The 72,089-nt window shown below is 39.4% G+C and overlaps 1 protein-coding gene across 11 annotated transcripts; it reads left to right on the top strand.

The window, feature by feature from the left end:
* Positions 1-13,242: 13,242 nt before the first annotated feature.
* On the top strand, positions 13,243-69,484 carry LOC110552204 (solute carrier organic anion transporter family member 1A4-like). Of its 11 annotated transcripts, none has more exons than XM_060384397.1 (16): positions 13,243-13,373; positions 15,999-16,153; positions 18,085-18,199; positions 23,132-23,273; positions 26,290-26,422; positions 33,012-33,118; positions 34,418-34,564; positions 39,167-39,265; positions 40,253-40,474; positions 42,274-42,438; positions 47,021-47,216; positions 50,986-51,151; positions 53,360-53,544; positions 55,042-55,106; positions 56,196-56,313; positions 66,499-67,160. In XM_060384397.1, the coding sequence occupies exons 3-16, from the start codon at positions 18,140-18,142 to the stop codon at positions 66,716-66,718; spliced, it is 2,025 nt and encodes a 674-aa protein (XP_060240380.1). In that variant the 5' UTR covers positions 13,243-13,373; positions 15,999-16,153; positions 18,085-18,139; the 3' UTR covers positions 66,719-67,160. The 11 variants fall into 11 exon arrangements, 10 of the variants coding, with proteins under 10 accessions (XP_060240380.1, XP_060240384.1, XP_060240381.1 ...); XR_009592006.1 differs by lacking the exons at positions 13,243-13,373; positions 66,499-67,160 and adding exons at positions 14,467-14,729; positions 54,784-54,895 and having other exon boundaries at positions 56,196-56,256; XM_060384402.1 differs by lacking the exons at positions 13,243-13,373; positions 66,499-67,160 and adding exons at positions 14,467-14,729; positions 60,679-60,891.
* The last annotated feature ends 2,605 nt before the right edge of the window (positions 69,485-72,089 follow it).

The raw sequence follows: 72,089 nt of genomic DNA, 5'->3' as shown, positions 1-72,089 counted from the left end.
GGAGGACACTGGGCTTCTAAGAAGTACGATACTTGCAGCTAGTGGGCCCTGGAATTGATGGAATTACAATTCAGTATACATTGGGTGATTGTGTGACTCTTCCATGCTATGGAACATTCTGTTTCTCTCTAGCAATATCCCCAGGACTCTTCAATGTCAAATATGTGTGCATGCAGTTGTGTGTGTGTATGTGCATGTGTGTGTGTGCGCAGTAGACCAGCTAAAAATATCTAAAGTCTTGTCCTTTTATTTTTCTTTTGTTTTTGTATGGTTTTAGATCTCAGATGTTTAATTACTGTTTCATTCTCATTAATTCAGTTTGGCTGGGTGTGCACACACTCAGGATCAATCATCAGTCCTGGTGCATATGACACAAGCACACTGGTACAGAGCTATATCTTCATCCCTTGATCTACTTAAATTAAAATAAAATTTGTTACAATGTTTGTGTTCAAGAATTAATTCATTACTTCTAGGTTTTCTGGTGTTTTAGTGTCTAATTGTTCACAATAGTTTCTTAATAATTTTTTTATTCATGTGATATTCATTGTAATCATGGACAGAAAGAAAAGAGCTGGGAACTCAAAAAAAAAAAAAAAAAAAAAGCTGTTCACATTAAGCCACAGTCAGGAACAGGAAGAGAAAAGATTGCCACTCAGCTCACTTATACCTGTTTAACTTAGTAACAAGGACATATTAGTTTTTGAAATGTTTGAGTGTTTCATTTTCCTGTATACATGACCACAATAAGTAGGAATACAGCTCTTTGTGCAAGGACTGGTGGAAACATATGTACTCATAAAGGTGCAGCTTCCCATATCTTGGAGAGATGGACTCTCTTTAGTCAGCAGTTTACAGTTAAGTGATGACTCAGGTTGGGGAGATGGACACAGCACTTTAACACTATCACTCGTGGTCCTCCCAGCCTCGCAATAACCCATCTTTAGGATCTTTTGATGGCATACATTGAAAGTGACTTTGGTTCACATTCATGTTCTACCACCTGCCCCTATAACTTTCTGAAATTCATATCCCACTGGTGAATACACTGCCTGCTAGGCTTTGGACATGATTTGTCCCCTTCATGCATTACATGAAACTTAATCTCCATTATGAGCTAGGAAGAGATGATGTCAAGTCAGATTTGGGAGAAGTCATTACACTGAGTTCCATTCTTATGAATGGATGAATTTATCCATCTTATTAATGGAAGTTATCATTAATGGAAGTTATCTCTAGCCACTATCTGATAAAAGCCACTTTAACCAGGTCTTTCAGGCCCTCAATATTTCTCACTGTGTGATTCCCTGTGCTGCCTGCATTCCATTAGAAAATAATGGGGGGGGGGGCTTTTTCTAAGCAATAGCCATCAGTCTTGGATGAAAACTGTGAGCACAAATAAACCTCTTTAGAACAGCAACCTGAAGAGTCATTAGTACTGTTTTATTTTCATTGGCATTAACAGATGGACCAAGCTGCTAAACGTGATCCTTCTTATAATTCTACCAAGTTCCTTGTGCTACCTATGTGCTACCAGCCATCCTCTGTCCTTGTATTGTTGTATTAAATTTCCACTTGAGTCTGAAAGAACATTTTTTGAATATTATTTTTTATCAAGCTATATTTATTTTATTCAGTATATGGGTGCTTTGCCTGAAAGTATATCTGCACACAGTGTGCACGCAGTACTTCTGGAGACATGAAGAGGTCATTGAAGTCTCTGGAACTGGATGTACAGACCATTATGAGCCACCATGTGTGTTGGCATTGGTTTGGTGCTGTGTATTCAAATGCTGATTTCAGTGCCTTGAGATCTGGTTACCACCTTGCACAGGCATTGTTATGAATGTTGAACTATCTCCTGTACCCTTGTGATGAGAAGGAATGTTCCCCAATTATTCCTGATTGGCTAATCAAAAGGCCTAAACTTTGGCAGGACATTTGGAGGTAGGTGAAGCTGAGGTTCAAGGGCTTTGGGGATAGGAGTGGATCATGGGAGAGAGAAACACGAAAAGGGAAAGGAAGCAGAGAGCCACCATGGCATACAGTGAGGAAGAAGCACATGGCAGGCATGACTGGAGAAAGTGGCCCAGATGAAAGAGATGTGCAAGTATTTGTAGAATTACTGATGGGAGGTAGATTTTGATGGGCCTGGGAGGTAAAGGAATTTTAGAAGGTTAATATCTGCCCTGTCCCAGGTGGTACAAGGCCATTATAAAATCACTTAGGTGTCTGTGTCTTTTATTGATTGTGATAGCTGTGATAAGTATAGGCTAATAATCAACATGACTAGACCTTACTTGTAAACATACATCAATAATGTGGGTGCTGGGGAGCAAACCCAAGCCCCACGCAAGAGAAGTAGGTGCTCTTAACTGCTGAGCCATCGCTTCAGCACCTAGGATAGCACCTTGCAGAGCCAACTGTGGCCTCTAAGGGCCATAGTCATCCACTTCTTAGTTTACTTACCTTAACAGAGTGTGCTTGGAATTCTTGTGACAGACCTCCTTTGTATGTCCTCTGGAGCAGGCTCACTCTGTGAGTATTTAAAATAGCCTTTTTGTTTCCCCTGCCATCTTCCTTGCAAATTCTGAACTTTTGTTTTATTTAGTGTGAACTACCACTTCCCTGAGCTGTTGAGAATTGTTCCAGAAGCATGCCAGCTTTAACATAGCTAAATATTAAACTTCGGCCGATCCTTTCATGCCAGTCATGAGGGCTAGGAAAAGGAAAATATAAAACCAGTTTTAAACGATAGCTTCTTAAATGAAAGGTGAATATACAGGCTTGTCCAATTCTAATTATAAAATTTATCTGACAATTCCAGAGGGCCTATTTGGAAAACTGCTTTTTGTTTTGCCTGAAAAGACCTCACACTTTGGGTAATAACTGTTCAGTCTCCAGCAACACTGAAGTTTCCACTACAGAGAGTTCTGAACAACCTTTTCAATAAAAACCTGCATGTACTGGCACCATCGATACTGTTTGGCACTGTCATCCTCTAACTACTAATTGTGGGCTTGTTAAACAACTCAGAAGAGAAAGCGCTTGCCAAGCAAGCAAGAAGACTGGTGTGTGAGGCCCCAGAACCCTTGTAAATGCAGGACAGGTGTAGTGACATACACTCCCTGGAGACAGGATTCTCTTGGCAAAGTCTCTAGCTAGACTAGTGATGGGGTTCCCTTAACAGAATCTTCTTCAATAAGCAAGGTGTAAGATGATCAAGGAGGCTTGTGAACATCAGTCGGCCTCCGTGTGTGCAAACACAGGTCACACAGGCATGCTCCTTCTGCCACCACAATTAACTTACTTCTCATGTCTTCCACAAGGACCCTTCCAAATATGTCCATAAGATCCTGTTAGATTAACGGAATACTTTAATATCCTGGATCCTGTTTTATGCCACTCAACAGGGGACCTTCCCTGTGATTTTTAAATAACTGTGTTAGTGGTTTTTTTTCTTTTTTTTAATTATTATTCTGGTATTAGGAGTTGCCTTCATATTTCATAATTTGAAATTTTACTTACTGGTCACATCCATAAATTCTTCCACTCTATGTTAAGTGGAAATTGTTAGTTTGTAGTTTGAGGTGGATATGTTGCATCCAAGTTTCAACTCCTTTTCAGTCAACTAAATATTTCCTACATACGTTTTATGCTCATGTTAACTTCTTTGCAAACACCCCTCATCTATATTTTTAGAGTAGAAAATCAGTTGGATTTATTGATTTCTCACTTGTATTAAACTTCTAGTTTTAATCTTCACGGTGACTTGTGGGCACCAGCTCTCACTTACTGACATGGCACATAGAATTAAACCTGGATAGTTGAAGGCGCCTCAGTGAGATTGAGGCTGTGATTTTTATTGAGAGCAATTAGACTTTTTATACCTGTATCAGAAACAGAATATATTGGCAATGGCCAGGATCAATATAGTCGTGTCAGCTAGGATACAATGGTGTTTGCAAGCTACACCGGGTATGCAGAATTAAGGTCTAGGAGCACTTATCCTGCCAAGCTTCCATGCTTCCTTGAATTTTAAGGGAACACAGAGAGAAACACTCAGTGTCCTGGGATACTTCATGGCCTGAGGGAGTGCCTCCATATATCAGAAAGGGAAAGACACACAGCGCAATAGGAGCCATGGACTGTAACAAGTGATGATGCATGCCTCTCAAGGCAGCTAGGCCAGGTCAAGGTCATGGTTCCCTGCAGTGACTACGCTTAATTTTTCATTCTACTTGGGCAGTTCATGATGCCTTGATTATTCTGATTTCTTTAGGTCACTTCTTCCAGTTCAGTGAGAGAATTATAGTCATATGCAAGTTCTCTTACACCTTTTTAACTCAGAATGTCCTTAGTTTTCCCTTATTTTTTTTTAAATGTGTATGTATGGGTGTTTTGCCTGCATATATGTTTGTGTACATAGTGAACTATATGCCAGAAGAGAGTGCTGGGCCCCATGGAACTGGAATTATAAATTGCAAGATCTTATTATCCACCATTTTGAGAATTGAGACCATGTCCTCTGCAAGCCCAGCTAGTCTCTTAACCACTGAGCCATCTGTCTGGGTCTAGTTACCCTTCTCTGACATAGCTCACTGCCCACTTTTAGCAAGTTCTATGCATGGGAACAGATAATGAGTTGTGTATGTGTAGCTTATCTTGCTAACAGGTAGCAGAGTTAAACAGCAAACTATCCATGTGTGTTCCCAGAGGGGGTGGTTGATCGTTGGAGAGGATGTAAGAGTCTACACATTTCTATTCAATGGAAGGACAGTGTTTTACTGACACCAGTCTAGCTAAAGTTCTGGTCAAAGTAAATAGAAAAATGTGCTTGAAAGCAAAAAAACAGCATTAAGCATGAAGTTAAAAGTAACATTTGCCCTTTTCTATAGTCTAATGAGCACAGAAGCAAGCAGTCAGAGGACAAAGTGCTTAGAGGAGACAAACAAGAACAAACTCCAAGGTGATTGCAAACACAGATGATTGCAGTTCTTGGCTAATAATTAAAATGGGGCAAAAAATCTTTGGGAAGTTCAGTTTTACTTCAATGAGCTTGAATGGTCACAAACTTTTAGTGGATGCAAGGAACAATAATGTAGTGCTGTTTTAGTTTTCAGTGAAATATGTTAGAGAAAAACCAAATCTTGAAGTAAGAAGCTAAGATTTAAGAAGCTTCCCAAATTTGATAATAAAAGGGAATTTCTTTTTTAATGGGGAAAAGATTATATTAAAGTAGAGCTCTGTGTGACTTTGGGAAAGGTAGCTAGCTGAGAATAAACAAGAATAATGGGTTCCTGAGGAACAAAAAAAAACAACACATATTTTTGATGCTGGCTAAGGATTTAGCTCTTCATTATTATTAATTATGTCTTGTAGGATTAATATCTTAATCTTGTTTTAATTTTTTGTAACTATCCAAGAATGTATGATGTAGTGTGTTATGTGATTCTTTTGACTATTTTATTTATTGTGTTTGTGGATACTGACATGTAAAGTGGTGTGTGTGTGTGTGGTGTGTTAGAGAAAGTGTTAACGTCCCTAGCTGCTGCATGGCATGGCTGGCATACCCTGCCCTAGGAGCAGAGCTTCTCCTCTCCCAGAGATCCTTCACTATATAATCCAGACATCTAGGTTCTGCTGCCATTTTCCCCTTTCCCCCTTTCCCTCATCTCTGCTCTCTCTCTCTTCCCCCCCTTGTTTCTTCCCCACACAAGCATGCACTCCCCCTCCCGTGATGCTCCCAATAAACCTGTGTTTATATAATATAGCTTTGTCTCACCATTAGCTCATTTCATTTGATTTAGTCAACAATCAATCATCTTGTGTGGTCACACCGAGGATGTTGAGTCCCATAAGCTGGACTTGATGAGTCCTCAAGCCCATGACCAGGTTTTCCCTGGCTACATGGAGACTGCCTCTCCTCTCTCTCCATTTGACACAACTTTGGATTTGGTAAGTGCTCTCTCGCCCAGGTGCTAATAGGAGGTACCAGGTTCCTCTCAGGTGGGGGTTGGGATCATCCCCAACCCTGGACTGTTCTGTGGAGGGGTGGCCTTGTTCTGACCCCACAGAAACCTAGTGGGAAGGTCATCTGGATAATGGGTAAGCCTTTGTCATATTAATCACATATAGGCCGCTTGAATTATGCTTTCTGTGGTAATTTATCCTTCTCATGTCTCTGATGGATTTGAAGATCGTTTAACAACAGCAATGAAGGCTTCAGCTGCCTTCTCAGAAAAGTGTAAAGTTTATGTAGAATTTGATGACCTAAGAAAATATTTGAGGGTCTGAAGAGGTGTTGTAAGGTTGGTGATAAGAAAGTAATTTCAGGAGTATAAAAACTCTTTCCCCACTATGCTACTGTTTTGTATTAAGACTGTTCAGAGTTTTAACATTAATCAATTTTAAATTGTCTCCTAAGCCAATTTGTCTCTTTTTTTATAAACTTAGAAAGATCTTTGTAAGCTTTAGAAGATCTACTGGAACCCACCAACCCAGTTCCAGATAAGTACTGCCAATCAACATCCTGTTTCCTAGCCTACCTATTTCTGAGGGTGGGATTCCTCCCCTGGTTTTGGGACTTCCTTTAACCAACTACCAATACCATGGGCCTAAAAGTTTCAAATGTAGAGTTAAAAAATATTTTCTCCCGAAACTTAATGTTATCTTATTTTCTTAACATATATAAGTTCTAGCAGGCTCTTATCTCAAGAGCTGCATCCAGTACTTCAGCCTAAACCTCACAGCGTGCATCAGTTGGATCTGCATTTTCCTAGACAAACATGGTCTCACAGATTCTGGGCAGCAAATAGAGCAGCCTGCTTTTGTAACTTGACCAACACTCCAGATTTTTTCCGCAATCCCCCAAATCAGTGCCCTCAATATCAGCCAGAAGTAGCCATAAAAGATTCTTCACATGTTATTCATTTATTATCAACAAAAGATGAGAGAGAGAGAGAGAGAGAGAGAGAGAGAGAGAGAGAGAGAGAAAGAGAGAGAGAATTTTTCTGTCACCTTCATGTGGGTTCTTGGGATCAAACTCAGTTTTATAACATTCTTAGCTTATTTGCACTTTTTAAAGTGCTAAGATAATTCAGTCTACACACAGCCAAGCACTGGTGTCCCATGCCTTTAATCCCAGCACTCTGGAGGCAGAGGCAGCTAGAACTCTATGACCCTAAGTCCAGCCTGATGTATAGATCAAGTTCCAGGAAATCCAAACCTATACAGAAAATCCCCATGTCAAAAATTAACATAAAATAAAATCTGTACACAAATGATATTAGAATTCAAAAGTAGGTTGTCCATAATTAACCTGTCATCCAGGATGTAAATGTTCTACACCTGAGACAACTGTGACCTACACAGGTGTATTTGATGGGCCCCTACACTTAACAGTTTGTTTCACTATGTGATAAGCTATGAACAATTGCTGAGTTCCTGTTAGCAGGCAGGCCATTCAAGATGACATGTGGCAGGCACCATGAAGGAGGAGCTGCAGTGGGCAGGTGACGGGTGTACCTTGAAGAGACACAGCCCCAGAGACCTTTTTTCCAAATTGCTTCTTGCTGCTGCTGCACCTTCTCATATTTGCTTTGCTATATTCCTCATATCTCTGATACAGTGAGACTGGGCATGGGGAGAGCCTCACAGCCTGTTATCTGGCGTGATTATTTTCTGGGTGAAATGGAAGCACCATTGTATTCTCATTTCTCTTATCTGTATGTGTATCTATGTGGACACACACATATGTATTTCCTGTCTGTGCATGAGCATCTCCATGTCTCTGTCTGTGTTTAGGTTCCTAAGTATTTTTTGTGGTGATAGGAACTAATTTGCTGGAGTAAGTTTGACTTGAGAAATGTGCTGGGGAATGTTTTTTAAATGAGAAAAGAATCTTTGATTATCTAATGCCAGGAAGTGAAGACGTGGCCAGTGATGGGGTCAGAAAGTGAAGAAGTAGCAGTGAGGACAGGACATAAACCACTGGCCATTGGTGGGGACTTTCCAAGGGATATATGAATGTTTGAGGAGGCAGCTTCTGTCACAAGGACTTGTTAACTAGAAATACCTCCTGCTAGAAAATTGACCACACCTTTGATAGAGCAATGGTTAAGTTTCATTGTTGACTTGACTGGATTCAGAATCTCTATGGAGGCATGGATGTACGGGGCAGATCCTGAAAGTTTAACTGAGGTAAGAAGAAGGAGGGTTCTTCCTTCTTCTTTGCAAGGGCTTTCTAGACTTAGAAACAAAAGTGAGAAGGTGCATTCTTCTATCTCTGCTTCCTGAAATTGGATGCAGTGACACTAGCCACCTCTCAATGTCCCTACTCTCCCCTCCCTGGTATGATAGAGTACACCTTCAAAATGTGAGATAAATAAATAATTTCTTCTTCATATGGCTTCTGTCAGATATTTTTCCCAGGAATGGAGAAAAGCAAAAAATGCAGTGATCAAGGGATTAGGCTGTAATTTACTAGATAGATTAAAAATCTGTAAGTTTATACAGATTTATGTTAATCAATATTGGGAAATAAGGAAAACCATACCATAGCTCAGCAAACCAGCTGCTGCATTTAACAAAAATAACTGAGGCTTGAATTGTCATTGGATGCTAAAACTAGTGAATTACAGACACACAAGAGACTCTTACGATCTATTGAACTCCACACAAACATTCAATGAAGTAAATAGGAAAATATTACCTTGATACTAAGAGAATTGGAAGATCCACATGGGTCACATAACCAGGGCTCACTTTACCAACAAGGAAAAATGGACATTACAAGACCAAGAATTTCAGGAAGCATCATATTATTCCCATAGTATTCTCACTCAAGTTGTGTTACAAGAGCATTTTCATGAAGGGACTTTAGACAAGTTTGTATTGACAGGTATTTTGAACATCTGACCTTCTTAGAGTTTTTAATTAAAAAGTTAGATATGTGTGGTGTCTGTCACATATGTATTGATACCAAAGTAGGCTCAAGAAGGTGTTGGATCCCTCTAGAATTTCAGGTGGATATGGGTGTCTGTCACACTTGTATTGATACCAAAGAAGGCTAGAAGAAGGTATTGGATCCCCGTAGAATTCCAGGTGATTCTGAACCACCTGCTGTGTGATATGGGAAAAGCAACAAATGCTCTTAATCAATGAATCATCTCTTCCGCCTCATGATATTCTCTGTAAATGGTTAATAATTCCCTTCCCAAGAGAAGGCCAATATACTTATTCAAAGAAACCAGAGCTAGTTCCCTTAACACAACCTCTGAGATTGGACTAGGTTTTGAGACAATAGTAAAAAGCCAATAAAAACGGTCTGTGAGATGGCTCAGTAGGCAATAGCCATTTCCTGCCATCCATGTGGACTCGCTTTTGATCCTGAAAACAGATTCCTGCAAGTTTTCTTCTGACCTACACATGTATGCTGTAACATATATGCAGCACATGTGCAGGCATGCACACAGAAACACATACACATAGACACACACACCAAATATATACATGTGATTATTTTTTTTCAAAAAGCCTATAAAAAGAATTGTTAGGACAATGAACATAATAGGAATATAAATGGTATATCATGTATTTAGTGTTGAATCTATGTTAAAATCAAATTTTAATGATCAGTGTTTTGGTTATATCAAATAAAAATGTGAACTAACACCAATGCCAAAAGAAATTGCTTAAATAGAGCTCGTTGTAAAAAAATCTTTGTTCACAAGCCATCTGTGGCAGAGTCTTGTGTGAACAGGTAGAAAGAAGAGCAAGCAGAATATAGTGAACATATCCACTGTGAAAAGCAATAGGAATTCCAATTTTCATTGTGTGTGAACTGTAGTTTTTAATATGGGTGTTGAGGTGCTCTAGCAGGCTTTTGTGTGCATGGATTGTGATAGCATTGGTATTTCCACGTTTACTAAAGGAAGATATGGTTGGGCCAATGCTGTCAATTTTTTTACCTCTAAACGCTATGCAAAGCTTCTAAGTCCAAAAGAGTTGGGGACACTGACTGTACTGTTTAATTTTTTACTTTCAGTGCTGTGTGTCTAAGGTCATTCAAGGGAGGGCCACGTGGTTCTGGTTAGTGGATGGTTTACAAAGAAACTCAGGATTTGGACTCTAGACTTCAAATATGTGGTGAATATGCATTCATGTGAGACTTGCTTCAGCTGATTGAATCTATCATGATTTGTAATCAAACATAAAGAAAGACTATAAAATCACAAAGTTAATCAGCAGTACTGATGCATATAACAAGCTTTCATGATAAGAAATGCATATATCATTTGATTTCAGATGGATTAGACTCTACCAAAAACTTATTTAGTGTGTTATCATCAGAGAAAATCATCACCAAGGACACTTGAGCAGAGATTCCCAAAATTACTAATGTATTAAACTAATGTATTAAAAAATCATAAAACTATAGTAGTTGAAAAGGAGTGCCAAGGAGAGGGGTTCATCCTCTCTGAGATCTACAGTGGAGGTCTGAAGTCTGGCTGCCCTTTGCTGATGGTGTTTTATCAATAGAGACGTTATTTCCCAGAGGAAAGAAATCTCCCAAGCTTACAGAATGAAAAGAGAAAACAGACCCTTGGAATTTGTCTTGTGACTCCCACAAGTATGCATGGCACACCTGTGCTTGCACTCATGTACGGAAGCCATTTACACACTTCTATCTGCAATAACTTAAGATTTTAAAAGGTCAGGGCTACAGAAGCCAGATGCAGCAGGCCAACTTCTGATCCTCAGCCCATCTTCCTGCATCCAGTGCCGTGGTCACCTGCCATCCTGACAACAACGATGTGATTCATGTTCCACCACTCACTGGATATAACCACCAAATTGTGGACACTTTTTGTATAAAAATCTGAACCTCATCCCTTTGTCCATGTCCCTACTTTATGCTGTATGTCAGTTATCAGAGCTGCTGAGGCAAAAGCTTGTGGCTTCTCTGTGACCTTTGCTTGTTCTTTTTTATCTAAGCTGATCACTGAAGATTTGTGTTACTTATATTATTATTAACTTCTAAACTGATTGTTTTAAAATAGATGACTCCCCCTAAAGTGTTATATTTAAGATAATGTGTAGATAATGTACGAAGTTTATTATGATATGGGGCAATATTTACTATAAACAAATGTCTTATTTCTTCCTTACAATGCCACTTAATGTGTAACATACAATTTTCATAGTCAATTAATATTGGGTGAGTGAAAACAAACTGTTAAATAAATTCACAGATAATATGTTGTAGCTAGACATTTATTATATATGTTAAGTTGTTAAAAATCAGTGAAAGCTAGTTGGATGATGTTTCAGATTTTACACCCAAAGACTTAGAATGCTTTTTTAAAGAACTGATAAATCCATACACTTTTACAATGTCCATTTTCTTTAAAATTGAGGAGTTAAAAAGGTTTTTTCATCATTTGTAGATATGTTTCTTGTTTCTCCAAGTCTGAATGTCCAGATAGAGAAATTTTTCCTTTGTAAATTCTTTTCAAATATTGATTTCTGAGCCATAAATCCATAAATGAAGTACTAGATAAATTTTTTGAGTTAAAAAGGAAATTCGAGATCGTAAGTAATTAATGAAACTTTTTTTTTTTACGCTCAGGAGGTTCTGTTATTAACACTGGTACTCCTCATGAATCACTTCTTCTCTAATTACACATTAGAAGTATAAATAGAAGGACACAGGGCAACAGGTGAACACAGGAAATTGTCTAATGATCTGAAGCATGATGCTGATAATACACACACACACACACACAAACACACACACACACTGCCTGTTAGTGTAACAGGGAGAGGACAGGAGCTCCACAAGGACAAAATATATCAGGGCACGGGGGTCCTCTATGAGACTGTTTCTCCAACCAAGGACCATGTATGGATATGACCTAGAACCTCTGCTCAGATATGCCCATGGTAGATTAGTATCCAAGTGGGTTTTCCCTCGTAAGGTGAACAGGAACTATTTCTGACATGAACTCAAGGACTGGCTCATTTACCTCCCCCCACCTCTGAGGGAGGAGCAGCCTTTCTAGGCCACAGAGGAGGACATTGCAGTGAGTAATGAAGATCTCTGAAAAGCTAGGGTCAGATGGAAGGGGAAGAGGACCTCCCTTAGCAGTGGACTTGGAAAGGGACAAGGAGGAGATGAGGGAGGGAGGGTGGGATTGGGAGGGAATGAGTGAGGAGGCTTCAGCTGGGACACAAAGTAAATAACCAACGATTAATATTAAAACAATTAAAATTAAAAAATATTTATTTATTAATGATTTACACAACAATCTGCCTGTATGCGTGCCTATACAACAGAGAGGGCACCAGATCTCATTATAGATGGTTATGAGCTACCATGTGGTTCCTGGGAATTGAACTCAGGGCCCTTGGAAGAACAACCAGTGTTCTTAACCTCTGAGCCATCTCTCCAGCCCAGTTTGTACTTCCTTTATTGTTGGTTTCCATTTCCATCATCAGATCTTGAACTGTTTTATTGATGTCCTTCACCTGATTGTTTCCATTTCCTGTATTTCTTGGATTGATTTATTAATTTCCTCTCTTCAGGCCACTTTAATGGCCTCAATCTGTTTGACTGCATCTTTGTGTATTTCTTGATGGATTTTATATGTTTTCTCCATTATCATCTTCATAAGCATCGATTTAAGGATATTTTCTTGTGTTTCAGTTGTGTTCAGGTATCCAAGGCTGCTTGCTTTGGGATAACTGGGTTCTGGAGATGGCATATTGTTTGGCTTTTGTTAATTGTGTTTTTCTGCTGGCCTTTAGTTATCTTGTTGTCTTTGGTGTTAACTGTTAGTTTCTTGTGCCTGCTAGAGTCTGTGGAAGATGGGGGTGTGTACAGTATGGGAAGAGCCCTAGGCAGGAAGCTGCATATTCCCAAAGAAACTGTCCTCCTTGGGCAGTATGGTCTCTGACTGGTGGGTGGTTCTAAAGGAATTGCCAAAGCTCTCCTCAGGTATATGGTCCTGTGGACTAACTGAACTCCTTAGGAGCCCAGGGGCTTTTCTGTCCCTAGGGTAAGTCCCAGAGACAGCTGCCCTGCTACTGGCTTTCTTGCTCTGAGATTAATGAGATGCAGCTGCCCAGACACTGTGCTCAGACACTGTGCTTGCTGGGCACAGCCATCTTGGAGAACCCTAAACCCAGAGGTTTGGTTGGCCTTCCTAGGGAGGCAGGTTAAACTTTGGAGTGGCATCTGGGGCTGTTCCCCTACCCCCAGGCATCACGAGTCCTGAGGATGGAGCTGTATGCCCCAGTACCCAGAAGGTATTCACTGGCCAGAGAGCACAGCTCACAGCCTGAGGGTAGACTTTGGAGACTTGGTGCTGGTGAGAACCTGGGCATTTCTGGGGACTAGCTTTGTGATCTGAGGCCAGACCCACTTGTTTCCTTCTTTGTGGTGTTTGCTTTCAACTGCTAGATCGAGTCTCTTGTGTTTTGGGAAACCCAGTTCAATCTAGGATGGTGGGTACAGCTCTTAGGGGTGAGGCTAGGTCCTGAAGAACCAGTGACTTAAGGAACCTAGGAAATGTTCTGGGATTAGCCTGGTGATATAAGATCAGACCTTATTGTTTTCCTCACTGTGGAGTTTCCTTTCACCTGGGAAACACAGTTGCTGGTGTTTTGGGCCCACACATTCAGACTGTTAGTCACTGTGCAGTCACTGCTGTCCTGCTGATCAGTCACAGTTTGTGACTGATGCCAGCAGCTTGGATCTCCTAAAGTTATTTTTATAAAAATAAGTTTGTTTCTGAGTTCTCTCCTAGCCAGGTTGTCACACAAATACTTGAGATTCTTTTGTATTTGTTTAATAATAAGCTTCATAACACAACATTTGAGCAATTATTGCTCTATTCTAAAAGCTCTAGGTTAACCTGGTTTTCTCCCTCGTGCATACCAGAGATACTTGCACTTTACAGCTTTTTTAAATTTTTTTTTATTTTATTTTTTCCTGAGCTCTCTCTTCTTCTGGATATCTGCCTGTTGCTGAACCCTTTACTTACTCTTCTAACTCCTTCTCCCATGGCTGGCAGTAAATCCCGCCCTATACTCTCTCTTGCTCAGTGACTGGTTATAACCTGCTTTATTGGCATACCAGGCTATAACTGTGGAGCAGTCTTTACATAATACTGACCCAGGAGATTTTCATTACAAGGACTGCAACCAGAAATGGGGGGAGTACAGAAATAAGCATTTAATTACTCAATAACCTTATGTCTACAGGACACCAGCCTACACATAGTATTTTGACTCAAAATCTATACGGCATACAAGATTGACAAGTACAAATATACAGCAGAGACTGAGGTAATGGGCAATCAATGATTGGTCCAACTTGAGAGCCACCTGATGGGAGAGAGGCAACCACTGTCACTATTAATGATTCTCTGCTATGCTTGCATACATGAGCCAAGGTAACTGTCCTGTGAGAAGCTCCACCTAGCAGCAGATCAAAACAGATGCTGAGACCCACAGCCAAATAGTAGATGGACATCTGGGAATCTTGTGGAAGAGTTGGGGCAAGTACAGAGGGACATGAAAGAGAAACTAGCTTCACAAGATCAACAGAGTTGAACAACCTGGGCTCATGGGGACTCAGAGACTCAACCACCAACCGAAATGCATGCATGGACTGGACTTAGGCCCCCTGCAATTATGGACCTGATGTTCAGCTCAGTCCTTATGTGGGTCCCTTAGCAACTCGGTAAAAGGGTGTCAATGACATGGACATAGTTACTTGCTATGGAATGACTTTCCTTAGTAGGGCAAATGTGTCTGGCCTCAGTGGAAAAGGATGCACTTAGTCCTGATGGGACATGAAGTAGAGGGGTAGGATGGCATATGAGGTGGGGCTCCCTTCTCTGAGAAGAAGGAGAGGGGAATGGAAGGAAGAGGTGGCAGGGGGGAACTGGTATAAGAGGAGGGAGGGAGTTGCAAATTGATATGAAAGTGAATGAATAAATAAATTTAAATTAAAAAACCATAAAAATATTTAAAGCATATGTCAGGTTGGGGTTCATTACGTATTGACTCTAAATGAGACCATAGCTGTGTCTTTCCAATATCTGAGCAGTTCTTCATGAACAAAGGCTTTTTTAGGCATTTCTTGTGTGTTAGTCTCTCAACCGAAAAATACTCACACATGGTATCCAAAATATCACTTTGAATAGTAAATCAGCTGGTGTTCAAGAATATGGTAGCTTGTCTCTGTTGGCAAGTGGATTTTCTGTCAGTCAGCCTCTAACAGTTGGTATTTTCCTGTGCTGAGATTGTGCTCTGTGAAGACATGGTGATTATTGCCTTTTTGGAATTGATGCAGAAGGGATGTGTTCATTCATTCAAATCAATAAAGAAACCAATCGATTTGATGGCAAACTCTTTTGTGTAGTATTGCTCAGAGATTTTAGTATAGATTATAGTATAGAGATTTTAGATTTCAGAGATATGCAAGGAGCTCTCTCCTGACTTGAGTCAGAACAGCACTCAAAGTTGGCTGGGGTTGGGAATGCTGGTAAACACTACAAACTTAAAGCAATTCTGGATTACTTGGTAAATAAACATTGTTCAAAGAATTTTAATAAATTAGTGCCATGGTTACTCTTGAGAAATCATACTGGAATATTGAAGTAGATTTTCTAGAAACAATAAAAATGAAAATACTTGGATAGTTATGAAAAATATCCTACCTTCAAGACACAGAAGAGTTTAATGAGGCTGGTACAGTTGAATAGAGCTCAAGTAATATTTCTGTGTTGTATATATTACCTATACAGAGAGGGATGTCTATACATCATATGTATGTCATAATAACCATGTGTAGCTCTCTGTTTAGGTGTCTGGTCTTAACCCTGCATTTTAAAAACTAGATTTGTTGGATTCTTCAGCAGATTATAAACTTATTTATTGTTTTATTTATTATTTTTTGTGATTGAAATAATTCTATGTCTCCCCAGGATTCTGTGAATCAGCAGAAAGTGATTCTCTTCTTGTAGGGAAATTGTGAAATTCAAAGAACTTAAGACGGTCAAAGAGCCTATTCTTCACTGACATATAGTTTTATTAACAACTCAACAGATGTCTTTCCATTCTTAAGGGCAGCAGCCTTCAAGTGAGTTGAAAGGGCATCACCTGGGTTTCATTTGCTTTTACTAAAGAAATGAAAAACTTCTTTTGAACCACACTGTCATCACCTTAATGTCAGAGCATAACGAGCTCCAAGGCAATATTTAATAAGTGTTGTTATTTGCATTGGCTTCTTCATTAGAAATCTTTTATTTATAAGGTCATTTAGAATAAAATAACTTTCCTAGATAATATTGTAATATGCAAGGTGCTCATTAAATTGCTTCTAGTCAAGAGTTTGTCTCTGAGATCCAGGCCAGGTTGGTCTACAAAGCAAGTCCTGTAGAGCCAGAGCTACACAGAGAATCCTCCTGATAAACCAAAATAAATAAATCAATAAATAATAAAATAAAATAAGGCTGTTTTGTGTGTGTGTGCTTGTGTGTGTGTTTGTCGGTTTATGTGTATATACAGGCTTGTGTATATGGGCTTAAGTATATATATAAGTGTGTGTACAGGTGAGGTTGGATACATTCAGCTTCGCATATTATAGAAGCCAGCAGTCAGTGCTAAATATTTTCATCTAGAATGTTCAACCTTATGTGTTTTTGATTGAATCTTCTCTTAGTTTGGGATTTACTGCTTTGGCCCACTTATTGCTGAGATGTCATGACCACCATGCCCATTTTGAATAAAAACTCAATTGGAGCTGGCTTACAGCTTTAGAGGTTTAGTTTATTATCGTCACAGAAGGAAGCATGGTGGATTGTGGGCAAACATGGTGCTTGAGAAGGAGTTGATAGTTATACATCTTGATGCACAAGCAGCAGAAGCAGACTATCTTCACACTGGCCTTATTTTGAACATAGGAGACCCCAAAGCCCACCTCCCTGTGGAACACTCTAAAAAGGCTACACAAACTCCAACAAGGCCACACCTCCCAACAGTGCCACCCCGCATGGTTTCTAATCATCAGTCTGTAAGAGTCATACCTATGCAAACCACCACAGATCTATCCACTGAACCTGTTGGAAGTTCATTTGTTTACACTGCCAGGTTGGCACATGATCTTTTGCTGGGTTCGCCCACTGTTAGGGTTACAAGCAGATACAGAGAAGCCCAGATTTTTACTTGGCTACAAAGAATTCAAACTCAACACCAGAAATTAAATACTTTGCCCAGTAAACTACCTTCGTATCTGTTCTGGACAGTTTTAAATCAACTTGAGACATTTGTGGACTAATGGTTTAGGCTGTGGTACATTTTCTTGATTGATAATTGATGTGAGATGGCTCAGCTCACAGGAGGAGATGCCGTCAGTGGGCACGCAGTGATGGGTTGTATAGGAAAGCAAACCAAGTAAGACACGAGGAGTAAAGCAATAAGCAGCATTCCTCCACACACTCTGCATGGCTTCCTGCCTTCAGTTTCTGTCCTGATGTCCCTCAGTTATGAACTATGATATAGAATTGTAAGTTAAAATAAACCTTTTCCACCCTAAATTTCTTTTGTTCCTGGTATTTTATCATAGCAACAGAAATCCTGACTAGGACAGCCTGGCCCTAACAGGCCTATTTTTTTTTTCTTCTTAGAATTATTTTTTACAATTTGGTAAATAATTTAACAAATGTAGAGTTTAATGATTTAGCAACTATTCCCCTGTTGAGTTGTCTCCTTTAACCTTCACATGAAGGTTTGTGCCTAGTTTTTACAAATTCTTATGCCATGTTTTCTTGATATTCATCAGAGTCTAGCATTTTTTTTTTTTTTGGCAGCAAAATGAAGAAGAGTAGATCATCTGAGGGAGAAGGGAGTTTGGGGAGGGAGGGACTTGGTAGAGTGGAGGGAGAGGGAGTGTCATTGGGATATAATGCTTGAGAGAGAAAAAAAAGAAAACCATTCAACATTAGAAAATGAAAAACAAAAGGATTAGTTTTAACAGTTCAATAAATAATTTAACAAGTGTTTCTTTTCTAGGAAAGACAGAAGTAGGATATTTAAAGCACAGGTATCTGGAAACAATCAGAGCAACATGGCAGAACTTGAGAAAAGTGTTGCAAACCTCGGGGTCGGATGCTTTGCCAAGATCAAGGTATGGATTGTTCAGATATATGCATGTATATAGGCATAAGAACCTTTAAAATAAGCATTGAAAATCTTGTAACATTGCTCAGCTAACATTAAGTTTTGTAACAAATGCCATTTTACCCAAATGTGTTGTTAAAACTTGCCTTAATCAAACTGGTTTTATATTACAGATATATAACCATTATTATTTATACAGGAAACTTAACCAGAAAGCTTTCGAGGGTCCTAGAGAAGAATGGGGTTTTAAATATTTTAGGTATACATTATGTTCTGATTAAGTTTAGTCTCCAGTCAGAAGTCAGCCCAGTGCTCAGCCTTCAGGGGTTCCAGACAGAAGGTAAGGGGTCACAGCTAGGAAACAGTTCCACAGTTCTACGACAGAGACAATCTGTTGATTAATATGCAAAGATGAATAAATGACCTGGTCAGACACGTATTTCCATCAGGCTTTGGCAAAACAACAATCATTGTTTGTTAAAAAAAAAAAAAAAACAAAAACTATTCTTTTTGAACTGTTTGAGTTTTATTCAGTATTTTAGAGACAACCACTATTCTCATAGCTCCAAAGGCATCTTTACATCACAAAATGTGAACTTACATTAACACAGGAAATGTGAGTACTGGCCTAGTTTCTGCAGAGCCCTTCAAACATTCCTCTCAAAGGTGCTGCCTCTTAAGTCATGGTCATTTTACCTTTATTCACATGTAGTGAAATCCATAGATTAATGTAAACAAGGCTTCAGATATACCCCTCAAAAGCACATTTTTCTGCAATGATGTATGTGTTAGTGGAACTCAAAATCCCTTGTTTCCTTTCAGTTTTCACATGATTCTGAGGAGCCCAGGCTCCTGGCTCCTAACCTCCACCTGATGCTTACTTGATATGCCATTTTATACATTTTCTACAGCCTGTTTATATTTTAGTGTTTCTCCATATGAAAAGGGTAATAGTAGTCCTACTTCTTAAAATTAAAAAAAAAAAATCTTACGGAGACTTCTCTGTTTGTGTTTATGTCTGTCTGGTTCTGGTTCTGTCTCTGTCTCTCTCTCTCTCTCTGTGTGTGTGTGTGCTCACTCTTCAGGGCTACCCTCTACTAATGGTATGAGGGATTAGACACAGGTGCTCACATACACCAGGCAACTTTATCCTATATCTATAATTACTTCTACAACTTTAAGGTGTTTCCATTTATGTAAATTTATGTTTGGTTCATGTAAATAAATGTTTTGGCCTCATGTATGTTCGTGTACCAGGTGAGTGTCGGGTATCCTGGAGGCCAGAGGAAAGTATTGGTTCCCGCAGCTGGCGTTACTGGTGTTTTTGAACCATCATGTCTGTGCTGGGAACTAAAGTCAGGTTCTCAGCAAGAGCAACTAGTGCTCTTAAGCACCGAGCTGCATCCACAGCTTCATGTATTAGGATAACGATGAGCAATGTGGTTATTGGTTACTGGGATTAATAGTTTGTTGAGAAAAGTTGTCAGGTGTCTATAATCACAACTTCTCAAAGTTAGTTTCTGGTGTCTTAGTTCAGGTTCCTCTTGCTGTGAAGAGACACCATGACCACAACCACTACTATAAAGGGAAACATTTAATTGGTTCAGGCTTACAGAGTCAGACATTCAGTCCATTACCATCATGGAAGAAAGAATGGTAGGACAAAGGCATACCTGGTGCTGGAAAAGGAGCCAGTAGTTCTACATGCATGTCAGCAGGTAGCAGGAAAATGGTGACAGTGGGCCTGACTGGAGCTTCTGAACTCCTGAAAGCCAACCTCAGTGAGATGCTTCCTCCAACAAGGCCAAACTCCCAATAGTGCTACTCCCTGGTGGTCAAGAGTCAAATTTGTGAGCTTATGGGGGCCAGTCCTATTCAAACCACCAAAACTACTTCAGAGTTTAACAAGAATAGATATTAGTGTGAATGTTAAGGAAAAAAAAATTAAAACCAAGCCTTTACAAGAGTAAATTTAGTTGTAATTGTTTAAAATTATCAGATATCTTTCTTTCTTTTTTTTTTTCAAATTTAGAACTATGTAGAACATTAAGGTAGTCAAATGGTTTACATTGTCAGACTGAATGATGGTCCTGGCTCATAAATTTAGAAATAAAATAATTAAGAAAATTTCCATGATGGCATTCATGGGTTTCAATCATGCTTGCAATGGTGACCTCCCAAGTACCAAAGTTCGTTCTCACTCAGTGGCTAAACCGATGGTGCTTGGTTAAGTTAAGCAGGTAAAAAAAAAAAAAAAAAAAAAAAAACTAAATCAAAACTCATGAACCTCAACATAGAACATCTAGAATCAATGGTGTTGATGGGAAAGAGGGGAGAAGAGAGGAAGAAAATAATCATCAGTAAATACGTTGATGAATGAAATCCCCAGGCAACAAATTTAATAAACAAAATGTTTTAACAAAAAGAAAGGAAATTTTTTTCTGTAGAAATTGACCTGAAGCAGCATGACCATTTGTTTCTTTTACTTTCTGCACAGAACCAAACATTTTAGAGAAAAAACAGTGAGCTCATTAAGTTTTAGCTTTCTTCTCCAAAATACAAATAAAATAAGTGATTTCCCCAAGTCTAATTATTGTTTTTAATTTCATAGGCCCTGGTTTGAATGTCAAATCTGAATTACAAAAAAAAGTGAAAAATTTAAACTGTCAATCACATCCCCTGAAAGATTTGCAGCAGGAAGAGTGAACTTCTCTGTAAATGGCATTTGAATTTTAAAAGAATTTGTCTACTGATGGAATTATACTATATTAGAGATGCAGAGTATTTTTAATGTATACTGAACTTTTTTTCCCAGTTCCCAATTATTTTTGTTTGCATGTTTCTGCTCATGTTTATCTAAATTAATTTGTACTTGTGATACTATGTTATGAGCAATAAGTACTAATCTAACGCAGTATAGTTTGAGTACACAGCCACCCTTTATCCTGTACCTGAGGGACCCCAAAAATGTTCTGCCCTGCATTTCTATGCTATGAATATCACTAGGACTGCTGAGATTAAGTGTTTCAAAGAGCACCCAGCAAGATTAAAGTCCCAGATCACTTTGCTGTGGCCATTACCTCCAGTGCTGAGAATGTAGCTTTTTGTGCCTAAAAATCTTGAAAGAATGATCTTTTCTAGATCCCACAATTTGCCTGAAAGTTTCATAATTTCCTCGTTTTTGACTGTTGAGTAGTATTCCATTGTGTAAAAATACCACAATTTCTGTATCCATTCCTCCGTTGATGGACATCTGAGCTGTTTCCAGGTTCTGGCTCTTACAATTAAAGCTGCTACAAACATGGTTGAGCAAATGTCCTTGTGTACTTGAGTAAATTTTGGGTATATGCCTAGGAGTGGTATAGCTGGGTCTTGAGGAAGCACTATTCCTAATTGTCTGAGAAAGAGCCAGAATGCTTTCCAGAGTGGTTGTACAAGTTTACATTCCCACCAGTAATGTAGGAGGGTTCCCCTTTCTCCACAACCTCTCCAGCATGTGTTGTCATTTGAGTTTTTGAAAAGATCATTCTGAATAAGGTATCCCAGAAGAAAAAAGACACACATGGTGTATACTCACTTATATAGACCTATAAGATATGATAAAAACAATGAAATCTATACACCTAAAGAAAATAAACAAAAACTGATTTGAGTTTTTTAAAAGATCATTCTGAATAAGGTATCCCAGAAGGAGAAAGACACACATGGTGTATACTCACTTACATAGACCTATAAGATATGATAAAAATAACGAAATCTATACACCTAAAGAAGATAAACAAGAAAGAGAACCCAGGGTAAGATGATCAATCCTCACATAGAAAGACAAATGGGATGTGCATTGGACATAGGAGAAAACAAGTAACAGGACAGGGAGCCTATTGCAGAGGGTCCCTGAAAGACTACCTAGCAGTGTATCAAAGCAGATACTAAGACTCAACCTAACTTTTGGTAGAGTGCAGGGAATCATATGAAAGAAGGGGGAGTTAGTATGACATGGAAAGAATAGGAGCTCCACAAGAACCAAATATATCTGGGCACAGGGGTCTTTTCTGAGACTGATACTCCACCAAGGACCATGTATGGATATAACCTAGAACCTCTAGGATGTAGCTCAATAACCAATTGGTTTCCCATAGTAAGGGGAACAGGGACTATCTCTGACAGGAACTCAATGGCAGGATCTTTGTCTCCCCCACCCCAAGGGAGGAGCAGTCCTGCTAGGCCACAGAGGAGGACTTTGCAGTCCTGAAGATACCTGCTAAAACAGGGTCAGATGAAAGGGGGGGAGGTCCTCCCCAATCATTGGACTTGGAAAGGGGCAGGGAGGAGATGAAGGAGGGAGGGTAGGATTGGGAGGGAATGAAGGAGCGGGATAGAGCTGGGATACAGAGTTAATAAAATGTAGCTAATAATAAAAATTAAAAAATTTAAAAAAGAATGTTGAAAGAGAGGACTGAGTATCAAACTGTCCCAGGACATCCAGAGACCTGTCATCCCTGCAGAGAGAACATAGCAGCCTTGATGCAGAAACAATGTCCTGGTGTAACTCTGTGTTCTGTTCCTTTCCTTCCTTTAAAGGGACAACACTTGTCCTGCAGAAAACAGTTCAATGCTGAAGTCTCATCAACAGCTGTGTCTTCCATAGAATAACTCCATGTCACAACTCCATGTCTTTCTGTATGAATAATGTACACTATTAAAGAGCAAGGCCATATCTATTGAGAAACTTCACCATCCATAACAAACTATTCTAACTGCTTTTCCAGAGTGAGGCCATTGTGACAGAGGAGAGAATACATTTTAAAGTTTCCTGCAGGTTCAAGTGCTCTTTGAGTTGGACACCATCATCTACCTCATGGTAGAAGCTGTTTTGCCAGTTGATGGCAGGTGTATATGTGGAAAAAATGTTCTCAATTTTTCTTAATTATCTTCCTAGATATTTCTGTTGGCATTAATATGTGCATATATATCCAAAGGACTATCAGGAGCTTATATGAATTCCATGCTCACACAAATAGAGAGACAGTTCAGTCTTCCCACATCAATAGTTGGAGTTATCAGTGGGAGCTTTGAGATGGGTGAGTTACTTTTACATTTACTTATTTTTATATATTAATAGTTTATCCTTATTTCCTGCATTAGGGTATATAGTCTGAGTTATGTGCTTCTTGATAATTGATTGCATAGCCTGGTTTGTTGTGAAAAAGCTCCCTATTTAAATATCCTCATGGTGGCAAATAATTATTGCCACACATTCTGATAGAGTCCTTTATTCTGATGAGGGTAGAATATTAGGAGTATTAACATCTAATTCTACCATTTGATAACCCAAAGAGATCCTAAGGTTTTCTTTTTTTTTCTTTTCCTGCATTGTTAGAATGTTGCTGTGGGAGCTTGTAGGAACTTATGTTACAAATGAGAGCAAATATTTCTATTATTCTACTGTGTCTGCGAGCTTGATGGCTCTCCACTCTGAGTTACTAGGGGAGATGAGCAAGCTTTCTTGTGTCTGAATTGCATCAGACACAATTCCCAAGAAGAGCGGGTGAACTCCAACTCCTGCCTTTGGGTGATGAACTGGGATATAAGATTACAATAGGTGAAGTGGGAAAGATTCCCTCCAGAAACAAGGTGGCCTGGAAGACTTGATATCTCTTTTCTCTAGTTTAATAATAGTTTTTACCTCTTCATGATGAAATTGTGATCAAAAAAGCAAAGAAATTTAGGATTGAAAATTAACTCACCCACACTGAGAATGCTCTGTCCTGCCTCCCAGGGTCAAGCTCCTTAGTGTCTACTATTGCACTTATCTCCTAGACCTCCAGTAGGAGGCAGGATGAATGTCTTACATAGGCATTACACAGATTCTCCTCATGTTTAATGTGCTATATGAAGCAAGTGTGGAGCATTGGTTTTACAGGTTTCTAAAGGACACAGTTTTGCTATGGGAGACATTCTTGAAGGAGTTAAAGTTTTCCAGGCAAAGAAAAGGACAGGTAAATGTGAAAAGAAGATTTGTTCAGAGAAATCTCTGTTCAGTGAGTGAAGTGTCAAACCATTTGGGGATGAAGTCATCCCAGTTTTAAGGAAAATTAGAACATGAGCATGGAAAGATGTGCAGGGATGAGAAATTTATAGAGTCTGTAGCTTGCTGTGTTGTGTGATTTTTATAATTCAGATGGCAGAAAGCCAGTTGGGGTCAGGAGTGGATACTGATTTTTCTATGCAGAGGACTCTTTATGAAAACACAGTGACATTTCAGGATCATATTTAACTGCACACAATTAAGCTGTAGAGGTGAACAGAAAGTCGGATACACTGAAGTGAAATTATCAGAATATTTAAACAGCCTGTCTGACAGTAATCTTTGTGCTTTTTAACAAGGTAAATAGCATCTAAATCTGATTTTCAAGAGATTATTGGCCCCATGGTGTTTTGTAGTATTTATGACAACAATGACATCCTATGCCAGTTTTTATACTGTTGCTTTTCAAGCAAAATCCTAATGTTCCATTTTACAAATAAGGACTCAGGAACTAGATGCTGGTGTGGAAGTCTACTGGACAGAGAAAGCATATGGTTGACCTTCCTACTCAACCAACATCACAGAAGGAAAAGTCCTTCCTCCGTCTTCACTCTGTTTTAAATACCATTGAACACTCCAATCCCTCCTTCCTTTGTTCTTTTATGTTCACACCTTGTCAGCTGTTTGCTTGTTCTGCCTCTTGACTTATAGTTGGCTTTATTTAGCTTTTGTTTACACAAAGTTGTGTAAAAGTGTGTGCTGCATCTGATCCACAGCACAACTCTTTGTTTACAACAAATAGAAAACTCTTGTGCTAATGGTGTGTACTAGACCTGAGCCACACCATAAATCCTTGTTTACAAGAAACAGAAAGCTTCTGGGTTAAAGCTGTGTGTTAGGGCTGAGCCCCTCCACAACATTATACTTTTATTGGTTTATGAATCAAGATTTATCATGTCACTACTGCATTCTGCTCTACTATGAACAAAAATGATAATATCCTGTTAATGATTATTGAAAAAAATTTTTGCCCAAGCTCATGAAAAACTTTATTATTTTTATTCATTTTTTTGAAAACACTAATTTCTGTGAACTTCATGGATTTCAGACTAAAGGTTTCCTGTTTAAGTGGAAAATATTAACTATTCATATTACCACTAGCTGTGTCAGGTGACTTAAGGGGAAGTCTTTAGTAGAAACAATTGTGAGAGGATGCAATTCACATTGATCAATGATAACAGCATTTGGTGAGCATTTCCCCAGGTAGTTTTACAAGCAAGCTGACCGTGGAATGGACCACATCTTACCTCTTCCATGGATTATTTGAGGGGCATACCAATGCAATGTAAAAGGTAAACTCAGGCTAATGAGAGCAGAGACATTTTTCCTTTTAACCAAAAAATATTTCTGACAACATCCTGTGCATTCAGAGGTGATACAGCTGTATGCTAGAAATATGCACAGAGAGTTCAAACTGTGGATATCCTGCAATTTTACCTTCTGCGTGATGACCTCAATGACAGAGAGGGTGTAATAAGAAGACAGAGGTAGGGCACACAACATTCAAAATTCTGCAAATTCTCTTCTGCTTAGATAGTAGACTAGACAGAAAGAGAATTGGAAGAAATAAAAAGTCTTCATAGATCTCTCAAATATGTAAGATCACTTAGAATTATGCTATCATTAGTGAAGAGTGTCTAATTTTTCTTATCTTTCCTTAATGCATAATATGATCAGGGTAAACATACTCATCAATTAAAAATATGTAGTTTTTCAAGAACTTATTTAAGGATTTGGTTCTTTTCAACTCACTTTTTTTTGTGTGTGTTTCCCAAGGGCAGGATAATCCAGAATAGAGCTTTAGTGTTCTCCAGAGAGGAGGAGAAACTTCCTTCAGTTTCACAATTGCTTTACATATTAAAACAATGCACAAAACACCCTAGCCACCCATTCCTGCACTCTTAAGGTAGTAGTTAAACAATGAAGCCTAGAGTGTAAGTGCTAGAGAGGCTATTGACTAACAGCCACCAATACTTTATTTAAACAAACATTTTCATTCCCCTATCCAGGAAACCTCTTGTTGATAATATTCGTGAGTTATTTCGGAAGGAAAATTCACAGACCTATCATGATTGGTGTTGGATGTGCAATTATGGGCCTAGGGTGTTTATTAATATCACTACCTCATTTCCTCATGGGCAGGTGAGTATTCCAGTCCTTGATGATAATTTAGGTTTAACTTTCACTTACAGGAAATGAGGCTCAGAATTCCTCTCTAGGAGGAGTAGTGCTCCCTTGATGTACAAAAGGCTAATATGGAAATTAGAAGATGTAGTGTTTGGCCTGCCAATTTGTGACTCTAGTGGCCTCAGGTCTATTCAAGGTTCCATCCAGTCCATTTGTGAAGTGGGGGCATCTCTTTACAAAATTGAGACACATGAATTGATTCTTGGAGTCAACCAAACCTTGTGCTGAGTCCTTTATCACTACCATTTTGATACTTTGGCTACAAGCAGTCTATAGTTTGACATAATCTCAGGTCACCAAGAGATAGTCCAGTGCCAAGGCTGATTTTTTTTTGGCCTGTTTACCATAACAACTAACACAGAAAGTTGCAAAATGAAATTTTGTTGAGTTATGTATTACTCCCTTTCTGCTTTCTTGGGACAGTTTTTTGGTTCTTCTGTTCACCCATGTGTCTCATAGTTTTCAATAATTTAATGTAAATGCTATACAAAATTTATTATTTATATTTGCATCCTATAAAATATTTTCTACCCTAGAATCATGGTATTCTTTGTTATAGAAATTAATTATTTACATTTAATATTTAGCCCCATTAATTTATTTATTGTACTACACCTCCCTCTGAACTTTGAACCTCTAAGCCATCTCCATGCCATTTAAAAAAAATTCTCCATCATTCTTTTCATTATAAAATTTTTACTTTCTTCTCTCATCTTCTTCTTCCTCCTGCCTCCACTCTCCAGTTTTTCATTCTTTCTTTCTTTTTTCATTTTACTTTTGTTTTTAAGATTTTTTTCATCTATTTTATGTGTTTTGTAATTGTTTTGCCCCCAAAAATAGTGTCGACCATATGTATTTATGGTGTGCCCAGAGATCAGGAAAGAGTGTCAGATACCCTGAACCTGGAGTTAGCAGATGGTTGTCAAATACCATGTGTGGGCTGGAAAATGAACCCAGGTTCTCCTCAAGAGCAGCAAGTGCCTTTAAAAATTGAACAATCTTTGGTATACGGGAGGGCTTCTGATTTTTTTGAGTTGATTTTGTATCCAGCCACTTTGCTGAAGGTGTTTATCAGCTGAAGGAGTTCTCTGGTTGAATTTTGGGGTCTCTCATATATACTATCATATCATCTGCGAATAGTGACACTTTGACCTCTTCCTTTCCAATTTGTATCCCCTTGATCTCCTTTAGTTGTCTTATTGCTCTGGCTAGGACTTCAAGTACTATGTTGAAGAGATATGGAGAGAGTGGGCAGCCTTGTCTTGTCCCTGATTTCAGTGGGATTGCTTTAAGTTTCTTTCCATTCAGTTTGATGTTGGCTATAGGCTTGCTGTATATAGCCTTTACTATGTTTAGATATGTACCTTGTATCCCTGATGTTTCCAAGACTTTAAACATAAATGGGAGTTAGGCATGTACCAAAAATATGCTCAAATATGTAACAAAGACATTTGTTCAACAATGTTCTTAATAGCTTTATTCATAATAGCCATAATATGGAAACAACCCAGATGTCTCTCAAGTGAGGAATAGATATAGAAATTGTGGTACATTTACACAATGGAATATTACTCAGCAATTAAAATCAAGGAAATTATGAAATTTTCAGGCAAATAGTGGTAGCTAGAAAAGATTATCCTGAGTGAGGTATCCTAGACGCTGAAAGACACACAGGATATATACTCAATTCTAAGTGGATATTATACATGTAATATAAAATAAACATACCATAATAATCCATGTGATAATGCTGTTTAGAGGAACTGATGATTTCATAATTCCTGATAGTGATTTTATAGAATTACTGATTTGATTCAATCTCCTTCTGCCTAATAGCAAAAACTAGTAGAGATCTGTGAATCCTCGCTCGTAACTGACATGTAAGCTTCACTAGGGCGAAGCTGGGCTTGATGAAGATTTATGACCAAGGTAATATTTCCTTTAGGTCAGGTCTCAATGTGCAGTAGAACAAATGAAAATTTTATCTTAAACTTTCTGTGAACTCATAAATAGTGGAAAGATGATTAATTAGTGTGCCTTAATGGAAAGTCATATAAACAATAGCCTGCTATTACCCCTTGGACTCTGTTAACCTTAAAAACTGTCAACCTTTGCCATGAAAGACTGTTGTTCTAATGAATGCACAAGTAAGACATGTTAGATATTAATGGGGAAACACGTAATCAATAATTCTCCTGTGTAATGTATTTTATGATAATTGCTTTTATGGCTGTGAAAGTATAGCTGTAAAGACTATTTCAGATGGTATAAAAAGGGGCTAAACACAAAAAATAAAGATTCCGGGTTGGAACCCACTGGGATCTTCCTATCCAGTTGTGTATATATCTGCACATCTAGCTGTCCGTGTAGATTGTCTATATGTATGTATATATGTATATACATATTTACATGTATATGTCTATAAGTATGAGCACACATATGTATTTATAATTTGTTTGTCTGTAAGTATGAGCATGTATTATGGGAGCTTTTTTGTCCTATTTGTTGAATGAATGTGTGTATGTGAATGAATGAGATTTTTCTTTTTCCTTTTCCAGGGGCTCACATAGAGTTAATAAGTTCTGAGCTAGGGAGCCACTTTGAAGCAAGAGTCAAGAATTTTTCTTTACCGCTACGCCTTTTTTACAGTCTGCTTTTGCACAGTGGCAGGTTTTAGCCAGAGAAAGCAGCCCTTGCTGAAGGGGAACAAGAGAACCTGAAAGGCTTAGTCAGCAAGGTGTAGGCCCTCCAGTCTGAAGGCCAAGGTTCAAGAGCCTGCTATTTTTCTCTTGTTCCTTGGACTCATCAAGGTCCAAGGCTGGACTTTGACTAATTGGTGGCCAATTTCTAACTCTGGTGACAGGTTTCTTTTGTGGCTGTGTAGTCAGAAGCTGATATGCATTGGTATAAGTCCTTTGCTACCTCAATCAGGTGCATTAGGTCAGGACATTTTGCAAAGTTTCTTGTACCGTTTTCTCCTTGATAATTTCTTCTGAGGAAACATGTTGTTTTCTCAAGAATTCAGTATCTTTTCCTGTGTGACTCTTCATCTGTGTCCCTTGTCCCTGGCTCCTTCAAGTGTAGGTTTTCTTTGATTTCACTGTAATAGATTTTCCCCATGATGGTCTTGACTATTTGTTCATATCTAAGAGACAATAACAACAGAAACTTACCTGGGAATTCTATATGCAAGTGCAGACTTAGCTAATAGGAGTTTTCCTTACTTTTTTTTAAAATGTTGTATGCTTTTTAGTAGGATGAGTCAACAGGAGATTGAGCAGGGGCTGGCTGATTCTGAGCTGGCTCTGAAGGGTGTGTACCTTGCAATCCTAGGAAAAAATTCCCTGCTCTTGCTAAAATGTGGAAACCTGGCTAGCAGCCAGAGATGAATGGGAATATTATCTTTTATTATGCAGAGTTAAAAATGTAATGACCCTCCTTTTTGCCATCTGTGTCCTCAGTGTCCCTCTTTGGATCCTCTTACACTCGGGGAGATGGAGGATCTATATATTCCATCTGTGCACTTTAACTACCTCTTTAGATTGTTTTTTGTGTACCTACCTTGGCCCTGAATTGGGAGCCTCTTTTTTTCAGGTTTCCAAGGAAACCTGGAATATACTCTACTGTTCCCAGAAAAGTGATGGTTACATTTCCCTTACCTTCTGATTCAGTGGCCATTTGCCTATCCATGTCCCGGTATCAAAATTTTATTGAGTTTAAGTTGGTTACACTTTCAATTTCATACTTACAGTTTTCTGTTTTCTTTTTAGTTATTTTGTTTATATATCTTACTGTAATGGGATATGTGTTTGTTTGTGTGTGTGTGTGTATGTGTGTGTGCTTCCAAGGGAGGTCAGGCAACATCTCTTATAAGTCAGCCCTCTCTTGCTGTGGGACCTGGCTTGCACATAATAGGCATCTTTACCATAGAGGCATCTGGTATATCATAAGCCTTTTTTATTTTTTACTTTTGAAGAAAGTTTCATTTGCCTCATGGTACTCTCAAACTTACTCTATATTTAAGGATATTCATGAACTTCTGATCCTCTTATTTACATCACCTGAGTGCTGAGATTACAGGAATTTCCCACCATGTGTGGTTTTATTCAGTGCTCAGGGTCAAACATAGGACTGTTGCTTGCCAGGCCCCAATGACCAACTGAGCTACCTCTTCATATCTAGATCTTTTTCTTTGAGGTAATGGGCTTTCTTCCTTCCACACCTTTTAAATTAAAAAAAAATTATTAATTGCATTTTATTCACTTTGTATTCCCCCATAATCCCCTCCCTCCTCCCTTCCCAATCCTACCCTCCCTCCCCTTCTTCACGAATGCCCCTCCCTAAGTCCCCTGATAGGGGAAGTCCTCCTCTCCTTCTTTCTGATTTTAGTTTATCAGATCTCATCAGGAGTGGCTGCATTGTCTTCTGTGGCCTGGTAAGCCTGCTCCCCACTCAGGGGAAGGTGATCAAAGAGCAGGCCAATCCAAGTAACCCACTTGGACACTAAATTGCCATGGGCTACATCTGTGCAGGGGTTCTAGGTTATCTCCATGCATGGTACTTGGTTGGAGTATGAAGAAAATAGGAAACAGGCTGGGAACCTGCCACAGAGGGCTCTAAAAGTCTCAGCCCTCCCATAAGCTCCCCCTCCTCTCCTCCCGAAAGTGTAATTAATAAAAAATAAAAATAAAAAAAATAAAGAAGCTCGAACTGCCCAGTGATTCAATGCATGACCTTGTAAGGGAGGGACTGAACATCTGTAAGTAGTCACAAAAAGCCTGGAGTTATTAAAAAAAAAAAGGCTCAGCCCTGCAGACTATCAAAGCAGATGCTGAGACTTATGGCCAACTGTTGGGCAGTGTGCATGGAATCTTATGTAAGAAATGGGAAATAGTAAGATCTGGAGAGGAGAGGAACTCTACAAGGAGAGCAACAGAACCAGAAATTTGAACACAGGGGTCTTCCCCGAGACTTAAATTTTTTTTAACTGCCACTTTATTGGTATTTGGGGGATTAAATGGACCTTGAATGAATAATTGAGTTTTAAGTAGTTAATGGATCAAATGAAGTTTATTTTATCTTCTCAGGTATTTTAAAGGATCTGAAAGTTTGTGGATAGAATTTAAAAATTGTTTTTTTTCTTCTAATCAGTGTCAGGAAATATTAGACTCTTATCGTGCTTTCCCACCTTCTGTCAAAGGTGATAATTCTTTTTATCTGTCCTATTCTCATGGGCTCACAGCAGAGAGACACAGGCCCCTGTCCAAGTTCACTGAACAACTCTGTGGGGACTTCCAGGAAGTTGTTCTAAGGAAGAGTTATTCTGCATTTTGTGGTATAGCATGCAGCATAGAAATTACAATGTTGGCAAGTAAAGCACCCTCCTCATACAGAATTTAGCAGCCTGTGTTTTCCTCTGGTTGTCTTTCATCTGGCAAAGTCTTTGAAATAAATACAGTGTACTCTACAATGGGAAAGACTTAGCTGAACACATTTTCTACTACGCCTGCATTTGGTCATTTTCTTTCTAAGAGAATCTTATCCTTGGTGATTTGATCAAGTTGAGGACCACAGTTTATTAGGGACACTGTGTTGACAGTTGATGAATTCTGTCACCTCTCATTATGATGTCTGTATTTTTTTGTTTTGTTGGGGTTAATGATCACATGGAAGAACAGTTGTTAGAATTCTCAGAAAGGAAGGCTAGGACCACAGCCCAGAGAACCCAGAGCAGGTATGTTGTTTTCTGTTGCTGTGTCTTTCTAAACTTTTATCTTTTTAATTTTATTTTGTTAATGCTCTTGTTTTTGGCTTTTGCTCTTTATTTCACACCAATTATTCTTAGGAAATAGTCATTTAGAAATCATAGAGGGTGACATTTGAGAATATGAAAACTTTGTCACCTACCTGTAGAGACTTGAGAGTTAAGTATAAAGAATGGACACACTTTTTAGTGACTATCAAGTTTTCTTAATGAAACTGATTACTTACTTGAATTTATTCATTCATTTATTCATTCAGGTTTTTGATTTGTTTGTTTTGAGACAAGCTCTAATGAAGCCCAGGCTGCCCTCAAGCTTGCTGTGCAGCTGAGGGTGGCCTCGTGGTTCTGAGTCTCCTCTCTCTGCCTCTCAAGTGCTTTGGTGACAGTCAGGGGACACCACAGCCAGTTCATGCAGTTCTAGAACTTAACACTAGACCTACCTGTGTAGCCTAAAGATACAGATTTCTATATTTATTTATTTGTGTGTTTGTGTGTGTGTGTGTAGATCAGAAGACTTTTTATAGAGTCCTTCTTTTCTTCTGCCCTTATGTGGGTTTCGGGGATTGAACTCAGGTGTTCAGGTATGTGCAGCAAGTGTTTGACCTGCTGAGTCATCTCGCTGGCCCCACCATAGGATTTATGGTGATGAGAGTGACCGCTGTGTAAACATGTCTTTACTGGCTCTGGATGCTGTGTCTTCAGGGAAGCAGGGGTCACTAATCTGCAGATGGTCTCCTTGCACTCATTTCCTCACTGTGAATGTTTCCTGTGTCCACACAGATATGAATATGAAACAACGATTTCACCTGCAAGCAACTTGTCCTCAGACAGCTTCCTGTGTATGGAAAACAGAACCCAGACCTTAAAGCCAACACAAGACCCAGCAGGTTGACCAGTGCTTCTTATGGCTTTCTGCTCAGAGACTCAGCCACAGAATACTCCTTTATGAAAGGCTTTGAATATGACAGTGGGAATAGTAGACATGTGAGACAAATGAGCAACATTTATTACCTCCTCCAGTGATGGGATTTGCCTAATAACCTAGAATACTCTCTGCCCTGAGATTAAATGTATATATTAATACTTCTTTGTTTCTTTTTTTATTTATCTTTTTTAATTTTTATTTTTTTCTTATTAGTTACATTTTATTAACTCTGTATCCCAGCTGTATCTCGCTCCCTCTTTCCCTCCCAATCCCACCCTCCCTCCCTCCTCTCTGCTCTTCCCCTTTCCAAGTCCACTGATGGGGGGACCTCCTCCCCATTCATCTGACCCTGTTTTATCAGGTCTTCAAAGTCCTCCTCTGTGGCCTAACAGGACTGTTCCTCCTTTGGGGGGTGGGGAGGTCAAAGAGGCAGCCACTGAGTTCCTGCTAGAAATAGTCCTTATTCCCCTTACTATGGGAAACCAATTAGTTACTGAGCTACCACGGGCTACATCCGAGCAGAGGTTCTAGGTTATATCCATACATGGTCCTTGGTTGAATGTCAGTCTCAGAAAAGACCCTGTGCCCAGATATATTTGGTCCTTGTGGAGCTCCTATTCTTTCCCCATTGTACTAATTCCTCTTCTTTCATATGATTCCCTGTACTCTGCCAAAGGTTTGGTTATGAGTCTTAGTGTCTGCTTTGAAACACTGCTAAGTAGAGTCTTTCAGATGCCTTCTGTGGTAGACTCCTGTCATACGTTCAATGCACATCCCATCTGTCTTTCTAAATGAGGATTGATTATCTTACCCCGTGTCCACTCTCTTGATTATCATTTTTAGGTGTATAGATTTCATTATGTTTATCATATCTTATAGGTCTATATAAGTGAGCATATCAACGGAGGAGTGGATACAGAAATTGTGGTATTTTTACACAATGGAATACTACTCAGCAATCAAAAAGAAGGAAATCATGAAATTTGCAGGCAAATGGTGGGATCTAGAAAAGATCATTCTGAGTGAAATATCCCAGAGGAAGAAAGACTTCTTTGTTTCTTAAGCAACATCATAGGTTTGGTCTTAACAGGAAAAATGACTTAGAAGGATAGATTTAGACACATGATATGATCTACATAATTGGTTTTCTGTTGCTGTAATAAAACACTGATATGCTGTATGTTTACAGAAAATTTTGAATTAACTGTCAGTAACACTTCACTGTCAAATAATCATGTGGTTTTCTACTATTTTAATGCAGATTGTGTGAAAGAAATTAAATCATTAACGTGGATATGTGTAATGGTGGGCAATTTTATACGTGGAATTGGTGAAACTCCCATCATGCCTTTGGGTATTTCCTACATAGAAGATTTTGCCAAATCAGAAAACTCCCCTTTATACATTGGTAAGAATGAAAATCACTCTTAGGAGGGTAGAAATAAATTGTTGATTTGGGTCTTTGTGGTTTCCAGAGGGTGAGCAGAGTGCTACACACTGTATGTCATTCGGTTGTGCAATGGGGGAGTTCTATAGGGGCTCCAGAACAGTCTCTTCGTCACACTGCTTCTCACTGTTGGGAAGCCCTTTCATACCACCACACTATCTCAAAATCATGAAAAGATTCCCCAATATTTTCTGGAAAATCTTGCTTAGATTTATTTATTTATTGTATTTTTGCTGTTTTTAGGTTCTTTCATCTCTAATTTATTGTGACTTTCATATTGGCCATTTTTGTGTCTGTAGTACTTTAAAATTGAGTTTTACTTTTTCTCTTCTCTCCTCTCTCTGTTTCTGTCTATGAGTGGTGTGTGTGTGTGTGTGTGTGTGTGTGTGTGTGCATGTGTGCACTTGCATGTTAATGTGGTGTTCAGAAGACGTTTGTGGATTAAAGTGTTGCCTCGGGCCAGGTTTGGTGCAAGGCCTCTACCTGCTGAGGTATCTGGTTGGCCCTGTAAGGTTTCTCTTGTCATGTTGTCTTATGCATGAATGCAGACCAAGCCTTACCAGGAACTGTAGTAAGCTTGTCTTCTCATGTTTGCCATGCCAACTGGTTTCTCATTTACCAGCTGTTTGCTTTAATACTGGGGGCTCTGCACCCTGCTTCTCTATGAAGTTAATGATACAGTTTCCTGCCCTATAACTCCTCAGCAAAGACAGGCTTCTTTACCATTTTAACAAATATCTGTGTTTATTCATTTGTTTCTATTTCTTGGAATTCTCAGAAAAATCTATGCATTTTTCAGGCAGGAGGCAACTTAGTGTCCATCTTCTTTTGTTGTCTCCTAAACAATGTGAGGTTATTATGAATAATTTGCTTATGTTCTTGAGTACATCCATCCATAGTTGATTACCAGTCTGTCACTGTATATAGCAGTGATTTTAAACCTGTGGGTCACAACACTTTTGGGGCTTAAGTGACCCTTTCCCAGGGGTTGCATAAGAACACCTGAAACCATAGATATTTGTATTACCGTTCATTATGTTAGGAAAATTACAGTTATGACAGAGCAACAAAAATAACTTTATGGTTGAGGGTTACCACATGTGTCCAAAGCATCAGGAAGATTGAGAAGTAATGTTAGATAGGATATTTTTCCATTAATGTAGACATATCACTAAAAAAACAAACAAAAGCTCAAAGTGGTTAAGAAAAGCAAGAATAGAGTTAGGATTAATCAAGATATTTTTAAATAAAAATGTCTTTTTTTGAGACTTATTAGTTTGGCATCATTCTTTTTATATTGTTAATCTTGCCATTCTCTTCAGATACCTTACAAGACATGAGAAAAAAATTTACAAGCAATTTTCTATTATAAGCTATTAAAATGGATCTGCTTATCAAAACTCTAGAGTCAGATATATACATACATATATAAAATATATAACTATATTAAAAATATAAGTTGTGTTGTAGCTAGACCTTTGGCTACTTTATTGGGTTCTTTTTCCTACTTCCCTACACCACCCCTAACCTTCCCAACATCCTAGCACTAGGTAGAGGAGAAAGAAGATTAGAGGGGAAAAGGGGACATCATTATAAACTACTTGCTGCAGATTAAGGGCCTGAGTTCCTTGGGGCAAGTTAATCTTGGCCAGGATATTTCCAAACAGCAAACAGTAATCCAGCAAACAGCAATCAGTAAGCAGCTGCAAAGGGCACAGCAGCCATTACTTCACTGAGGGCTCTGACTTTTATTCACCCTCTGAAGAGTCCCTAGAATTTCAAACCTAAACTATCTGCAGCTCATAGAAACACAGCCCTGCGAGAGCATAAGACAAACCACAGTTTGCTGGTGTGAACAATCTGAAGCAGCTCCATTTCCCACATCTGGAATTAAAACAAAAACATACTCTCATAACTGTTTTTTTTAAGGAAACCAAATTTCTCAGTACATTTTAAGTATCTTATATTTATTATACAAAACTTAGTTTTCTAAATTAAAAACCATATAATTATATTAATATTATATATGTGTGTACATGTATAATCAAAAAACAAGAATATAGTTCTATATATGGTTCTGTAGCTGAAAGGATATAGAAGCCAAATATAACAATGAGAGCTATCTATGCTAGACAAAAAGTTAAATATAGAAGAAATGCAGTTGCTTATGGAAAGACATAAGTACTGAGAATCCATAAGTCCACATACTGGGGACTCTTCTACTTAGTGCACAGAGTGAGAGTAGGAAAAGCCAAACAAGGAGCATCCATGGTAAAAGTAAACTGTGAACATATAGTTTGGAAAAAGTGTTAGAAGGAAGCTAACAGATGAGGAGCTGGACAACTGTTGAGGTTAATTTAATGGTATGGTCTAATACTGTTTATAATTAACACTATAATTATTATCTAACCTGTTATCATAATCAATAAAATATACAGACACCTGATAGATTTTAAAATAGCCTTGTATCACCTGGGGTATAGTAGATATTCCCTCCTAAGTTATCTATTTTCCAAGCCTCCATCTCATGCCATGTGCTCTAATAATTTCTATTTGGGCTATCTCCCACCCATAACCCTAAGATACTCACTAATGATTCTCATCTGGGCCAATTTCTTTCATCCTTGCCAAATTGGCCTTGTGCTTCTCTCCACATTAACCCGTAATGGCTCCCTGCTTCCTTCCTCCTCCAAAATCTCTCTACTTCTTTGCCCCAAGATCCTTTTGTTTTCAAAGCCCAAGAACTTTTGTAATACCTACGTTCTTTTGGCCCTTCCCAGATACAGGCATTTTATTGATCAAACAGGAATAGTTTCTTAGACAAGGTTTACACAAAGACAGATGTATGTGAGATTTTCCTCTAGACAGCAACAGATCTTGGGGCCCGTAATTAGGATGAGAATTTGTAGTGCCACAGCAACCCCCAAAAGACAACAATGTCAAGTAAGCTATGAAAAATAAAGATTAATAGTAGAGGAAGTGATCCATGATGGAGGTCACTGGTCATTCCAAGAGAGCACCTTAGAATGGGAAAGCACCTGAGCAGTATGAGAGCCAAGGAATCAAGGCAGGAAAGAAGTCAGTGGAGGCTGGAGATCTTGTAGGAATCATTTCACAGAGTGCATAAAACAGCAGGGAGAGTTTGAGAGACCAAGGAAGACTGAAGGGTTTGGTATTAAGAAGCCAAGCACACAGGGAAGGACTAACATATAGATCCATGGAGAAAGAGGAAAAGACAAAATCTAAAATGAAGGAAAGACGTTGAAGTTGCTCATATCTCGATTTTCTGTTGGTGGGGATGGCTCAGGAGAGATTCTCCATTTTTATGTTCTTCAGGGCTCCCTGCCTAGGGAGTGGTTCTGCCCACAGTGGACTCGGTCTTCTCACATCAATTTACTTAATTAAGAGAGTCTCCTACTGACATGTCCAATAGAAACCCCAATGAAGACAATAATCTACCAAGACACTACTCCCAAGTAATTCTATTTAAATAATTGTGTCAAGTTGACAATGAAAGCTAAGCATCAAAGAGGCACTGAAAACATGGCTATGGACATATCAGAGGTTTTGCTCACATCATGCTTTGATGCTTTGATGAGGCTGCCTGTGACAGTTCAGCCTTGGCTTTAACTCAGCACAAAAGAGAATTTGGAAAGTGTCTAAGTAAGGAAGCTTCTATGTCAGTCAACTTTCTTTCACTTTAGTAAATACCTGAGGATGTTTATAGTAAGAGAGATGATTAACTTGGCTCACAGTTTTGCAGATTTTAGTTTATGTTCCTGGACTATGAGGTTTGGAGCTCATTATGGTGTAAGGATGAATGTAGTAAAACCAATCCATCTTATCACTGGGAAGCAAAACAGAATGAAGAAGGAGCTATGGTTCTAGCCCAGACAGCCTGAAGACATACCACCATGCCCTGCATGGGAAGGATTCTATTAGACTCCAGGGATGTGGCCCTGGGAAACAAGTCTATAACAGATGAGGTTCTAAGGAACATTGAAAACGAAACAATTAGAGCTCCTTTCTCAATATTGTAAAAACAATGTACATGTAAGACATATGTACATGTAACACATATATGTACATGCTGCATACATACCAAGCTTAATTTCTTTATACATTGAATATGTAAAAGTATTTGAGATAGTGGGGTGGATAGCTTATTGGTAAATCACTTGCCTGGCCTATTGGATTTGATGCCCATCTCTGCAAAAGAAGGAAAAAAATAAGGTTAGAAATAAATCAATCTCAAGGCATTTGTGTGTGTGTGTGTGTATAAAGAGATTTTTTTGTGTGTTCATTTACATTCATCTCTTCATACATGCCCCTCCCCAAGTCCACTGATAGGGGAGGTCTTCTTTTCCTTCCTTCTGACCCTAGTCAATTAGGTCTCATCAGGAGTGGATGAAGAGGGTAGAGGAAGGGAGGGATTGGGATGGGAGGAGGGAGGGAACCACAGTGGGGATACAAAGTGAATAAAGTGTAATTAATAAAGAAAAAATATTTTAAATAAAAATAATAAATGCAAATAAATAAATTCATCTCTTTGTTTACTTCCAGGGATTTTGGAAGCAGGAAAGATCATTGGTCCTTTCACTGGACTTTTGTTGGGATCCTTCTGTGCAAGGATTTATGTAGACACGGGGTCTGTGAATACAGGTAACACATGCATTTTATTTGTAAATAAAATAAACACTATCCCTAGAGTGTGGGAGAATTCTCAGGAATGCTATAACTGCCTCTTTTGATCCTCAGGGAGCTAAATATCACTTACAGATGGCAGACCTAAGGGGAGAAGGGAAATGATGAAACGCCACCTTCTTAATCAAAATTCACTATTCTCCTACCACATTTCAGCCACCACGTTAGTTTAAAATTGTTATATACATTGGGTTTTCTCAATGAGGCATTCACTATGTATAACAAAATGGATTTTTCAGTTGTGTGATGAGCATCAAATTGTAAAGGTTTCACAGGAGAAACAGAAGAACTCATTACTGCTAGAAAATATGTCATCATGTAGTACCAGATACACAAATTGTAAACAATAATTGGCTAACATGCATTTTATCTTATCTTTGTGTGTGTGTGTGTGTGTGGTGTCTGATGAGGTCAGAAGAGGTCAGACCTCCTGAAATCAGCATAACAGGAAACTGTATGTTTCCGTGTGGGTGCTGAGAATAGAGCTCAGAAGCTCTGCAAGAGCAACAGTAACTCTAGGCTACTGAAAAGTCTCTCCAGGGGCCTTCCTCACCTACTGTGATGTTTTGAGACAAGACTACATCAGGTTATATCTAGTTCCTTAAATATGTCTCAAGTCTTGTTTCTGTCGTGTAGAAATGTAGTTTTAACAATTACTGCAGGTAGCACTCTGGAACCCTTTCTTTACTTTTAATTTCACCTAATTGATGAACCTCAGACACCTTTTTTAAAGGTATGAATTAGCCCAGTGGGGGTGGCAGCTGCCAGAAATCGAAGCTTTGGGAAGCAGAGACAAAAGATCATAAGTTCAAGGCCCAAACAACAATAAGAACAAATTATACACCAAAGTTTATGCTCAGATGGAATTATGATAATTAATAGTTTTCTGTAGTTTGCAGAGGAACGAATGATGCAAGCTAATACAATATCTGAATTTCTTTCCAGATGACCTTACCATCACTCCCACTGATACACGCTGGGTCGGAGCTTGGTGGATTGGCTTTTTGATCTGTGCAGGAATGAATATCCTGACCAGCATCCCATTTTTCTTTTTTCCAAAAACACTCCCAAAAGAAGGACTAGAGGAAAATGAGGATGGAACTAAAACTGACAATGAAGATAAATACAAAGAAGAGTTCAAAGAGGAAAAACATGGAATCACTAAAGGCAAACAGGAAAACTTTAAAATCTGTCTTTGTTTCAGATGGGTCTTCAGTCAGTGGGCACTTGTCATGCTGTGCTGAGTTAAGATAGGTTTTCAATAACTGTCCCTACTCAGACGTGATGAATTTCTTTCACAGTTACCACTTAGAAACAACTGACATAATTTGGAACCTGACTTAACCTGACTTTATGAAAAATTCAAGCCAATGTGAACAGTCAATGAGCAGATATATTTACCCATCTGTTTTGAAAATCCTATATTATAGAAAATATTAATCCAAGTTAAAAAGTAATCAGAAGTCTAAGCTAAATATAAAGATAAAAGCCTGTTTGATAAGATTTAGTTGTGAGCATTCTTGAAGTCAAGGCTGAAACAGAAAACATGATAAGTGACATAACCCTCCGTGTCTGAAGGAATGTGACAGTTTACAGGAGAATTGTTCCCTTAGAACAAACTGCTTTTAAGCAAGCAGGAATGTCATTAACCTGTGATGGAGAGTAGTGATGGTTTGGTGAGAAGCTAAGGTGGGACACCTGAGTGTTCTGGCACAGACTGGTAAACACTTTATTGACGACATCGATATTTCCTCCATCACTCATAGGCCCCAACAGCTTCGTGCACTGAATAGTCACACATCTGCTTTGAACACTACAGACCATGCTGAGGAGCCAGTCATATTGGGAGCCAGTGTAGGGGCTTGAACATTCTTAGAATCATGGTCATGTTAACGATTGTCCTGAAAGGGTCAATACTGACCTCTCTGTGCAGTTTTGTGATCTGCCAGGTCAACCTAATTTCAAAACTAGGAAAGAGCTGAGCAGAGACTAAGACATATAAGAAATAACTGAGCTGTGGAGACACACTTAGGAGGGAAGTCAACAAACATGGGTGAGTTCAAAACTCCCTGGAATTCTGACTGCAGCCCATTCATTCATAAACATGGATTTTACCCCTAGAGTCCAGTTTTTAATTAAGCTCTTTCCCTCTACTTCTAAATTGTCTCTTCTTGATACTTTTCTCTCAATGAAATTCTCTGTAATTTATTAAGGATAGTATAAAATTAGAAAATCAAGACAGTAGACATGAAAAGGAAGGAGACTATTAAATGTGAATTTCAGGCAAATTATCTTCAGTGAGATTAAATCTATTTTCTAGAGACAGGCTACAAACTTCAGTCTCAGCTTCTTAAGTAGGGAAAAGCTTTGGGTAAGTTACTTGGAAAGTGCTTGCTTGGTGTACACCAACTGAGTCAGCATTCCTTACAGTGAGACCTTCATGCTGAGCTATTTAAACATATCACTAGGTGGTTCTAATGCATGTCCTGCTCTGAAGTGCTGGCGAGATGCTAGGGCTGTCTGGATAGCAGCATGATTTTTGGAGCCTTCCTGAGCTTTTAGCTTACCTATTCTCAAATAAACAAGTGATAATATCAGTGTCTGAACCTAAACTTCATCAAATCAGATACCTTGGAGATTCCAGAAAACAGACTAGGGCTTCTTTAGTGTATGCAGGATACTAATAGCATGAAAAAGAAATGACAGAGTGTGGACTCAGATTTGAGTCCATATTTCTGCTGTTTTGTTTGCTGACACAATTGGGTTCTAGCTCTAATAAGGCCAGTTGTGCCACCAACTTTCTGATGTGACTTAAACAGTGATATAAAACTTTAGCCTCAAAGAGGTAGAGATTTATCAAATGCATTTATGTCCCTGCACTGCATATGTAAGAAGATTTTAGGAGAACACTGAGACAAAAGGCAAGGTCAAGTTAGCTTGGTGATATTTATACTCTCTTGTTTCAGATTTCTTGCTTTTCATGAAGCGCCTGTCCTGCAACCCAATTTACATGCTTTTTATGCTTATAAGTGTGCTTCAGGTTAGTGCATTTACTGAAGGAGTTACCTTCCTGCCTAAATACCTGGAACAACAATATGGAAAGTCAACTGCAGATGCAATCTTTCTCACAGGTATGTGATTTCATTATTTCTTTAATAGTCCTTCCCTGAAGAGCCTGGAATTCGTTGGCCCAGGAGACAACTTCCTGAACAGAGCACCAACAACACAGGCTCTAAGATCAATTAATGGGACCTCATGAAATTTAAAAGCTTCTGTAAAGCAAAAGACACTGTAATCAGAACAAAATGATAGCCTACAGAATGGAAAGGATCTTCACCAACCCTATATCTGCAGCGGGCTAATATCTAGAATATATAAAAAACTGAAGAAGTTAAATACCAACAAACCAAGTAATGCAGTTAAAAAATGGAGTTCAGAGCTAAACAGAGAATTCTCAATAAAGGAATATCAAATAGCAGAGAAACGCGGAATGCTATGCCTTAAAGATGGAGCTGGTTTCCGCCTTCCACCTTCCCGATGGTGAGTGCTCTCTATCACGAACAATTCCACATTTGGCTAAGGCTGAGGATCTGGCTTGCTTCCATGTATGTGGACCTATCTGCATTGCCCACGTGGCACGCCTGGTTTGGCTACCCAGAGGCTATTTAAGCTGTGGGCTGGCTTTCCCCAGGGTCCGAGGATTGTTCAAGGTTCCTGAATAAACTGCATTGAAAAAAAAAAAGAAAATATCTTTAATTATATTTTGATTTAGTATTTTCATTTAGAAGAGAAAAATAGTGTAAAGATCAAGATTGAATTAACTCAATGTTCTAAAGAAGCTGCTCCGTGATGTGGGAATGTTCATACCTTAAACACATGAGCTTTTTTACATCATTATGATAAATCTAGATAAATTACAGATCAAAATTAATTTAAAAGAAAAAAAAGAAATTCTCAATGTCCTTAGTCATCAGGGAAATGCAAATCAAAACAACTCTGAGATTTCACCTTACACCCATCAGAATGGCTAAGATCAAAAATTCAATTGATAACACATGCTGGAGAGAATTGGGAGAAATGGGAACCCTCCTCCATTACTGGTGTGGATGTAAACTTGTACAACCACTTTGGAAATCAATCTGATGCTTTCTCAAACAGTTATTAATAGTGCTACCTCAAGATCAAGCTATAGCACTCCTAGGCATATATCCAAAATATGCTCATCTATACAAGTTCATTTGCTCAACCATTTTTATGGCTCCTCTATTTGTAATAGCCAGAATCTGGAAACCACCGAGTTGTCTCTCAATAGAGGAATGGATACAGAAATTGTGTACATTTACACAATGGAATACTACTAAGCAATTAAAAACAAGGAACTCATGAAGTTTGCAGGCAAATGGTGAGAGTTAGATAAGATCACCTTGAGTGAGGTATCCTAGAAACACAAAGATACACATGGTATATACTCACTCATAAGTTGTTATTAGACATATAATATAGGATAAATGTAATAAAATCTGTAGTCCTAAAGAAGCTAAACAATAAGGAAGACACTAGGGAAGAAGCTCGGTCCTCATTCAGAAGGGAAAATGCAATAGACATCAATAGACATTGGAATCAGGAGAAGACAGGGAACAAACAGTCCAGAAGCCTACCACAAATGGCCTCTGAAAGACTCTATTGATCAAGGTACTGAAGCAGAGGCTGAGACTCATAGCCAAACTTTGGACAGAGTGCATGGAATTTTATTAATGAAAGGGGAGATATAAAGGCATGGAAGGGAGAGGAGCTCCGAAAGAAGAACAACAGAGCCAAATAAACTGGGCCTTGGGGGGGGGGGGCTGTAGAGACTGATAACCCAATCAAGGACCATGCATGGAGAGGACCTAAAACATCTGCTCAGATGTAGCCAATAGACTCAGTGTCCAAGTGGAATACCTAGTAAGGGGAGCAAGGGCTCTCTCTGGCATGAATTCAGTGTCAGGCTTCCTGATCACCTCTCCGAAGGGGCAGGGTGCAGCCTTGTCAGGCCACAGAAGAGGAAGACAATGCAGCCAGTCCTGATAAGACCTGATAGGGCCAGATATAAGGAGAGGCAGACCTCTCCACTTGCCTGAAAATTTCATCATTGCCTTGTTTTTAATAGCTGAGTAGTATTCCAAAATGGACTATCAGTGGACTAGGACAGAGGCATGGGAGAAAAACAGGGAAGGAGGGAGGGGTTGGGAAGGAGACAAGGGACAGGGCCACAGTCAGGATACAAAGTGAATAAACTGTAAAAAATAATAACAATTTTAAAAAATAGCCCTTCCCTGTACCACAAAAACATGATAAACACTCAGACGATGCAACTAGGAGACTACAATGAAATTGGAATCTGTTAGGCTATTCTTGTAAATTACTTCTTTCCAGTCTCCATGGAAATCATGAAAAGATAGGGAAAAGAAGCCACAAATTCCCTCTAGTTCTCTATCAAATCACAGTTATAGAAATCTTTGGGGAAGCTCATGTCAGTCAATTTTCAGACTAGAATATGTTGATTCAAAAATGAATGCAGAGTTACTCACTGGGATTCTGTATCTTACTCCCAGATTTTACTACTGGGCTCCAATTTTTGCTCTCTTTGGTATTGGCATAGAAACAATTTAGCTGCTTGATCTCCTGGTCTGAGAAGTCTGTACAGCCACACTGCTTTTTACATCAGTACACTAAAACGAGGGGTCGTAAGCAACTTTGGAATTTTCCTGGTTTCATTTGACTCTTGAAAACTGAGTTCTTTATATTTTCTGGATATTATCCCCCTGTCATATATAGGGATGGGGAAGATACTTTCCCAGTATGTAGGCTGTTGTTTGTTCTGATGACAGTGTCCTTTTCTTTACAGAAGCTTTTCAGTTTCATGAGGTCCCATTTTTTTATTTTTGATCTTAGAGCCTATGCTGTTAGTGTTCTGTTCAGGAAGTTGTCTCCTGGGCCAATGAGTTCAAGGCACTTCCCCACTTTTTCTTCTAACAGTTTTAGTGTGCCTGGTCTTATGTTGAGGTCTTTGATCCATTTGGACTTATGTTTATGCAGGGTGATATATATGGATCTGTTTGTATTTTTCTACATGTATATATCCAGTTAGACCAGCATCATTTGTTGAAGATGCTCTTTTTTCCATTGCATTGTTTTTGCTTCATTATAAAAAATCAAGTATCCAAGGGTGTGTGGATTTATTTCTGGGGTTTCATGATCCACCATTTTGTTTCTATGCCAATACCAAGCAGTTTTTCTTACTGTTGCTCCATAGGACAGCTTGAGATCAGGGATAGAGATACCTCCAGATGACCTGTTAATGTACAGGATTGTTTTAGCAATTCTGGATTATTTGCTTTTCCATACATGGAGAACACCTAGACCCCATGCTCAGATGTAGTCCATGGCAGGCAGGCCCCTCAGTAAGGGGAGCAGGGGCTGTCTCTGACAGGAACTCAATGGCAGGCTCTTTGTTCACCTTCCTCTGGAGGCTGCAACCTTACCAGGCCACAGAGGAAGACAGCTCAGCCAGTCCTGATGAGACCTGATAGGCTATGATTAGAGGGAATAGGAGGAGGTCCTCCCTTATCAGTGGACTGGTGGGAGGGGCATAGGAGAAGAAGAGAGAGAGAGGATAGGATTGGGAGGGGTTGAGGGAGGGAGCTCCATTGGGGATACAAAGTAAATTAAAAAATAAATAAATAAATAAATAAATAAATAAATAAACCTGAGGATCACTGGCTATCAGTTTCCACCTTACCTGGAATTCTCTGAAAATCAAAATCGCAGTCCTTACTTTCAGATGTATAATATTCAACGCCAATGTGTGGTGCTGCAGAGGTTGGTAAAATGTTCCAAGCTTGGTGCTCACATTGTGTGATTGTAACCTAGACAGGATCTTTCTTCCTTTCTTAATTTCTTTCTTATTTCTCTTTCTTTCTTTCTTTCTTTCTTTCTTTCTTTCTTTCTTTCTTTCTTTCTCTCTCTCTCTCTCTCTCTCTCTCTTTCTTTCTTTCTTTCTTCTCCTCCCCTCCCCTCCCCCTCTCCTCTTCTTCCCTCTCCTCCCCTCCCCTCTCCTCCCTTCCCCTCTCCTCCCCTCCCCTCTCCTCCCTTCCCCTCCCCTCTCCTCCCTTCCCCTCCCCTCCTTTCCCCTTTCTCCCCTCCCCTCCCCTCCCCTCCCCTCCCCTCTCCTCTCCTCTCCTCTCCTCCCCTCCCCTCTCTTCCCCTCCCCTCTCCTCTCCTCTCCTTTCCTTTTCTTCCTTCCTTCTTTTTTTTTTTTTTAATTTGTGTGGAGAAAATGAGTCAGGCAGGTAGAATTCTGGGAAATAGACAATGCACAAAATGTTAACTCTTGATAAGCAGAGACTCAGTAGTAACCTTCAAAATCACTGGAGCTGAGTCAAGTTCTTCAAAGCAGAGTGGAAAATAATATATAAAAATTTAATATTTTGTGTGTAATGCTTATAAAGTCTTTATACCTGGCTGCAAGTATGTAAAGCGATTAAATAAAAACTGTTTTTAAACTGTCTTTATGAGGTATTTCAAAACCTCTATTTTATGTAATATGTGAGAGAGTAGGGGTTAGGATCACAGTATATTAGAGCTAAATAGTTTCTTAAGTAAGCTGTATTAGACAAATTTATAACATTTTTTATGCTTCTTTTATAATTATTATTTTACCTGCACTTTTAGGTCTTTATAACTTACCTCCAATATGTATTGGCTATTTAGTTGGTGGCTTTATTATGAAGAAATTCAAGATTACTGTCAAGAAAGCTGCATACATAGCATTCTGCGTATCTCTGGCTGATTACCTTTTATTATTTTGTTACTTTATGATGACCTGTGATAATTTCCCAGTTGCTGGCCTAACTACCTCTTATGAAGGGTATGTTGTTTCTTAATGAAGATCGTATGTTCACAATTGCCAGTCCATTTTCTCCAAGGTTATATACAACCAGATCACTTAATTACAATTCCTTAGCAGTAGTTCATGGTTATCTTGTAACTTCCTTCCACCATTTAACCCTATACCACTCCATAGAAGTTATATGCTTATTAAGCAAGAGTGGGGACTCCTAGTGAGTACGATTATGATTCCACATGCATGTGGGTAGTTGCCATGGTGATATCCTAGTCTGCTTTAAAGTGTGATAAAAGAAAATAACATACAATTTTAGCCTAAATTATCCATGTATTTTAAACTCCCATCAACAGACAACTTTAAAAATCAAACACATCAGCAGGCCTTGATAGGTTTCTACAGTGGGCTCAAATTTAGCATAATTGAATGGTAAATCAGTTTATTTATATAGTTGTATATGTCACTGGTGTTGTTATGTCTCATATACTCCGTAGTGTCAGATTTTATGTTTTAGGTGTTGACTGGTCATATTCTGTATTTAGTGTGGAAAATTTAAAACTTATTTTAAATTTAAAACTTATTTTATGACACAGTTATATGAGGAACCCAGGGAGGTTCTTTTCAAAGGGCTGAGGAGAGGACGCAGTGGTAAAGGACTTGCTAACCAGGCAGGATGTCCCGAGTTCAAATCCTGGAACCTGCATAAAGCTTGACATGGTAGGGTAACTGTCATCCCAGTGATCCTACTGTGAGCTAAGCAGCACAGCTAGGAAACCCCAAAAGTTCAGGGCCTGCTAGTCTCATATCTGCAGCAGTGAACAAAAGAGGACCTGTCTCCAACAAGGAGGAAGGTTGTAGTCTGACCTCACAAGTGTGCTGTTGTGCACATGTGCCTATGCACACACAGTGCATACACAAGCACATACACCCACACAGAAGAGGGAGATTGAAAGAGAGAGCTAATAAAATAAAAATTCTTTCAAAATTCTTGTGAATTGTAAGATGTGAAATATATATATATATATATATATATATGTTTGTGTGCCATCTGATTTGAATCTCTTTATACATAGATACATAGATGCATAGATAGGTACATAGATAGATACATAAATACATAGATATAGATAAATTCTTTTTGGTCTTAGGGTTTTACTGATGTGAAGAGACACCATGATCACAGTAACTGTCGTTTTAATGGCAACTCTTTTTTTTTACCGTTTTTAAAAATTATATTTTATTAATTACATTTTATTCACTTTGTATATCAGCCGTAGCCCCCTCCCTTGTCCCATCTAAATCCCTCTCTACCTCCCTCATCTCCTCCCACGTGCCTCCCCAAGTCCACTGACAGGGGAGATCCTCCTCCCATTCCCTCTGACCCTTATACTATCAGGTCTCATCAGGAGTGGCTGCATTGTCCTCCTATGTGCCCTGGTAAGGCTGTTTCCCCCTCAGGGGGTGGTGATCAAAGAGCAGGTCAATCAGTTCATGTGAGAGACAGTCCCTGTCCCCGTTACTAGGAAACCCTATTGGACACTGAGCTACCAAATCTTTTTTTTTTTTTGAGGTGTTTTTATGCCATTAAAAGCCTTTTATTATTAAAACATTTAAATGTCATATATAGATGTATTTTTATCTATTTTATTTGTGTTCTTTTTTTTTTTTTTCAATGCAGTTTATTCAAGAACCTTGAACAATCCTCGGACCCTGGGGAAAGCCAGCCCACAGCTTAAATAGCCTCTGGGTAGCCAAACCAGGCGTGCCACGTGGGCAATGCAGATAGGTCCACATACATGGAAGCAAGCCAGATCCTCAGCCTTAGCCAAATGGGAATTGTTCGTGACAGAGAGCACTCACCATCGGGAAGGTGGAAGGCAGAAACCAGCTCCATCTTTAAGGCATAGCATTCCGCAGCTCTCTACAGTTCCCCCTTTTTGTTTTAGACGCATCAGGCAAGAGTAGAGGTCTGATCTCTGATATTAGAAATAAATTGGGACTTTGTACCGATGTTCGTTTAGGTGTCATCCACCCAAAGAGCATCAGACCCGTCCTATACCTTTTTCTCAGAGGCGGGACCTGGGGCATCAACCCGCATGCAACCAGACATGCTCTTCTCTGGGTCCAAAGCGGCTGACCCTGAGTGCAGTGCTTAGCCTCGCATCCTGAGCGTATCATTTTAGCTTTTTATGGTATCCAACCATGCTTGGGGAGAATGTCCTGCTTCAATGGCTGTAAAGGCCTGAATGATCATGGCTGCATCACACTGTTGTGAGACTCTAATCTTGCATATATACCACAGGCAAACCAAGGAGACCAACACCAGAAGGCCTGCTAACGCTCCCATGCCCGCCCATTCCTTCAGATGATTCATGGCTGCAGCAATCCATGATGATAATCCTGTGGCTAGTCCTGCGTCCACTCTGGTAGAATTTACTGTGACAATGGCCACTCTCAGCTGCTCCATCGTAGTATCAAATTCTCCAGTCCAATTACCTAAAATATAGCTCGACAATTGTTTAGACAGATTTGCAGCACAGGAAAAATTCTCATGTTATATGCTAGTGACTCAAAGTCCAGCATATTTTCATTGACAGCCAAGTTGAGCAATTTGCCATAGGGTATCAATTTGCTCCTGCACGAGGTCAATCCTCTGATTGAACACCATCAAGCTTCCTTTTAGTTGAGCATTAATTCCTTTATGTACAACTAAGGCATGAGCTACATTGGCTAAATGATTGTTCAGGGTCTGAGCAGTCTGCCCAGTATGACTCATGGCTAATGCCCCGGTGGTAGCTCCAACAGCCGCCAATGAGATGGTAGTAACAATGGTGGCTGTAGTTCCAAGATCCCTTTTCTGTCTGAAGAGAGTCATAGCGTGAGGGGCATCAACGGGCACAGGCACCCAGTGAGGCATGCGAGTAACCAGGGCATACCTAAATTTACTAGCATTCCAGCATTGGGCAAAAAAGCAAGTATCATTACCACAATTACTTGGCTCTATCTGGCTAATAATGAATAAAAATGGGGGATATAGACAAACAGGTGTGGGCTTATAGCAAATAGCAAATCTCTTTTTAAGACAGATATTTTTTCCATTCTCTTTGTAGATATAGAAATTGAAACTCAGGGAGAATTAGTGAGTTTACTGTAAGTGTCTTCAACAACACCGAGGTAGAATTGTATACACTTAGTCCATCTCTAGTCATGCTGACTGCACACAGTGTTTGAGGGACAGGATTTGAATTCAGCCTCTAGATTCCACATTTTCATTTTTGAATCTTGTTGTAAGCACCGGACACTGTCTATATCTCAGAAGAGCATGGCTGCTTAGTCAAACTGAGCTGTTTGTGGATGGAGAGCAGAATCTATCTTATAAATGGAAACTGCAGATTTGGCTCAAGCCATCCCTCTCATTGTTTCTCATCAGGCAGATCAATAAGAAATTCGCCATCTTCAGTTTAGCCCTTACAGTACAGTATATTCCTACAGGACAGACATTTAACATTTGTTTTTTAAGTAATTGAAAAAAATCAGTCATGAAACCAGTAGAGCAGATATCTTGTATGCAAAAACCAGTTTAGGGACCACACATTGATATTTGTATAGTTCCTCTTTGTGTTCTGGGGGAAATGATAATATGTTTCTCTCCTCTCTCTCCTCTCTCTCTCCCTCTACTTTCCCTCTCTTTCTGTGTTGTATGCATGTGCGTACATGCATGCTGAGATGAAGAGGAAAAATAAAGTGCTCGGGTGGGTTTAATATCTGTACCATTATTTTTAAATCATTTCAGAGTTCAGCAGCCTCTTGATGTGGAGAATATGGTCCTCGCTGACTGCAACACAAGGTGCAGCTGCTTAACGAAAACATGGGATCCAGTGTGTGGAGACAATGGCCTAGCATACATGTCAGCCTGTCTTGCAGGCTGTGAGAAGTCTGTCGGAACAGGAATCAACACGGTAAACATCCTTTCAGTGTCTGGGCTGATGTGTGTGTACTGTGTTAACATGTGCTGTGACCGAAGCCTACAGCTGCTGAAAAAGCAAAAAGAGGCATGCTTTAAAATAGATTAATATTTGTGAACAACTCAGTTTAGTCTGTATACGCATCCTTGACGTTACAATCCCTACAGATTATATAAAGCCTTGACAGAGTCTGAGGTCATCATTCAAGTGATCTGAGTACTATATATCTGGACAGGATGGAGAGAGAGCACAGCTGTAAAGAGCACCTGCTGCACCCACATGGGGACACTCACAGCTCCAGCTGCAAGACACCTGACACTCTCCTCTGCCTTCCTCAAACACCCACATGCACCTGTTTGTGTACACACGGATACAGAACATACACATACATCAGCATTAAAGTTAACACTGTAAGTTACTCTGGACAGGATCTTCCCTTTGTTGTGATAGGGTCTCATGATGCCCTGGCTGGCCTCAAACTTGCTGTATAGTTGAGCTGGATAGGAAAAATATCTTTATATATCACCAGATTTCTTTTTAACTATTTCATTATTTATTTATTTATTGTTTGTTTTTTGTATTTGTGTGGTATGCAGGTGCCTGTGCATATGCAGGCCAGAAGACACCTGAGCTGTTGACTCTCAGGCACCATGTACTTAGTGCTTCTGAGACAGGATCCCATTGGCCTGGAACTTGCTGGTCCTCTTGGCCTGCCTGGCAAGAGGACCCAGGGAGTTACCTGTGTCCACCACACAGCACCAGTGTCTCAAGCACATGCTCTGTGCATGCATTGTTCACATTTGTGCTGGGCCCGAGAACTCAGGTCCTCATGCTTGTGCCCGACTTTACTGACTGTTCCATCTCCCCAGCCCTCATCAAGACAGTTTGTTTGGCATGATGAAAAGTAAAGCATTTTCCCTTCCCGTACACATGTCATAATCCTTAGAGTTGATTGACAATCAAAATTAAACAGAGAATTATCTGTAGAGGAATATAGAATGGCAGAGAAACAGTTAAATGTTCAATGTCCTTAGCCATCAGGGAGATGCAAATCAAAACGACCCTGAGATTTCACCTTACACCCATAAGAATGGCTAAGATCCAAAATTCAAGTGACAACACATGCTGGAGAGGATGTGGAGAAAGGGGAAGCCTCCTCCCTTGCTGGTGGGAATGTAACCTTATACAACCACTATGGAAATCAATCTGGCACTTTCTCAGACAATTAGGAATAGTGCTTCCTCAAGATCCAGCTATACCACTCCTAGGCGTATACCCAGAATTTTGATTCTTAATGAGACTTGGAAATATACCAATTAAAAAAGTACTGACTTTATTTTTTAAATGTACTATTTTCTTGTGGACCTGACTGTTTATTAGTAAGCACCTAACTATTCAACCAGCACTCTGAAATACATTTTGTTTTAGTACTTAGTACTAGTATCAAAACAAAACAAAGCATTATTTATTTACTTTAAAAAAAATGCCAGGTGGTGGTGGTATAGCCTTTAATCCCAGAATTCAGGACACAGAAGCAGAAGATCTCTGATTTTGAGGCCAGCTTACTCCACAGAGTGAATTCAAGGACTTCCAGGGCTATACAGAGAAATATCTCTCTCTCTCTGACACACACACACTCAAAACCTCCAGAAAATTTTTTTTATGCTAGAAAGTTGGCTCAGTGAGTAAAGACATTTGTAATTAGGCCTCATCACCAGAGTTATATGCTGGGACCCACATCATATAAGGAGAAAAGTAGCTCTTATAACTTTTCCCCTGACTTCTGCTTATATGCCATAGCAAACACATGTGCATACATAGACACACACATGCACAGGCACACACACAGTGACCTACAAGGAAAACCAACCAATTAAGTAAATATGAAAAATAACTTTTTATAAATTTCATACTTGTATTTAAAAAAATCTATTTTTTATATTTTATGATAAAATTTTGAGAAACAAAAAAGGAGATAGTAATAAAGAGGAAAAAGAGCCTCCATTTTATTTATTTAATATTTTCTATTTAATGGGGTGTGAGCTCATACTCAGGTTCTCATTCAAACAAGATAAGTGCTCTTCCTCTGAGTTATATCCCTGGACCCAATACTCTCCATTTTGATCCAGCTGGCTGTGCAGAAAATATTGAAGGTCTAAACCCAATATTTTTTTCCTTAAATAGGACATCGTTTTTTGACAGGTGTTTCACAATTGCAGCTGCATCCACTCATCTGGAAACTCATCTGGAAACTCATCTGCAGTCCTCGGGCTGTGTGACAAGGGTCGCGAGTGTGCTAACAGGCTGCAGTACTATTTAATCACGACCCTAATTAACAGTTTCATCTACTCAATTTCAGCTCTACCTGGGTACATGGTTCTTCTGAGGTAATAAGTAGTTCCTTCATTTAGCTTTCTCTCTTTGATTCTTCATACTGTGTGTGTGTGTGTGTGTGTGTGTGTGTGTGTGCATGTGTTTGAATGCTATGACATGGATATGAAAATGACAAGGCATCTCATAGTAGTTGATTCCTTTTGCATTGTGTAAGTCCCAGGTACTGAATGCAATTTGTCAAGCTTGGTGGCAAGGAACTTTATCTAGCTGGCCATCTTGTGGGCTGTAATGTGTGAGTTATTAATGTAATGAGGAAAAGGTATATTTGCATCACCTTCTTATATTTCTTTGCTGTTTCTTGCTAAATTTGATGACTGTAATGTAAATGATTGAAAATACAGTTCCACTGTTTACATGCTATTCTTCTTCTTTCTTTTTTAATTATATTTTAATTTTTTATATTAATTACAGTTTATTTGTTTTGTATCCCAGCTCTAGCCCCTTCCCTCAATCCCTCCCAACCCCATTTCTTCCCTCCCTCATTTCTTCCAATGACCCTCTCCAAGTCCACTCATGGGGGAGGTCTTCCTCCCTTTCCATCTGACCCCAGCTTTTCAGGTCTCATCAGGACTGGTTGCATTGTCTTTCTTTGTGGCCTGGGAAGGCTGCTCCCAGGTCAGGGGGAGGTGATCAAAGAGCAGAACACTGAGTTCATGTCAGAGACAGCCCCTGTTCCCCTTACTAGTGAACTCACTTGGATACTGAGCTGCCATGGGCTACATCTGAGCATGGCATCACTTTGAAGATAAAATTCCAACATTTATAGACATTTTAATTTTTTTTACCCAAGGATGAATTTGGTGGGGAAAAGGCCACATTTCAAACAGAGCTCCCATCTTCCTAATTTATAAGAATTTTTTTTCAGTTTTTATCCCATGGCTTTTTAGGCATTTCCATTGAATGTAATTCTCAAAACCGTCTCAAGTCTATTTTGAAGGCACTATGGAGTAGCCAAGTGTCTAAAGTTGTTAAATCCACATAACAAAGTAATTTTCTTTGTGTCATAGCATGCATAATGGGCTCTTTCTCTGTTTATCAGAGGGACTGCATTTACCTTTCCTTGAAGTTTTACATTGCATATGTTAGATTTTTTTTTCATTAATATGAGAAAATACCTGGCAAATAACTTAAGAGAGTAAAGATTTATTTGGTTTGTGGTTTCAAAAGTTTGGGTCCTATATGAGGGGTTTGGCATGGTGATTGCTGTGTTAACCAGGAACCTATTTCTCTAGATCAGCAGACAGTGTCTAACTGTTAAAGAGCTCAGCCCTGCTTTAGAAGTGTGGAGGTCAGAGCCCAGCTTTCAGAAGTCCTTACTCTCCTTCCTATGTGTGGACTTAAGAGGTAGATCTGCACCATTCTCCTTTCAGGATAAAAAGCTTAAGCATTAGAATCATGAGCTACCCCTGCCATTGGGAGGATGATCGGGCAGATATAGATTTGCATGATTAACTTTTATGTATCTATTTAGGTATGTATGTATTTTTCAGGTGTATCAAGTCTGAAGAAAAGTCAATTGGAATTGGATTACATACATTTTGCATAAGACTATTTGGTAAGAAAGATTTCCCTAACATATTAATAATAAGTACAGAGTAAACCAATTAAATTTCTCTGACTAAAAAGACAGAAACTATCTTGTCAACCCAAAACACAGCTCTCAAAGGGAATACGGGTTTATTCTGGAATCACATATAAGTAACCATGAGTTTGGCACATACATATTCAAGTCATCTGAATATCATTTTACCACATGAGGATAGTTTTGTGATGTTTATAGTTAGAGCACAAAGGAATCCGTGAACAAGGCACTTATCAAATGTATCTGTGGGAATGTCCTGTCGGTTTGTTACAGCAAAGCAGGGAAAATTCTGCCGTAGGCTCAGATGCTATTTGATAGCATTCTTAGTGTTTGAGTGGGTGGAGTCTAGTGACTTCTTAAGTCAATACTTTACCAAACCTTCATGTGAGAGTCACATTGATATATGGTCAGAGGCACAGATGAGGCAATGAATGATCAATAAAAGAGGTAAAAATAATTTGTCTTTGGATCTGCAATTTTCCAACTGTCCACATCCAGGAAGTTCCAATGACCTTGTAGCATCTTTCATATAGGTGTGCTCTGTTCACTTTACCCTGAACTTCAGTTCACCAAACTTGTGTTTGGAAATGGCTACCTGTGTTAGTCTGGGAATGAAGTAACTATAAAGAAAAAAAATTTCCCCTGGTCTTTGAAGCTCTCATCTGAACTTAATAACATCTTTAATCTTTTAGTAGACTCAACACTAAAATAAGAAGGAAATGGTTTTGATAGTTGGGTGTACAGAAAACCAATAAAAGACATTTCAGAAAATTCGTGAGGTTCATGATTATGAACTCAATAAATACATTCTTAGCATCTTATACATAGTTTTCATTTCTCGTGATCTGAAAGGTTCACATTAACTAATAATTCCTAAAAGTAGGTTTAGAGCATTTGATTCATAATTTGTTATACTGTTTTTTCAAAAATAGAGAAATTGAAGTACTTAAAAAAGAAACCCACATCTCTTTTTTTTTTCCTTCTTTCCTGTAAATGGACTGGGTCTTTTGTCATTATTGTGCTGATTTATTTGGGGCATGACTTTTTTTCACTCTATTGCAGCTGGCATCCCATCACCTATTTTCAGTGGTGCTATGATAGACAGAACATGCTTACACTGGGAAACTCTGAAATGCGGTGGTCCAGGGGTGTGCAGGATGTACGATACAAATAGCTTCAGGTAAAGATAATTTTCCTTATCTATTTATTTCTTTAATCACTTTACAGCTTGATCACAGCACCCTCCCTCTTCTCCTCCCAGTCTCACCTCACACTCCTTCCTCTCATCCCCCCTCTCCCTCCTTCCAGAGAAGGGGAAACCCCCAAGGGGCAACACTCCTCCCTGGCACCTCAAGTCACAGAAGGATGAAGGGCATTCTCACTCACTGAGGAGTGACAGACAGCCCAGTTAGGGAAAAGGGACCTAGCAGCAGGCAACAGAGTCAGAGATTGCCCCTATTCCTATTGTTAGAGGATGCATATGATGATCAAGATGCACATCTGCTACATACGTGTAATGGTCTAGGTCAGTCCATGCACACTTTTTGATTGGTGGTTCAGTCTCTGTGAGCCCCTATAGTTAGTTTACTTTGTAGGTATTCTTGTGGTGTCTGTGGTGGACCCCTCTGATTGCCTCTATCCTTCCTACCTCTGTTTCACAACACTCCCTGGCTTGTCCCCTTGCTTGGCTGTGGGTTTCTGCATCTGTCTCCATCAGCTTCCAGAATAAGCCACCCCAAAGAGAGTTATGCTAGTGACTCCTGTTTGCAAGCACAGCAGAGTATCATTAATAGTGACAGTGGTCAGCCCTCTCCTGAGGGGTTGTTCTCAGGCTGGGCCGGTCACTGGTCTGCCATTCCCTCAATCTCTGTTCCATATTTACCCCTACACTTCTTGTAGACAGGGCACTCTTTGGGTCAAAAGTTTTATGCGTGGGTTGGTGGTCTCTCCTTTGCTGGGGGTCTCACCTGGCTACAGGAGGAGCCAACATTATGATCCTCAGCACCATTGCTTGGAGTCTCAGCTAGGGTCACCTCCGTAGACTGCCAGGAGCTTCCTCTGTCCCAGAGATGCCTCCCAGAACATATTTCTGTTCTCCCTCCTGGTCCAAACCTTCACTCCTCCCTTTTCTGCCCACCTGATCGTCAACCCTGTCATCCTCCCCATCCCCACTTCATCCAGTTACCCCTGTCTATCTATTTTGGGTGTCTATTGTATTTCCTGTTCTGAGATTCAATCATCTTCCCTTGGGCACTCCTCGCGTTCTTTGTGTCAATGGATCGCTTCATGATCATCCTGTACTTTATGACTTATATCCACTTTTAAGTGGGTGGATACAATGTGTGTCTTTCTGGGTCTGGGTTATCTAACTCAGTATGATCATTTCCAGATACACCCATTTGCCTGCACATTTCCAGATTTCCTTGTTTTTAATAGCTGGGTAGTATTCCATTGTGTGAATGTACCAACCACATTTTCTTTATTTATTCTTCACTTGAGGGACATCTACGTTGCTTCCAGTTTCTGTCTATTATGAGTAATGATACAATGAACATAGCTGAGCAAATGTCCTTGTGGTAAGGTGGAGCATCTTTTGGGTATATTCCCAAAAATATAGCTGGGTGTTGAGGCAGATTTATTCCCAGTTTTCTGAGAACCTCCAGAATGATTTCCACAGTGGTTGTACAAGTGTGCACTTCCACTAGCAATGGAGGGGTGTTCTCCTTGCTTAGTATCCTCACCAGCATGTTCTGTCACTTGATTTTTTGATCTTAGCTATTCTGATGAATGTAAGATGAGATCTTTTTTCCCTTATTTATTTATTTTAATTTTATTTTTTTTCTTATCCATTACATTTTATTAACTCTGTATCCCAGCCGTGTCCCGATCCCTCATTCCCTCCCAGTCCCTCCCTCCCTCCCTCATCTCCACCGTGCCCCTTTCCAAGTCCACTGATGGGGGGGACCTCCTCCCCATAAGATGAGATCTTTTGATTTGCATTTGCCTCATGACAATGGAGGTTAAATATTTCTTTAAGTGCTTCTTGGTTATTTGAGATATCTCTGTTGAGAATTCTTTGTTTAGCTCTGTATCCCAATTTTTATTGGGTTATATGGTTTGTTGGTTTTGAGACCTACTTTTGTCGCATAAAAATTCTCCAATAGTATGTAAGTGAAAAAATGCATATGGCATAATTTTCAAAATGCACATGGATGTTATAACTTCCTTATTTATATATTTCAATATTTCCCCAATATTTCTCAAGTGATTGATACATAGAAGTTTGAGTGGGTTTCCTAAAACCCCTTCAAAATTCTTTAGAAAAGGAGCACATGTCTGTATCAAGGTCTTGGAGAGGCAGGAGTGAGCAAAATCTTGAGCTGAGCTAGCATGGCAGAACAGGAGACATAAACAAGACAGCAAAATTCAGGACTGGCACAGCTGTGCTATAGATGGGAACAAAAATCTCCCATTTCCTATCATGCCCATCAATGGACAGAGAGGAGAGACTCTTCCCTTTTTCAGGGGTTGGCATGACAGAGTCCCAACAAATTAATGCAGCATAGACTCTAGCATTCTAGGTCGTGAAAACTTCAGAACCTTCTATTGTAGTCCGACTACATGAAAACCCCAAATCTATGCAGTACAATGCAGATTGCAAAATGTACCAGGTACTGGAGCCAGGGGATACCTTGAGACTTTGTTATCTAAATTGGACTGACAGTCTCATCTCTGATAACCCATTGATGCCCCACTGTACTTATTGGTTAGCTGCCTCATGAAATCAACTTGGTTAAATAGAGTGATTGTGATAAAAACCCACTGAGAGTGTCACAAGGGAGAGGAGGTTGCCACACATAGAAATACCTGGAGCCATTACCCTCAAGAAGTGGGAGACGAAGGAGCCTCCTGTTTGAGATCTGGGTGCATCCAGTTACGGGTAGTTTCATGCTGTGGCTTGGACTAAAAGCAGCTACTTAAATGGTTTCCACCATGCTCAATGCTAAGAAGGGACCTACCACTAACAGCATAGTGAAAGAACTGTGGGTTCACTGCTGTCCCACCCCCAAGGTCATGCCAGATGACCTTGACACAGACTCTAGCTGGTTATTTGCTTTCCCTCTATGGCAGTAGGAACAAGGAAGCCTGCAGTGTAACTTTGTTTGCTACAGACTGAATTGTAGCAAAGCCTCCTCCTTGCTCCTAAAACCTCAGCAGCCAAAAGGTATTTTTCATTCTCTTGGCGTGAGCTAATCCTACCTTGAAAGATGCTAGGAGAGAAAAGTGCTAGCCATTGCCGTGTCCCCAGTGCTTATGAGTGGGGCTGGCTGAGAGCCCGTTTTCAGGCTGGCATACCCATAATTCACAGACTGAAAGGATTAGACTACTTCTGTCAGCCTATCTCTGTATATTAAAGTTCCAGTTGCCTTGACAGCCTCAGACTGCATCTAGGAATTGCGAGCAAATTAACCCTTCTTCCATAAATTGATTTTGTCAAGGATTTTTTTTTAAGTAGAAAACAATTAAACTAAGATATTTGTTAATCTATTATCTATTTAGAAAAATAATTATATCTCTAGACTTATATCTGGTCTTAAGCATCTACACTTATTATACTAATACTTTCATCTGTAAAGTGAGCCATGATCTTTTTTTTCTATTCTTGTTTTGTTGTTTGTTTGTTTTTGTTCTTGTTTTTTAATACTGGGTTTCTTTGTGTACTGCCCTGGCTGTCCTGGAGCTCAATTTGTAGATCAGGCTGGCTTTGAACTCATAGAGATGTGTCTACCTATGCTTCCTGAGTGTTGGGATTAAAGGTATACAACAACAAGCCCTGGCTCCATTTTCTCTGATATAATGTATACCAGATTTCCTGCCTAAGAAATGGCGCCACTAACTCTGGGCTGTGTCTTCTCACCTCAATTAATGTAATCAAAATAGTGGCCCACAGACATGTTCACAGGCCAACATAATCCACACAGGCCTTTACTGAAACTTCCTTCCCAGGAGAAGTATGCATCACACCAGATTTTACTATAAAAATGTTGAGAACAGGAAGGAATACTTTCATAGTTATTTAGAAATGTACATATGTCAAAAATATGTATTTCCCAAACACATTAAATCCAGACACCTCAAGGCATATATTATTAAGTATATAAAGAACAGATGCTTATAACAGCATGTAAGTTCTTCTAAGAAATGGTGAAAGGAAAAATTACCTAATTTATTTCAGGAAGCTTGTACAGCCTTCACACTTAAACTGGGCAAGTTCCTAATATATATATATATATATATATATATAGTGGCTAAAAAGATGACTCGAGGTTTAAGAACACATGGTCTTGCAGAGAACCTGAGTTCAATTTTCATAGGAAGCTCACAGCTTCCTCTATTCCAACTCCCAGGACTCATGAATACATATCAAGACAGAGATTAAGCACATATATCAAAAATAATATAAGATAAATTGATCACTGTACATGTATAACTTTATATGAAAATTGACAAATTCAGTGTACTAAAATATAAAAACGACTAATAGGACTTATTTTAGACATACAAGAAGTTCAATATTTAAGGAGAAGATGGTGGTGCCAGGAGAACACTGCATCTGAGGAGCAGGACAACATTTTCCATACAATGACCAAGAGACTGAACTCTGGGCCCTAAAACAACAGCAATCATGTTTCCCAGGTGAGAGGAAACCCCTACAGCATGGGAAACAGTTGGGTCCATGCTCAGGTCCCCCAGCCAGAACCTGGAAGAGATCCCTGGTTGCACAGGCACTAGGTCGCTGGACCAGAGCCACATGCCTGCCTGTCCTGATCACCTTCCCAGGCTGAGTGGTGGGCACAAAAACCACCGGAGACTGGGAGTCTCAGGCACAAGAAAAACCCACTGGGAAGGAAAGCAGTGTGACTGGCCACAGGTCACCCAGTCTTTACCTGGAAAAAGTCTTGCAGACCAGCGGGTATGAGCCACCATCACTGATCTGGGCTCAAGCCTCCAGCCCGGAAAGTGGCTGCACGCCCACCTCTCTGGCTCAGACAGAGCTGTGTGCTCCAAGGCAACAGAGACTGGGAGTCCCTGTCGGGAGTAAACCACACAGAGAAAGAAGGAAATGGGGATCCAAATGAGGTCATCCAGTATATCCCTGGGAAAGGTCCCACAGACTAGTGGGTGGGTGCACACGCTGCCAGCCCAGAGACCTGCTTTGTACCAACTATTCCTCACAGACAGAACTGTGCGACCCAGGACACCAGAGATATGGAGTCATGTCGGGAGAAATCCTCACAGGGAATGAAGCAAAGGGGATGGTCTTAGGCCACCCAGTATATCCCTGGAAAAGGTCCCCCAAGACTGACCCAATCCAGGGACCTGCTGTGCACCATCTAGCCTGCTGTTACCAGGAGAGCAGTACTCACCCACCACAGATTACTGCTTGGGTACTGGGGCACAGAGCCCCAACCTCAGACCTAAAAAATCCCGGGATCTCCGAGATCAACCCCAGTATACTGCTCCAAGGGGCAACCAGTTATCCCTAACAAAACTGACCAAACCAAGGGACACACAGGTTACAACAGCAGATCACAAAATTTATAGCAAGAAACCCAGATGCAGGAGAGCTGTCTCCAGGACTTCTTCAGGAGAGAGGAGAACCCTCTTGGCTAACAAGGACCACAGTTAACACTCATGCCTGAGGTGAGCTGTGGCAGCTCCTGGAAAACACCAGCTATACAGTGACTATACCCAAAAAGCTGAGGAGGCTTCCTTCAGGAAAAACCATCTTCTTGCCAAGGGGATTCTCTCTACCATAGGATTTCAGGACCCACCAGAAACGAACTCCAAACACCTACAATAGCCTAATGGGTAAAGGCCAGCGTAAAAGGTCAACCAACAAAAGACAGAGCAATATGACATCTCCAGAACCCAGTTATCCAGGGGCAAGTAGCCCTGGACACTCCAGCATGAATGAAATTCAAGACCTATGTTAAAGAAGAGGATAAGAGAGGAAACAAATAAAATGCATAAAGACTAGAGGAAGATAAACTCAAACAGATTATGGCCATCCACAAAAAAAAATAGAGGAAGATAAAATCAAACAGATTATGGCCATCCATAAAGAAATAGAAGATAAAGAAAAACATATTATGGCCATCTGTGAAGAAATACAGGAAGTTGCAGCCAAACAGTTTGTAGCCTTTATAGAGGAAAGTTCATAGCACCAAGTGCCTTCAAGAAGAAATTCGAGACAGCACATTCAAGCAACTTAATGGCTCACTTAAAAACCCTAGAAAAAGAAGAAGCAGACACACCAAAGAGGAGTAGATGGCTGGAAATAATCAAACTCAGGGCTGAAATCAATCAATTAGAAACAAATAAAACAATTCGAAGAATCAATGAAACCAAGAGCTGATTTTTTGAGAAAATCAACAAGATAGACAAACCCATAGCCAAGCTAACTAAAAGGCAGAGAGACACCATCCAAATCAACAAAATCAGAAATGAAAAGGTGGGCATAACTACAGACACTGAGGAAATTCAAATGATCATTAGGACTTACTCAAAAGTCTATATGCCACAAAATTTGAAAATATAAATGAAATGTGCAATTTTCTTGATCAATTCAACTTACCAAAGCTGAATCATGACCAGGTAAATCAATTAAAGAGTCCTATATCCCCCAAGGAAATAGAAGCAGTTATTGAAAGTCTCCCATACAAAAAAAGCCCAGGACCAGATGGCTTCAGCACAGAATTCTACCAGACCTTCAAAGAAGAGCTAACCCCAGTTCTCTTCAAACTATTCCACAAAATAGAAACAGAAGGAATACTACCAAAGTCATTCTATGAAGCCACAGTCACCTTGGTACCTAAACCTCACAAACACCCAACAAAGAAAGAGAATTTCAGGCCAATCTCCCTTATGAACATTGATGCAAAAATACTCAACAAAATACTTGCCAACCGAATACAAGAACACATCAAAGATATTATTCACTAGGACCAAGTAGGATTCATCCCAGGCATGGAGGGGTAGTTCAATATACAAAAATCCATCAATGTGATCCACAATATTAACAAACTGAAAGAAAATAACCGCAGGATAATCTCCCTAGATGCTGAAAAGCATTTGACAAAATCCATCATCCATTCGTGTTTAAAGTGTTGGAGAGATCAGGGATACAAGTCACATATCTAAACATAGTAAAGGTGATATACAGCAAACCTATAGCCAACATCAAACTGAACAGAGAGAAAATTAAAGCAATCCCACTGAAATCAGGGACAAGACAAGGCTGCCCACTCCATATCTCTTCAACATAGTTCTGGAAGTCCTTGCTAGAGCAATAAGACAGTTGAAGGAGATCAAGGGGATACAATTGGAAAGGAAGAAGTCAAATTATCACTATTTGCAGATGATATGATAGTATATGTGAGTGACCCCAAAAACTCTACCAGGGAACTCCTACAGCTGATAAACACTTTCAGCAAAGTGGCCGGATACAAAATTAACTAAAAAAAAAAAAAAAAAAAAAATCAGTAGCCCTCCTGTATACAAAAGAGAAAAGGGCCGAGAAAGAAAATAGGGAAACAACACCCTTCACAATAGCCACAAGTGACATAAAGTACCTTGGTGTAACCCTAACCATGCAAGTCAAAGACTTGTATGAAAAAAATTTCAAGTCTCTGAAGAAAGAATTAGAAGAAATCAGAAGATGGAAAATCTCCCATGCTCATGGCTTGGCAGGATAAATACAGTAAAAATGGCAATTTTACCAAAAGCAATCAACAGATTCAATGCAATTCCCATCAAATTACCTAAACAATTCTTTACAGAACTGGAAAGAAAAATTCTCAACTTCATATGGAATAACAAGAAACCCAGAATTGCTAAAACAATCCTCTAAAATAAAAGATCTTCTGGAGGTATCTCCATCTCTGATCTCAAGCTGTACTATAGAGCAACAGTAATAAAAACTGCATGGTACTGCCATAGAAACAGAATAGTGCATCAATGGATTTGAACTGAAGATCCAGAAATAAACCTACACACTTATGGATACCTGATCTTTGACAAAGATGCCAAAACCATACAATGGAGAAAAGATAGCATGTTCCACAAATGGTGCTGGTCCAACTGGATGTGTACATGTAGAAAAAATGAAAATAGATCCATACTTATCACCCTGCACAAAACTGAAGTCCAAGTGGATCAAAGACCTCAACATAAAACCAGACACATTAAATCAGCTAGAAAAAAACTGGGGAATACCCTAGAACTCATTGGTACAGGAGAAAACTTCCTGAACAGAACACCAACAGCACAGGCTATAAGAGCAACAATCAATAAATAGGACCTCATGAAACTGAAAAGCTTCTCCAAAACAAAGGACACTGTCATCAAAACAAAACTACTGCCTACAGATTGGGAAAGCATCTTCACTAACCATTTTTCTGACAGAGGGCTAATATCCAGCATATACAAAGAACTAAAGAAGCTGAAAAGCAGCAAACCAAGTAATCCAATTAAAAAATGGGGAACAGAGCTAAACAGAGAATTATCTGTAGAGGAATATCGAATGGCAGAGAAACACTTATAGAAATGCTCAACCTCATTAGTCATCAGGGAAATGCAAATCAAAACAACCCTGAGATTTTACCTTACACCCATCAGAATGGCCAAGGTGAAATACTCGAGTGAAAACACATGCTGGAAAGGCTGTGGAGAAAGGGGGACCCTCCTCTACTGCTGGTGGGGATGTAAACTTGTACAACCACTCTGGAAATCAATCTGGCACTTTTTTAGACAACTAGGAATAGTGCTTCCTCAAGATCTAGCCATACCACTCCTAGGCATATATCCAAAAGAGGCTCAAGTACACAAAACAAGATTTACTCAACCATGTTTGTAGCAGGTTTATTTGTAATAGCCACAAGCTGGATGCAGATGCCCCTCAACTGAGAAATGGATGCAGAAATTGTGGTACATCTATACCATGGAATATTACTCAGCAATGAAAAATAAGGAAATCATGAAATTTGCAGGTAAATGGTGGGACCTGGAAAGGATCATCCTGATCATCCTGAGTGAGCTGTCCCAGAAGCAGAAAGACATACATGGTATATACTCACTCATGTAGACATGTAATATAAGCTAAACCTACTAAAATCTGTACATCTAAAGAAACTAACTAATCAAGAGAGAGGACCCTGACTAAAATGCTCAATCCCCATCCTGAAAGGAAAAGAGGAAGGACATCAGACGAAGAAGAAAACAGGAAACAAGCTAGAAACCTGCCACAGAGGGCCTCTGAAAGGCTCTGCCCTAACCCCTGTACAGATGTAGCCCATGGCAGTTTAGTGTCCAAGTGGGTTACATAGTAATGGGAAGAGGGACTGACTCTGACATAATCTGATAGGCCTGTTCTTTGATCACCTCCCCCTGAGGGGGGAGCAGCCCTACCAGGCCACAGAAGATGACAATGTAGCCACTCCTGATGAGATCTGATAGACTAAGATCAGAAGGAAGGAGAGGAGGACCTCCTCTATCAGTGGACTTGGGGAGGGGCATGCGTGAAGAAGAGGCTGGGAGGGTGGGATGGGGAGGGAAGGATGGAGGGGCTTATGATACAAAGTGAATAGGGTGTAATTAATAAAATAAAAAAAGAAAAAAGTTCAATATCACAAAAACCTATTGATATAACAATATAAAAATGCCTAAGGAAGACAATCTGAAAAGTGTCTTTATGATATTTTATATATGTGTAATCAAAAGTTGAGCAAATCATACAGAAAAGAGGAGATGCCTTAACTTGATTTAGGGTTTTTTTTTTTTTTTTGTTATTTTATTTTTCTCAGTATTTCAGAGAACAGGTCATAATGGCAGGAAGGCATGGTGTCAGAGGAAATGACAGAGGAGGTATGGTGGCAATATGGGAGGTAAAGGCACAGGAGGTATGGAGGATAAGATTGAGGAGGCTGGTCATGTTTAATGTTCTTTCTGGACACACTGAGTGCTTCTCACATTCATGGTGGAAATTCAATGTCAGCTAAACCTTTTTGAAAACATCCCCATTGACACACTCAGAGATGTGTTTCTATAATAAATCTAAATCCAGTCAGGTTGACAATGGAAATAAGCCATAACCAACAAGAAGAAAATACATCTAAATTTTATAGTAATTTTTTGATAGTTTAACAAAGAAAATTAATAATTTAGTAAAGTAGTTTATATAAAATACATAGGCATATTTATCACCTGATACTTTTCTTGGGCGAATAAAGGATCTGTAAGAATATACACAATTATCTTTCACTAAGCACGTTGAGATTTAATACAGATGAGCTCTTTTCTATAGGCGTATCTACCTTGGCGTGCATGCAGTACTAAGAGGATCAAGCTATCTCCCCGCATTCTTCGTTCTAATGCTTGTGAGGAAGCTGCAGCTCCCCGGGGATGTTGCCTCTTCAGAAATGGAGCCTGTAGAGATGACACTCACAGAGAAGGAAAGCGAGTGCGTGGATGTGCACAGAAGTCCCGAGCTTGACAATGGTGGAGAAGTGAAAACCAAGCTGTAGTGAGTTTTCTATTGGTCTGTGCAAGGCCATGAAGAGAATGCACAGTTCACTTGTTTCATATCATAAGAGGTACAATAGAAAATCTTGTTTTAAACGCGTAAAGACTTCAATTATTATTTTTGCTTATGATAAAAATATTTGCTGATAGCATTTTCAGAAATTTGGGGTAGCTTTAAGATTTTTCTTGGAAGAATTATTTGGAGACCCCACACTGAACTTTTAAGACTGCCTTCATTTCCAAGGAGGATTTGCTAATTGCATTTTCTTTTTTTAACTCAATCAAAGGAAGTGTATTTTTCTCACTTATCTTCAAATAGCTTAAAAGCTTTCCTATTCCTGAAACACTTTAATTTCACTGAGTTTATACTTCAATATTAGAGATAATTAGAGCTGGAAATATGCACCCTGGTTGTGTCACATTAAAATAATTTGTTCAAATTCATCCTTTCTACCTGCACGATGTCTGAATGTATCTTTAATGATTTAGAAATTGTTAACTCTCATTTTTTATTCTAGACTTTTGATGCTTCCATGATTACACTTTTCATTAATGAGTCATCTCTTATTTTCAGTTCCGTCTTTCATTATTCATTTCCCACGTTGGATCATCTTGCTTACAGCACTGACAGATTTAATCAGCTTATTAAATCTCATGTAGCAAAAATAGTTTGAACTTTTTTGTCTAGCAGTTTCAAGTTGGTCCTGAAGCTCTTTCTTGAGAAAGCCAGTCCTTTCAAGGGCCCTTTGAGGAGATGGGGTTGTAGCTCCATGGTACAATACATGAGAGGACCCAGGTTAACCCCCAAGGTATTGTAACATGCTGACAAAATAAAATAAAGTAAAATAAACAAGACTGAACACAGTCTATGATATTTTCAAAAAGCTACTTTTTCATATTCAGGAAGCCTTTTTTGGTCTAGTGTTCATTTTATTCATCTGTCCTCAGAGCACATGGCTATTATCTTTCAAAATCATCTTAGAGTAAAACCTTTAAAAGGAGCCAGCTAGTTAGCTCTGTGGAGAGGTGTGTTTTTCACCACACCTGGCAAGGAAGATTTGATCCCTGGGACCAACATGGTAGAAGAGAACCAACTCTTGAAAGTTATTCTTTGCATTCTACTCAGGTACCGTGGTGTGCATGCCTCATTCTCCCCAAAACAGTCAAGCAAATACAAAAACATATAAATAAAAATTAAGAAGTTTCAATAAGAGGATAGTCAAAATAATTATGTGCATGAGTCTTCAAAATTGGCAAAATAACTTTTCAAGTCATCTCAAAAGCTTTAATTTTTTTTTCGGTGCCTGCAATCAGTGCTTCCACGAGGCCATCTGTGAGGCAGTACCACCTGGGCTACTTGTCTTGTCTTCTTGGTTGTCTAGTCCTCATGCTCTGCTAAATATTAACTTTCGAAGGTATTACACAATTGTGTATTAATATCTGTATGGACTGTGCACTGAACATAATTCAGTTAAAGAGGATTTCCTGTAAAACAAATTTTATGTATGCCTTTTCAAAGAATGGCATGATACATTCTGAGGAATTTGTAGCCAATGATTTATTGGCCATGCATAACTGAAGTTCTGGCTGAAGACTTTTTCATGTCTCAGCCAGTCTAAGAGCTGTTCCTATGTGGAGGGATCAGCAAATTATGTTCCCTGTCCTGTTTGGTCTTCTTGATTTCCTTCCTTCGGTCTGCAGCCAAGATCGTCAGGGGGGTCTCCCCGGTCAAGCCTGCTTTCCAACACTCTGGATTGAAAACATAGGCTTTTGTTTCCTGTTGAGACAAGAGCAGTCTCCTCCACACGGCAAAATACTTCCTGTCTTCCATTTTGAAATTAGGATTATGATATGCTCATCCATTTCAGCAGTCCCTTCTAAAATCCAGTGTATCTTAGCAGCTGTGCTACTTGTCTCATTTAATAACTTTGAGATCAACAGATCATTATTTAATCTACGTTGAGGTGATAGCATATTCTTTTTCTGTTTTGTGACCACCTTTTAAAAAATTATTGTTAGATCTGTTTATAATTGTTTGACCTATAGGATTATAAGTTATGTCTATAACAGGTTTCATGTCATAATGTCTAAAATATTGTTGTATTCCAATGGATATACATGGTGAACCGTCAGCCCCAATTTGCAGAGGCATCTCCACGACAGTCATCATTTCATACAAATTTGGTACTTAGAATTATGCTCTCCAGAATTTAAGGCAAATGTCCCTTGGAACTTTGAATATGAACCTAAGGAATGGTGCATATATTTCAGCTCTCCAAACTCTGTAAAATGGAGCACGCAAGCCATTGTATGACATTGTTCCAAGGGAATAGCAAACAAGGTCTTCATTTCTACCTTAGCATATAGACCTTCGTCCAGTAATTGAACCTTGACAATACATATACAATATTGTCTGACAATGTTGACTTACAGCTGAAGCCTTTTTACTCTGAATCTCATTGGGGTGCCTTTCTGCAATTTCTTCATTCCTCTATGGACTTTCCTCATCTGGATCTACCTCCTTTGGTATTATTGTAAGTTCCAGATTGGATTTCCCTGATGGTTCCATATTTTGATTCAAAGATTCCTCCAACCTCTTTTTTTATGGCCTAATTTAGCATCTATATTCTCAGTTTGTTTTTGTTTTTGTTTTTCTTTTTCCAAGGCTGTCTCTCTGAAACAAGATATGCAAAACTGGAATTGACATTGTATACCATGAGAAACAATTGTATGCTAAGAGAAACAAACTTAAATGGAATCCAGAAGTACTGTGTCACTGTATCTTTCTTCATGTTCAACATAGAAAATAATCTTCTTTAATCTCAAAAAAATTCTCCCTAAGGAGTGTTTTTTTTTTTTTCTTTTTCTTTTTTTCAATGCAGTTTATTCAGGAACATTGAACAATCCTCGGACCCCGGGGAAAGCCAGCCCACAGCTTAAATAGCCTCTGGGTAGCCAACCCAGGCGTGCCACGGGGGCAATGCAGATAGGTCCACATACATGACTTTACCAGTTCAGATGCTTGAGGCTTCTCAGTGTGTCTTTGTCTCCTGTTTCCAGAAAAAGGCTTATATGCCTCCTTCATTAGATACTGACTTCTCCCCTACTCTGGGAAGTTATTTAGTTCCTTAAGTGTTTACTCTTCTGTCCTCAAGATTCAGACCAGCAAGTGCACCTTCTCAAAGAGATTTAGTTTTCTGCCTTACCTAGGAAAGTCTGGCTTTGATAAGCTTGCTTGTATTAAAGAGCACGCCCCTCTTTATTTAGTTTTTATTTATTTATTTTTTTAATCAAGACCTAAATAAATTTCTTCTCTGGGGTTTGTATCAATTTTTGTTTTCCTGCTGCTGGCTGGAGGCCTTGTTGCCCTGTGGGGATTTTAATCAGGAAGCTGGGAGCCTTAGAAACTGCTGTTGCTCTCTTAATGAAGAGAACTAAGAAACTACTCTGGAGTTTTACTTTCAATGCATGTTCAGGCACACCTGGTACTCCAAAAGGTTAAAGTTACTTTTATAAAACTGTGTTTCTTTCTCTGTCTTTCTTGTAATTCATCTATAACACAAATAATGAGACTGTTATATTTGTTTAATAACAGGCTTTACAGCTCAAGAACTGAGCAGTCATTAGTCTATTCTTTTTTTTTTTCATGCAGTTTATTCAGGAACCTTGAACAATCATTGAACCCTGGGGAAAGCCAGCCCACAGCTTAAATAGCCTCTGGGTAGCCAACCCCAGCGTGCCACGTGGGCAATGCAGATAGGTCCACATACATGGAATCAAGCCAGATCCTCAGCCTTAGCCAAATGTGGAGTTGTTTGTGACAGAGAGAACTCACCATCGGGAAGGTGGAAGGCAGAAACCAGCTCCATCTTTAAGGCGTGGCATTATGCAGTTCTCTACAGTTCCCCCTTTTTGTTTTAGACGCATCAGGCAAGAGTAGAGGTCTGATCTCTGATATTAGAAATAAATTGGGACTTTGTACCGATGTTCATTTAGGTGTCATCCACCCAAAGAGCATCAGATCCGTCCTATACCTTTTTCTCAGAGGCGGGACCTGGGGCATCAACCCACATGCAATCAGACTTGCTCTTCTCTGGGTCCAAAGCGGCTGACCCTGAGTGCAGTGCTTAACCTCGCATCCTGAGCATAACATTTTAGCTTTTTATGGTAGCCAACCATGCTTGGGGAGACTGTCTTGCTTCATAGTCTATTCTTAACCCGCTAAACTAATCTGGTTTCCTCCCAGCATACATCTCAGAGATACTTCCACATTGAAATTTTCCTTGCTGCAGATTCTCTCCTGCTGTCTCTGAGATCTCTCCTGTGGCTAAAACCCTTCCTCTTCCTCTCTTTCCTTGGCTGGGAAGAAGTCCAGCCATTTTTTTTCCCACTGTACAGTGATTGGCTTTAAGCTGCTTTATTGGCATATGGGGGGGGGATTGGAGAGCAGCGTTTACAAAACACTGAGACAGATAATTCTCAGAAAAAGGATTGCAGCCAGATATGGGGGAGGGACACAATCAGCATTTGATTTACATAGTAACCTTATGCCTATAGTCTCTATTGTATATCTCTATTACTGCTGATCATGTTCCTCAGGCAAAGATGGTCACATGCCAATTTAAGCACTGATGTTCAGACCTTTCATGGTGAAATATTTACTAGTCAGCACTGTAATTTAGATGAATTACCCTCCTACATTGCTATGCAAACCTGAACAAAGAAGTTTGGCCATTATTTTTCTGTAACTAATTGGGCTTCTAAAGTGTGTTCCATAGTAATGACTCTGGGAATATGTTGTTGCTTTTGATGGAGAGCATTATAACCTTGAGACAAGCTACTCCATGTCTTCTTTGAAGTTTCACATTCATACTCTTGTGTTTTTTTAAAAAAGGAATAGAATAGAAAAGAAAAGAAAAGGAAAAGGCGTTGTGAGGAATCATGGAGTTAGGTTCATCTGGTTGGCTTGAGAAGCACAGGCCATAGAATTTTCTGTTTAGAGTCTGTTTTTTTCTGGGACACTTTGTTCCTTTCTGTTACTAAGACCTGAAGCACCCCCCAAGGTAGTGGAAAATTCAGGACACCTGTGTATCTCTGCATTCCCTGGAAATCAGAAAAGCATATAGAAGCTTATCAGAATAGTTGTTCTTTTTTTTTAAATTTTTTATTATTATTTATTAATTACACTTTATTAATTTTGTATCCCCCCATATGCTCCTCCCTCCTCCCCTCCCGATCCCACCTTCCCTCCTGTTTCTGCATGCATGCGCCTCCCCAAGTCCACTGATAGGGGAGGTTCTCCTCTCCTTTCTGATCTTAGTCTATCAGTTCTTGTCAAACATGGCTGCATTGTCTTCTTCTGTGGCCTGGTAG

This window comes from Meriones unguiculatus, chromosome 5, assembly GCF_030254825.1.
Source record: "Meriones unguiculatus strain TT.TT164.6M chromosome 5, Bangor_MerUng_6.1, whole genome shotgun sequence".
In the NCBI taxonomy this organism is placed as follows: Eukaryota; Metazoa; Chordata; class Mammalia; order Rodentia; family Muridae; genus Meriones; species Meriones unguiculatus.
This window is presented reverse-complemented; position numbering and strand designations above follow the sequence as displayed.

Bases quoted from the DNA above. Each gene is read 5' to 3' on its own strand.
- LOC110552204 (XM_060384397.1), top strand. From the start codon at position 18,140: ATGGCAGAACTTGAGAAAAGTGTTGCAAACCTCGGGGTCGGATGCTTT. The intron at 26,423-33,011 runs GTGAGTATTCCA...GTGTCCACACAG, and splicing joins CCTCATTTCCTCATGGGCAG to ATATGAATATGAAACAACGA. The intron at 53,545-55,041 runs GTAATAAGTAGT...TGTATTTTTCAG, and splicing joins GGGTACATGGTTCTTCTGAG to GTGTATCAAGTCTGAAGAAA.